General features: G+C 45.2%; 1 non-coding gene and 1 pseudogene across 1 annotated transcript; one reads left to right on the top strand and one right to left on the bottom strand.

Moving 5' to 3' along the window:
- Nucleotides 1-25,831: 25,831 nt before the first annotated feature.
- Nucleotides 25,832-25,950, bottom strand: LOC146006017 (5S ribosomal RNA; annotated as a pseudogene).
- A 3,161-nt stretch (nt 25,951-29,111) lies between these two features.
- On the top strand, nt 29,112-29,230 carry LOC146005957 (5S ribosomal RNA). The gene has a single exon (XR_014444083.1). It is a non-coding gene; the product is annotated as a 5S ribosomal RNA (ribosomal RNA).
- The last annotated feature ends 42,859 nt before the right edge of the window (nt 29,231-72,089 follow it).

The raw sequence follows: 72,089 nt of genomic DNA, 5'->3' as shown, positions 1-72,089 counted from the left end.
GTGAAAGCAGAGGGCAGCTATCGACAGGGGCGGATCGGTATGCAGTGCAGCGTGTGCTCCTGACTGCTCTGGCAGGCATCAGTGGGGAGACAAAGTGCACTGTGACTGTATTGTACACAGTCACGACAGGACCTGTCACTGTGCAGTCCCTCTTTGCCTGGGACAGCCACCAATGAGCTAACTGAGCTCACGCAGGCTAGCCCCTCCCCTCCTGTGACCACTGTCCTGACCTCAGGCTCAGGCTCCTCCTCTTCTCTCCTCCCGGGCAGCTTCAACTGCTTCCTCCCTTCTCCACGGTCCACAGTCACAAATCACAGCACAGGAGCTGCTGGCCTGGGTGAGTGCTTTTGTGAGGGGACATGGTTGGGGCTATCCCAAAATAGTTGTTATGTTAGAAACATGTGTCAGTGCTTATGTGTGTGGAATGGACTAAGTATGTCTCTGTGTGTGTAAAACTATGTGTAACATATGTGGGTGGGCCCTGTTGCTTTCATTAAATGTGTGTGTGTGTCTGCATGTGATTGTGTGGAAAAATACATGTCAGTGGTTTGTTTGTTTGTGTGTGTGTGTGTGTGTGTGGGTGGGTGGGTGGGGTGGGGGGGGGGTTGGCTGTTGTTACAGTATCTGGTACTTGTATATAGATATTAGCATCTGTAACTATATATAAACTGGAATAGTTATGTGTGTATATGTGCCATTTGTATATGTGTTTCTGGTAATTGTATATGTGTATACAATCTGTTTATTCCAAGGTTTATATGTATATATGAGTGTTTGTGTTTATATACAAGCCTATATATATTGATATACAATATGTGTACCTATGGACAGTATATATATGAGTGTTTGTGTTTATATACAAGCCTATATATATATTGATATACAATATGTGTACCTATGGACAGTATATTAGTTCAGTAGCATAGGGTTTAGAAGGGTATGTAATGTAGTGGGTTTAGAAGGGTCATTGATGTACAAGGGTGTACAGAGTTCATTAGTGTAGCTTATAGAGGGGTCTGTGATGTAGTGGCGGGTACAGAGGGGTCTGTGATGTAGTGGCGGGTACAGAGGGGTCTGTGATGTAGTGGCGGGTACAGAGGGGTCTGTGATGTAGTGGCGGGTACAGAGGGGTCTGTGATGTAGTGGCGGGTACAGAGGGGTCAGTGATGTAGTGGCGGGTACAGAGGGGTCAGTGATGTAGTGGCGGGTACAGAGGGGTCAGTGATGTAGTGGCGGGTACAGAGGGGTCAGTGATGTAGTGGCGGGTACAGAGGGGTCAGTGATGTAGTGGCGGGTACAGAGGGGTCAGTGATGTAGTGGCGGGTACAGAGGGGTCAGTGATGTAGTGGCGGGTACAGAGGGGTCAGTGATGTAGTGGCGGGTATAGAGGGGTCAGTGATGTAGTGGCGGGTACAGAGGGGTCAGTGATGTAGTGGCGGGTACAGAGGGGTCAGTGATGTAGTGGCGGGTACAGAGGGGTCAGTGATGTAGTGGCGGGTACAGAGGGGTCAGTGATGTAGTGGCGGGTACAGAGGGGTCAGTGATGTAGTGGCGTGTATAGAGGGGTCTGTGATGTAGTGGCGGGTATAGAGGGGTCTGTGATGTAGTGGTGGGGATAGAGGGGTCAGTGATGTAGTGGTGGGTACAGAGGGGTCAGTGATGTAGTGGCGGGTATAGAGGGGTCAGTGATGTAGTGGCGGGTATAGAGGGGTCAGTGATGTAGTCGCGGGTACAGAGGGGTCAGTGATGTAGTGGCGGGTACAGAGGGGTCAGTGATGTAGTGGCGGGTACAGAGGGGTCAGTGATGTAGTGGCGTGTATAGAGGGGTCTGTGATGTAGTGGCGGGTATAGAGGGGTCTGTGATGTAGTGGTGGGGATAGAGGGGTCAGTGATGTAGTGGTGGGTACAGAGGGGTCAGTGATGTAGTGGCGGGTATAGAGGGGTCAGTGATGTAGTGGCGGGTATAGAGGGGTCAGTGATGTAGTCGCGGGTACAGAGGGGTCAGTGATGTAGTCGCGGGTACAGAGGGGTCAGTGATGTAGTGGTGGGTACAGAGGGGTCAGTGATGTAGTGGTGGATATAGAGGGGTCAGTGATGTAGTGGCGGGTACAGAGGGGTCAGTGATGTAGTGGCGGGTACAGAGGGGTCAGTGATGTAGTGGTGGGTATAGAGGGGTCTGTGATGTAGTGGTGGGTATAGAGGGGGCTGTGATGTAGTGGTGGGTATAGAGGGGTCTGTGATGTAGTGGTGGGGATAGAGGGATCAGTGATGTAGTGGCGGGTAGAGAGTGGTCAGTGATGGTCAGTGATGTAGTGTAGGGTATAGAGGGTCAGTGATGTAGTGGTGGGGATAGAGGGGTCAGTGATGTAGTGGCGGGAATAGAGGGGTCAGTGATGTAGTGGCGGGAATAGAGTGGTCAGTGATGTAGTGGCGGGAATAGAGGGGTCAGTGATGTAGTGGCGGTAATAGAGGGGTCAGTGATGTAGTGGCGGGTATAGAGGGGTCAGTGATGTAGTGGCGGGTAGAGAGTGGTCAGTGATGTAGTGTAGGGTATAGAGGGTCAGTGATGTAGTGGTGGGGATAGAGGGGTCAGTGATGTAGTGGCGGGAATAGAGGGGTCAGTGATGTAGTGGCGGGAATAGAGGGGTCAGTGATGTAGTGGCGGGAATAGAGGGGTCAGTGATGTAGTGGCGGTAATAGAGGGGTCAGTGATGTAGTGGCGGGTATAGAGGGGGCAGTGATGTAGTGCAGGGTCTAAGAAGTCAGTACAAATACTAATCCTTCATACACTAAAATTTAATTCAGCATCAAAATACAGGAAAAGGTATGCAATGTGGGTTAAAATAAAAAGGAGGGGTAGCAAACTCAGAGGTCAGATATGCGTGAACTGTGTAATGCCGCGCACCACATACCGCAATGTTTAAACTGAGGTATGCTATTTTTTTCTGTCAGCAAAGGAAATTTTTGCCCTGTGCTCCATCATTTGGTCTTCAGGCCCATACACACTGGTTCACTTTGAGCTGAAAGCAGCTCAGTTTGTCTATAGCTGCTTTCATCTCAAAAGCCACCCTATGCGTATGGGGCAGTGATCAGTGGTGAGCGCTGCTGCACGTTCTCGCATCATCGCTGGCCACCACTGCTCATCTGCACCTCCTCTCTTTTACCACCCCTGTCTCCTCCTCTAACCCCTGTCTCCTCTACAACCCAGTCTCATGCTCCAACAAGGAGATGCAGCCCTCTGCTGCCAGCACCGCGGATCAGGAGGAGGCCCACTGCTGTGGATAGCGGGGAGGAAGCCTGTCACCGTGGAATGGAAGGAGGAGGCCCAGCGCCAGGGATCACGAGAAAAAGTCTTGCACCGCAGATAGGAGGTTGAGGCTCTGCACCAGGGGAAAACAGACAAGAGGCCCGGCACGCCGGTTTGGGAGGAGGAGGCCCGTCGCCGAAGAGAGGGAGAGCTGCCCGAGGTACACTCTCCACTTTGATTGAGGGGGAGGAAGGATTAGGAGGCGCAAAGTAATTTCTGTAACTTTCAAACACCTGCCTGCTTCTGCTCTCCCTTCTCTACCACCCCCCTCTCCTCCTCTACCACCCCCTTCTCTGCCTCTACCACCCCTACTCCTCCTATACCATCCCCTCTCCCCCTTTACCACCCCTCTCCTCCTCTACACCCCCCTTTCCTCCTATTCCATCCCCTCTCCCCCTATACCAACCCTCTCCTCCTCTGCCATCCCTTCTCCTCCTCTACAACCCCCCATTCTCCTCCTCAACCACCCCCATCTCCTCCTCTACCACCCTCCATCTCCTCCTCTACCACTCCTCCTCTACCACCCCCCTTCTCCTCCTCTACCACTCCCTTCTCCTCCTCTACCACCACCCTTCTCCCCCCTCTCCTCCTCCACCACCCCCTCTCCTCCTCTACACCCCCCCCTCTACTCCTATACCACTCCTTCTCTTCATCTACATCCCATCTCCCCCTCTACCACCCACGTCTCTTCCTCTACCACCCACATCTCCTCCTCCTACCACCCCTGTCCCCTCCTCTACCACCCCCTCTCCTCCTCTACCACCCCCTCTCCTCCTCTACCACCCCCTCTCCTCCTCTTCCCTCTCACTGTCCCCATTTCTTGTACCTCTCCCCACTCTGACTCCAATCCCTTTGTCCACCTTCCCTAGCTCCCTATGTGTCTCCCTGTAGCCACCTTTGTCTCTCTATCTCTCCCCATCACCCACTGCATCACCATCTACCTCTCCCCTGTGGTACTATCTCCCCATTTCCTCTCTCTCCTGTCACTCTGCCTTTCCAAGACATCACCCTCTTCTTCTCTCAATCATCTGTTCACTGTTACCCACTGTCTCTCGTCATTCCCTTTGAGGCCATGCCCTTGTTTTGAGGCAACGCCAACTGTTTTGGGAATATGCGCAAATAACCCCCCTCCCTTCCCTGTTATGGTGTCCTCCTGTAATTGTGTTCTGGAGCCACACCTGACGGGCAATGTATCAGTGGAGGCAACGCCGCACAGGGCCCTGCTGCTGGATGCGTCCCCACCTCCTCCCACCCCACCTCCTTCTCCATACACCGCAGTAAATATAAGGCCCGGTGCTGCTGGTTGTGGCGCCGCCTATTGTTATGCTGGCTCTGCCCACATGAGGCCACTTCCAGATATTTTCCAGGGCCACTTTTAGGCCCCAATCCGCCCCTGGCTATCGACATATTGCATCAAGCTTTAATGAGGCAGTTCACATTATGCTGACTAACCCCATGCAGGACCTTCCACCCTGGGATCCAAAAGACTGGGTGCCGGGGGATCGAGGATTAATTATTGGACTCATCTGGAGCAGGAGAGCGGGTCAGCAGCACAGCGGCAGCCTGTCACTGTGTGCAGACAGTGGCAGAGGCGTCCACCGCTGCGGAGCTTCTGCAGAGACACTCTCACGAGATGATGATTTCATCATCACTCGAGTCTTACTGTGTGTCTGCAGACTGCAGTAGCCTGGGGCCGGATGCTGTCTGCACATGAGAGGGGGGAAGTGCTGTGGAGCCGGAGGAGCTCAGCAAGCCTGAGCTCACTGGTCACTGTCTGCAAACAAACTAACAGTAAAAACGCATATCATGTGAACCCCTGGCAGAGCAAGTAACTCCATGACAACAAGCATGTATCCCCTGGCAGAGCATGTTAACCCTAGCAGAGTAAGTACCTCTCTTTTGTATCACATCCGAGGGCTACATGCACTATGGTCATCTATAGTTATGCTGACCGATACAAAGATAAATGCTACAGAAGTTAGGGGCATATCTGGCACTGTGGGGGGCATATCTGGCACTGGGGGGGGGGGGCATATTGCACACTGGGGTCATATCTGGAACTGTGGGGGGAATATCTGGCACTGTGGAGGGCATACCTGGCACTGTCGGCGGCATATCGCACACTGGGGTCATATCTGGCACTGTGGGGGGAATATCTGGCACTGTGGGGGGCATATCTGGGACTGTGGGGGCATATCTGGCACTGTGGGGGGCATATCGCACACTGGGGTCATATCTGGCACTGTGGGGGGCATATCGCACACTGGGGTCATATCTGGCACTGTGGGGGGCATACCTGGCACTGTGGGGGGCATATCGCACACTGGGGTCATATCTGGCACTGTGGGGGGCATACCTGGCACTGTGGGGGGCATATCGCACACTGGGGTCATATATGGCACTGTGGGGGGAATATCTGGCACTGTGGAGGGCATATCTGGCACTGTGGAGGGCATATCGCACACTGGGGGCATATCTGGCACTGTGGGGGGCATGGCACTGTGGGGGGCATATCGCACACCTGGGGCAAACCTGGCACTGTGGGGGGCATACCTAGCACTGTTGAGGGCATATCTGGCACTGGGGGCATATCTGGTACTGTCTGGCACTGTGGGGGCATATCTGGTACTGTCTGGCACTGTGTGGGCATATGGCTGGCACTGGGGGCATATCTGGCACTGTGGGGGCATATCTGGTACTGTCTGGGCATATTTGTGGCACTGTGGGGGCATACCAAGCACTGCGGGGGCATACCAAGCACTGTGGGGGCATATCTGGCATATCTTCATTGTCTCTACTCCTGCACAGGACACGTGTCACCCTGATCTGTGCCGTTCCAGTCCCGGTGCTGGCAGCTGGAGGGGAGCAGAAGAGGAGAACCACGCGGTGCCAGCAGCAGAAGGTTAGGAAGCTCAGGAGAGTGCACTGAGGAGTGGAGGAGGGGGAAGACGGCTGCGGGGAACCTGAAACCAGAGGTCCGGACAGGATGAAGGAAGAGTTGCAGAGAGGTGAATCATTCAGAGTGTCCCCCAAAAAAGCAGCCTCCTTTGAAGCACAGTGGGCCAGGTTAGTAGCTACTACATACACCCTGAAGTCTAACACCATACCTCCCCAAACCTGCCATTAAGAGGGACACATCGCGTCCCGGCCGTCTCCCAACTGCCCCCCCCCCCACCACCACCACCACCACGGGACACTGTGGGACAGTTGGAAGGTATGCTAACACTATCCCCCCACCCCCCAGCCTAACTCTAACTATATACCCCCCTCCCCCACAGGGTAACTATAACTATTCATCCCACTCCCCACCAGCCTAACACTAACTATACACCCCGCTCCCCGCAGTCTAAAGGTGCCCACAGACGCTACAATTGTACTGTGCTATGCGTTTTTGTCTGTACAATGGTTCTATACAATTTTTCTTCCAGCTTGCTATGAGATGTGCACTTGGATGCATGCGATGCGATGTGATGAACCCATGTTTGTAATGTTAAATTTCAGATGTAGTCTAAAAAGTACGTGCAGCACGTACTTTTTTAGACATACAATATCGGGCTCCCGGGAACGCGCATCGCATCGCACAAGCCCATAAACACCATCCAATAATTGTACATAAGATGCAATTTGTGCTTAAAAAGTACAAAACGCATTCGATTATTGTAGCGTCTGTGGACACCTTAACACTCACTATACATCCCACTCCCCACCAGCCTAACACTCTCTATACATCCCACTCCCCACATCCAAACTTTAACTATACATCCCACTCCCCACAACCCAACCATTCTCCTCCCACCTGCAGCCTAACCCCACCCATCCCCACAGCCTAAACCTAACATACACTCCCCTCCGCAGCCTAACCATACATCCCGCTTCAGCCTATAACACTAATCACACAGACACACACCCCACAGCCTATAACCCTAACCATACACACCCCACAGCATATAACCCTAACCATACACACCCCGCAGCATATAACCCTAACCATACACACACCCCGCAGCATATAATCCTAACCATATACACCCCCCTCAGCCTATAACCCTAACCATATACACACCCTGCAGCCTATAACCCTAACCATATACACACCCTGCAGCCTATAACCCTAACCATACACACACCCCGCAGCCTATAACCCTAACCATACACACACCCCTCAGCATATAACCTTAACCATACACACACACCCCCAGCCTATAACCCTAACCATACACGCACACACCGCAGCCGATAGCCCTAACCATACACACACCCTGCAGCCTATAACCCTAACCTTACACACACACACCCCGCAGCATATAACCCTAACCATACACACACCCCACAGCATATAACCCTACCCATACACACCCCGCAGCATATAACCCTAACCATATACACCCCCCTCAGCCTATAACCCTAACCATATACACACCCTGCAGCCTATAACCCTAACCATGCACACACCCTGCAGCCTATAACCCTAACCATACACACACCCCGCAGCATATAACCCTAACCATACACGCACACACCGCAGCCTATAGCCCTAACCATACACACACCCTGCAGCCTATAACCCTAACCATACACACACACACCCCGCAGCCTATAACCCTAACCAAACACACACCCCGCAGCATATAACCCTAACCATACACACACCCCACAGCATATAACCCTAACCATACACACCCCGCAGCATATAACCCTAACCATATACACCCCCCTCAGCCTATAACCCTAACCATATACACACCCTGCAGCCTATAACCCTAACCATACACACACCCTGCAGCCTATAACCCTAACCATACACACACCCTGCAGCCTATAACCCTAACCATACACACACCCTGCAGCCTATAACCCTAACCATACACACACCCGCATCCTATAACCCTAACTATACACACCCCCCTCAGCCTATAACCCTAACCATACACACCCCCCTCAGCCTATAACCCTAACCATACACACCCCCCTCAGCCTATAACCCTAACCATACACACACCGCACAGCCTATAACCCTAACCATACACACACCGCACAGCCTATAACCCTAACCATACACACACCGCACAGCCTATAACCCTAACCATACACACACCCGCATCCTATAACCCTAACTATACACACACACCGCAGCCTATAACACTAACCATACAGATGGAGCGGGACTTATCTATCCAGGGGATGGCGATGGCGACGCCAGCTGCCATCCCCTGCCCCGCGCCATCTGTATGCCGGAAGGGGACGCGCGCGCACGAGTCCCCTTCCGACGATCACCCAGTGTCTACACCGGGTCCCCGAAGCCCCCTGAAGCGGGTGGCGGACAGGATTGCGTCCGCCTCGCCGCACGGATACTGAGACGCGCGTGCGTGGGGGACGCACGCGCGTCTCAGTCAGATGTAGCGCCGTGTTGCTGGCGGATCGCCAGCAACGTGCTGCTGGCGATTCGCCAGCAACAATAAGACCCGCTCCATCTGTACACACACCCCACAGCCTATAACACTAACCACACACACACCCTGCAGCCTATAACCCTAACCATACACACACCCCACAGCCTATAACACTAACCACAGACACCCCGCAGCCTATAACCCTAACCATACACCCCGCATCCTATAACCCAAACCATACACCCCGCATCCTATAACCCTAACCATACATACACCCCGCATCCTATAACCCTAACCATACACACACACCCTGCAGCCTATAACCCTAACCATACACACACCCTGCAGCCTATAACCCTAACCATACACACACCCCGCAGCCTATAACACTAACCACAGACACCCCGCAGCCTATAACCCTAACCATACACCCCGCATCCTATAACCCTAACCATACACACACACACCGCAGCCTATAACCCTAACCATACACACACACCCCAGCCTATGACCCTAACCATACACACACACACCCCAGCCTATAACACTAACCACACACACACACCCCAGCCTCTGACCCTAACCATACACACACCCTGCAGCCTATAACCCTAACCATATACACCCCCCTCAGCCTATAACCCTAACATACACACAAACCCCGCAGTCTATAACCCTAACCATACACACACACACACCCCGCAGCCTATAATCCTTTACCATACACACACCCCACAGCCTATAACCCTAACCATACACACACCCCCCAGCCTATAACCCTAACCATACACACACACACTGTAGCCTATAACCCTAACCATACACACACACACACTGCAGCCTATAACCCTAACCATATACACCCCCCGCAGCCTATAACCTTAACCATATACACCCCCCGCAGCCTATAACCTTAACCATGCACACACCCTGCAGCCTATAACCCTAACCATACACACACCCTGCAGGATATAACCCTAACCATACACACACCCTGCAGCCTATAACCCTAACCATACACACACCCTTCAGCCTATAACCCTAACCATACACACACCCTGCAGCCTATAACCCTAACCATACACGCAACGCAGCCTATAACCCTAACCATAAACACACCCTGCAGCCTATAACCCTAACCATACACACACCCTGCAGCTTATAACCTTAACATACACACACACACACACCGCAGCCTATAACCCTAACCATACACACACCGCAGCCTATAACCCTTTACCATACACACACCCCACAGCCTATAACCCTAACCATACACACACCCTGCAGCCTATAACCCTAACCATACACACACCCTGCAGCCTATAACCCTAACCATACACACACCTGCATCCTATAACCCTAACTATACACACCCCCCTCAGCCTATAACCCTAACCATACACACCCCCCCTCAGCCTATAACCCTAACCATACACACCCCCCTCAGCCTATAACCCTAACCATACACACACCGCACAGCCTATAACCCTAACCATACACACACCCGCATCCTATAACCCTAACTATACACACACACCGCAGCCTATAACACTAACCATACAGATGGAGTGGGACTTATCTATCCAGGGGATGGCAATGGCGACGCCAGCTGCCATCCCCTGCCCCGCGCCATCTGTATGCCCGAAGGGGACGCGCGCGCACGAGTCCCCTTCCGACGGTGCTGCCGGCGGTCACCCGGTGTCTACACCGGGTCCCCGCAGCCCCCTGAAGCGGGTGGCGGACAGGATTGCGTCCGCCTCGCCGCACGGATACTGAGACGCGCGTGCGTGGGGGACGCATGCGCGTCTCAGTCAGATGGAGCGCCGTGTTGCTGGCGGATCGCCAGCAACGTGCTGCTGGCGATTCGCCAGCAACAATAAGACCCGCTCTATCTGTACACACACCCCACAGCCTATAACACTTACCACACACACACCCTGCAGCCTATAACCCTAACCATACACACACCCCACAGCCTATAGCACTAACCACAGACACCCCGCAGCCTATAACCCTAACCATACACCCCGCATCCTATAACCCTAACCATACACCCCGCATCCTATAACCCTAACCATACATACACCCCGCATCCTATAACCCTAACCATACACACACACCCTGCAGCCTATAACCCTAACCATACACACACCCCACATCCTATAACACTAACCACAGACACCCCGCAGCCTATAACCCTAACCATACACCCCGCATCCTATAACCCTAACCATACACACACACACCGCAGCCTATAACCCTAACCATACACACACACCCCAGCCTATGACCCTAACCATACACACACACACCCCAGCCTATAACACTAACCACACACACACCCCAGCCTCTGACCCTAACCATACACACACCCTGCAGCCTATAACCCTAACCATACACACACACCCCAGCCTCTGACCCTAACCATACACACACCCTGCAGCCTATAACCCTAACCATATACACCCCCCTCAGCCTATAACCCTAACATACACACAAACCCCGCAGCCTATAACCCTAACCATACACACACACACACCCCGCAGCCTATAATCCTTTACCATACACACACCCCACAGCCTATAACCCTAACCATACACACCTCCCCCAGCCTATAACCCTAACCATACACACACACACTGCAGCCTATAACCCTAACCATACACACACACACTGCAGCCTATAACCCTAACCATATACACCCCCCGCAGCCTATAACCTTAACCATATACACCCCCCGCAGCCTATAACCTTAACCATGCACACACCCTGCAGCCTATAACCCTAACCATACACACACCCTGCAGGATATAACCCTAACCATACACACACCCTGCAGCCTATAACCCTAACCATACACACACCCTGCAGCCTATAGCCCTAACCATACACACACCCTGCAGCCTATAACCCTAACCATACACACAACGCAGCCTATAACCCTAACCATAAACACACCCTGCAGCCTATAACCCTAACCATACACACACCCTGCAGCCTATAACCCTAACCATACACACACACCGCAGCCTATAACCCTAACCATACACACACCGCAGCCTATAACCCTTTACCATACACACACCCCACAGCCTATAACCCTAACCATACACACACCCCCCCCCAGCCTATAACCCTAACCATACACACACACACACTGCAGCCTATAACCCTAACCATACACAGACAAACTGCAGCCTATAACCCTAACCATATACACCCCCCGCAGCCTATAACCTTAACCATATACACCCCCCGCAGCCTATAACCTTAACCATGCACACACCCTGCAGCCTATAACCCTAACCATACACACACCCTGCAGGATAAAACCCTAACCATACACACACCCTGCAGCCTATAACCCTAACCATACACACACCCTGCAGCCTATAACCCTAACCATACACACACCCTGCAGCCTATAACCCTAACCATACACACAACGCAGCCTATAACCCTAACCATAAACACACCCTGCAGCCTATAACCCTAACCATACACACACCCTGCAGCCTATAACCCTAACCATACACACACACCGCAGCCTATAACCCTAACCATACACACACCGCAGCCTATAACTCTTTACCATACACACACCCCACAGCCTATAACCCTAACCATACACACACCCCCCCAGCCTATAACCCTAACCATACACACACACACTGCAGCCTATAACCCTAACCATACACACACACACTGCAGCCTATAACCCTAACCATACACACACCCTGCAGCCTATAACCCTAACCATACACACCCCCCTCAGCCTATAACCCTAACCATACACACACCCTGCAGCCTATAACCCTAACCATACACACACCCTGCAGCCTATAACCCTAACCATACACACACCCTGCAGCCTATAACCCTAACCATACACACACACCCTGCAGCCTATAACCCTAACCATACACACCCCCCTCAGCCTATAACCCTAACCATACACACCCCCCTCAGCCTATAACCCTAACCATACACACACCCTGCAACCTATAACCCTAACCATACACACCCCCTCAGCCTATAACCCTAACCATACACACACCCTGCAGCCTATAACCCTAACCATACACACACCCTGCAGCCTATAACCCTAACCATACACACACCCGCATCCTATAACCCTAACTATACAAACACACCGCTGCCTATAACACTAACCATACAGATGGAGCAGGACTTATCTATCCAGGGGATGGCGATGGCGACGCCAGCTGCCATCCCCTGCACCGCGCCATCTGTATGCCGGAAGGGGACGCGCGTGCATGAAGTGCGCGCGCGTCCTCTTCCGACGGTGCTGCCGGCGGTTACCCGGTATCTAAACCCTGAAGCGTGTGGCGGACAGGATTGCGTCTGCCTCGTCGCCCGGATACTGAGACGCGCGTGCGTGGGGGGACGCACGCGCGTCTCAGTCAGATGGAGCGCCGTGTTGCTGGCGATTCGCCAGCAACAATAAGACCCGCTCCATCTGTACACACACCCCACAGCCTATAACACTAACCACACACACACCCTGCAGCCTATAACCCTAACCATACACACACCCCACAGCCTATAACACTAACCACAGACACCCCGCAGCCTATAACCCTAACCATACACCCCGCATCCTATAACCCTAACCATACACACACACACACCGCAGCCTATAACCCTAACCATACACACACACCCTGCAGCCTATAACCCTTACCATACACACACCCCGCAGCCTATAACCCTAACCATACACACACCCTGCAGCCTATAGCCCTAACCATACACACACCCTGCAGCCTATAGCCCTAACCATACACACACCCCGCAGCCTATAACCCTAACCATGCACACCCCCGGCAGCCTATAACCCTAACCATACACACACACACCGCAGCCTATAACCCTAACCATACACACACACACCGCAGCCTATATCCCTAACCATACACACACCCTGCTGCCTATAACCCTAACCATACACACACACACTGCAGCCTATAACCCTAACCATACACACACACACCGCAGCCTATAACCCTAACCATACACACAACGCAGCCTATAACCCTAACCATACACACACCCTGCTGCCTATAACCCTAACCATACACACACACACTGCAGCCTATAACCCTAACCATACACACACACACACCGCAGCCTATAACCCTAACCATACACACAACGCAGCCTATAACCCTAACCATACACACACCCTGCTGCCTATAACCCTAACCATACACACACACACTGCAGCCTATAACCCTAACCATACACACCCCGCGGCCTATAACCCTAACCATACACACACCCCACAGCCTATGACACTAACTATACACACACCCTGCAGCCTATAACCCTAACCATACACACACACCCTGCAGCCTATAACCCTTTACCATACACACACCCGACAGCCTATAACCCTAACCGTACACCCCCCCCAGCCTATAACCCTAACCATACACACACACCCTGCAGCCTATAACCCTAACCATACACACACCCTGCAGCCTATAACCCTAACCATACACACACACACCGCAGCCTATAACCCTAACCATACACACACACACACCGCAGCCTATAACCCTTTACCATACACACACCACAGCCTATAACCCTAACCATACACACACACCCCCAGCCTATAACCCTAACCATACACACACACACTGCAGCCTATAACCCTAACCATACACACACCGCACAGCCTATAACCCTAACCATACACACACCCTGCAGCCTATAACCCTAACCATACACACACCCTGCTGCCTATAACCCTAACCATACACACACCCTGCAGCCTATAACCCTAACCATACACACACCCTGCAGCCTATAACCCTAACCATACACACACCCTGCAGCCTATAACCCTAACCATACACACCCCCCTCAGCCTATAACCCTAACCATACACACACCCTGCAGCCTATAACCCTAACCATACACACACCCTGCAGCCTATAACCCTAACCATACGCACACCCGCATCCTATAACCCTAACTATTCACACACACACCGCAGCCTATAACACTAACCATACAGATGGAGCGGGACTTATCTATCCAGGGGATGGCGATGCCAGCTGCCATCCCCTGCCCCGCGCCATCTGTATGCCGGAAGGGGACGCGCGCGCATGAGGTGCGCGCGCGTCCTCTTCCGACGGTGCTGCCGGCGGTTACCCGGTATCTACACCCTGAAGCGTGTGGCGGACAGGATTGCGTCTGCCTCGCCGCCCGGATACTGAGACGCGCGTGCGTGGGGGGACGCACGCGCGTCTCAGTCAGATGGAGCGCCGTGTTGCTGGCGGATCACCAGCAACGTGCTGCTGGCGATTCGCCAGCAACAATAAGACCCGCTCCATCTGTACACACACCCCACAGCCTATAACACTAACCACACACACACACCCTTCAGCCTATAACCCTAACCATACACACACCCCACAGCCTATAACACTAACCACAGACACCCCGCAGCCTATAACCCTAACCATACACCCCGCATCCTATAACCCTAACCATGCACACACACACACCGCAGCCTATAACCCTAACCATACACACCCTGCAGCCTATAACCCTTACCATACACACACCCTGCAGCCTATAACCCTAACCATACACACACCCTGCAGCCTATAGCCCTAACCATACACACACCCCGCAGCCTATAACCCTAACCATAAACACACCCTGCAGCCTATAACCCTAACCATACACACACCCTGCAGCCTATAACCCTAACCATACACACACCCTGCAGCCTATAACCCTAACCATACACACACCCTGCAGCTTATAACCCTAACCATACACACACCCCACAGCCTATAATACTAACCACAGACACCCCGCAGCCTATAACCCTAACCATACACCCCGCATCCTATAACCCTAACCATACACACACACACCGCAGCCTATAACCCTAACCATACACACACACCCTGCAGCCTATAACCCTTACCATACACACACCCTGCAGCCTATAACCCTAACCATACACACACCCTGCAGCCTATAACCCTAACCATACACACACCCTGCAGCCTATAACCCTAACCATACACACACCCTGCAGCCTATAACCCTAACCATACACACACCCTGCAGCCTATAACCCTAACCATACACACACCCTGCAGCCTATAACCCTAACCATACACACACCCTGCAGCCTATAACCCTAACCATACACACACACCGCAGCCTATAACACTAACCATACAGATGGAGCGGGACTTATATATCCAGGGGATGGCGATGGCGACGCCAGCTGCCATCCCCTGCCCCGCGCCATCTGTATGCCGGAAGGGGACGCGCGTGCATGAGGTGCGCGCGCGTCCTCTTCCGACGGTGCTGCCGGCGGTTACCCGGTATCTACACCCTGAAGCGTGTGGCGGACAGGATTGCGTCTGCCTCGCCGCCCGGATACTGAGACGCGCGTGCGTGGGGGGACGCACGCGCGTCTCAGTCAGATGGAGCGCCGTGTTGCTGGCGGATCACCAGCAACGTGCTGCTGGCGATTCGCCAGCAACAATAAGACCCGCTCCATCTGTACACACACCCCACAGCCTATAACACTAACCAAACACACACCCTGCAGCCTATAACCCTAACCATACACACACCCCACAGCCTATAACACTAACCACAGACACCCCGCAGCCTATAACCCTAACCATACACCCCTCATCCTATAACCCTAACCATACACACACACACACACACCGCAGCCTATAACCCTAACCATACACACACACCCTGCAGCCTATAACCCTTACCATACACACACCCTGCAGCCTATAACCCTAACCATACACACACCCTGCAGCCTATTGCCCTAACCATACACACACCCTGCAGCCTATAGCCCTAACCATACACACACCCCGCAGCCTATAACCCTAACCATGCACACCCCCGGCAGCCTATAACCCTAACCATACACACACACACCGCAGCCTATAACCCTAACCATACACACACACTCCGCATCCTATATCCCTAACCATACACACACCCCACCGCCTATAACCCTAACCATATACACCCCCCTCAGCCTATAACCCTAACCATACACACACACCCCGCAGCCTATAACCCTAACCATACACGCACACACACCCCGCAGCCTATAACCCTAACCATACACACAAACTCCCCGCAGCCTATAACCCTTTACCATACACACACCCCACAGCCTATAACCCTAACCATACACACACCCCCCCAGCCTATAACCCTAACCATACAAACACACACTGCAGCCTATAACCCTAACCATACACACACACACTGCAGCCTATAACCCTAACCATATACACCCCCCGCAGCCTATAACCTTAACCATATACACCCCCCGCAGCCTATAACCTTAACCATGCACACACCCTGCAGCCTATAACCCTAACCATACACACACCCTGCAGGATATAACCCTAACCATACACACACCCTGCAGCCTATAACCCTAACCATACACACACCCTGCAGCCTATAACCCTAACCATACACACACACACACCGCAGCCTATAACCCTAACCATACACACACACACCGCAGCCTATAACCCTAACCATACACACACACACCGCAGCCTATAACCCTAACCATACACACAACGCAGCCTATAACCCTAACCATACACACACCCTGCTGCCTATAACCCTAACCATACACACACACCCCGCAGCCTATAACCCTAACCATACACACACACCCCGCAGCCTATAACCCTAACCATACACACACCCCACAGCCTATGACACTAACTATACACACACACCCCACAGCCTATAACCCTAACCATACACACACCCGACAGCCTATAACCCTAACCGTACACCCCCCCCAGCCTATAACCCTAACCATACACACACACCCTGCAGCCTATAACCCTAACCATACACACACCCTGCAGCCTATAACCCTAACCACACACACCGCAGCCTATAACCCTAACCATACACACACACACACCGCAGCCTATAACCCTTTACCATACACACACCCCACAGCCTATAACCCTAACCATACACACCCCCCCCAGCCTATAACCCTAACCATACACACACACACTGCAGCCTATAACCCTAACCATACACACACCCTGCAGCCTATAACCCTAACCATACACACCCCCCTCAGCCTATAACCCTAACCATACACACACCGCACAGCCTATAACCCTAACCATACACACACCCTGCAGCCTATAACCCTAACCATACACACACCCTGCAGCCTATAACCCTAACCATACACACACACCCTGCAGCCTATAACCCTAACCATACACACCCCCCTCAGCCTATAACCCTAACCATACACACACCCTGCAGCCTATAACCCTAACCATACACACCCCCCTCAGCCTATAACCCTAACCATACACACACCCTGCAGCCTATAACCCTAACCATACACACACCCTGCAGCCTTTAACCCTAACCATACACACCACCCACAGCCTATAACCCTAACCATACACACCACCCACAGCCTATAACCCTAACCATACACACAACGCAGCCTATAACCCTAACCATACACACACCCTGCAGCCTATAACCCTAACCATACACACACCCCGCAGCCTATAACCCTAACCATACACACACCCTGCAGCCTATAACCCTAACCATACACACAACCCGCAGCCTATAACCCTAACCATACACACACCCTGCAGCCTATAACCCTAACCATACACACACCCTGCAGCCTATAACCCTAACCATACACACAACCCGCAGCCTATAACCCTAACCATACACACAACCCGCAGCCTATAACCCTAACCATACACACACACCGCAGCCTATAACCCTAACCATACACACAACGCAGCCTATAACCCTTACCATACATACACCCAGCTCTTTTCCGACGGCTCAATCACCATCCTGCCTGAGCTTCAAGTGAGGTCTGCTGCTCCTATGTTCAATTCTTTTAATTAATTTGGACTCCAGCACCTTAAGTTCCATTGTTTTACAATTAATTACATGTGATTTATGTATATTTTTGTATATGATTTTATTATGTGTTTATAAAATATTTCTGTTATTTGAAATGAACTGAGACTTGTGTTATTATTGAAAAGGGGGACCTATATTACATTTAATTTTTAACTTTAATCAAAGGTATAATTGCTAATGCTGTGACAGCTTTCCAATTGTTATCTTTTATTTCTTACAAGCTGGTTTGCTTGTTGTCATATGCGGCTTTCCTTGGCTATTATTATTTTATTCAATATACTGTAGCACCAGAGGTATGGCGTGACTCACTGCCTCCCTCCCTTTTTTTTAGACTAAAATAGGTCACATTTCTCTTATTAGAATTTGATTGTACCCAAAAAACAAATGTTATCATTGCAGAAAGCCAAAATGGCTCCGGGAGGGCTGCTGCGCATGCACAGTCGTGTGTAGCTCCTCCCACGGTCCTTTGCAGGGAGGACCATGGGAGGAGGCACATGCGCAGCAGCCCCCCATCGACACTCCCTTTAACTCCGGCGATCCATTCTGGAGACCGCATCACTACCATGCCAGAAGAAGGAGGACAGGCTCTGTGTTCCTGCTCAGCATCTGCGGACACCGGGAACTCGCTGCTGGTGGGGAAACCATCAAGTTAGACAGAAGGAACAGATTGATCGCCATCCCCGGGAGGAACACTCAGCCTGGTGGAGTTCCATGACCTGGTAGGGTCAGCGTGTCATGTACAGGTAGGCATCATTGACTCTGGCACCTGTATCCTAACCCTGTACACACACACACACACACACAGCCATATCCTATCCATACATTCATACATATGCGTGCACACACATATATGTAGCCTAACCCTATGCATCCATACATACATACTCACACACCCGCAGCTGATCCATGACCTGGTAGGGTCAGCGTGTCATGTATATCTAGGGATAGGCATCATTGACTCTGTGTATGTGTGTGCAGGGTTATAACACGGTTCCCAAACACACACACACCCATAGCCTATCCATATATGCACACACACACATGTAGCCTAACCCTATCCATACACACACACGTAGCCTAACAGTATCCATACAAACATAGCCTAACACCATCCACACACACATGTAGCCTACCCTATCTGCACACACGCCCATCCGCACACTCTATACACACACACACACCTGCAGCATAACCCTATCAATTCATAGACCCATAGCCTAACCCTGTCCATACAGACACACACACACACTCGCAGCCTAACCCTATCCATACATTTGTAATTTGTTCTCTGCCCCAGGCAAGGGGCGTGGTCTCATTAAAATGGGCGTGGCCTCACCGGAGAAGACTACCTTACAACCCAGTTTTTGGCCCTGCACTTACAGACCTTTGCCACCACAGGAAGAACATTTTTTTCACCATATTAAGCCCCATACAGTAATTTCCCCTGCACCATATGCCCCACACTGCAATGCCCGTGATACATTATGCCCTACAGTATAGCTTCTACACACTGGGTGTCATGCTCATTGCCAGGGGTTTCATGGGATGGGTGTCTTCATTGCCAGGGCTTCCATGCTCTGGGATGGGTGTCATACTCATTGCCAGGGGTTTGTAATGCTTGTAGCCAGTGGTAATGCTCGTTGACAAGGGTGTGTTATTGTTAAACATTTTAAAAAATCCAATGTTTATTCTTACAGTTAAATTTTACAATTCTGAATTTAAAAAAATAAATTGAAAAAAAGCTATGAAATTCCAAAGACAAAAAACCTTACGGTTTTACATGTCCCATTAAGGCTTCTTACACATGATCTGGCATTTCTGAAACCTGTTGTAACTCTTCCACTCAAACGCCAAAAAGCAATGAAATTCCGATCATTAAGGCTGACGCCTTAATGGACGTGTTCCTTGCGCAATACAGATATGGTACGCCATCACAGCCTGTGGGTAAGTGCAGATTCAGCACTCTCACAGAGTGAGATTGCTGTCACTCACACAATGGTGGAGCTGCTAATTCACAGATTTGTGTGCTCATTGGAATACACACATGCAGTCTATGCAACTGAAGGTCTGAGCAGTAAACAGAGCCATTAGGATGGGGTAAAAGTGGTGTTGATTGGGGTAGGAGGCAGTGTGGTGCAGATGGGGAGGAATAGAAATGCTTAGAAGGCAAAGCAGCGCTGATGGGGGACTAACGAAGCAGATGGGTGGAAAAGAGTGGCACAGATTGGGGAAGGTAAGGCAGAGTGATGCGATTGGGTGGGAAACAGAGGAGCAGTTGGAGGAAAGACAGCAGGGATGGGGGAGGGGGTTCGGAGCAAAGGGGATAAAGGGAAAACAGAGCAGTACAGATGGAGAGGGGAGACGGCAGTACAGATGGAAGGAAACTGTGTCATGCATGAGGCGGGCAGAGTGGCATGGATGGAGGGGGAGACAGAGTATCACTAATAGAGGGGAAGCCAGTGGCACAGGTAGAAGGAAACAATGGCATCTGTGTGGAAAGACAGGGCAGCGCAGATGGCGAAAGACACATTGGTGCAGATGAGGGAATACACACAGCAGTAGGTATCGGAGAAGACAGAGCAGCATGAAGGCGTATAGGAGAAGAAAGTGTAGATGCATAGTAGTTGGGAGTATTATAGTTTTTGCAATTATGAAAGATGTTTCTGGTAACTGTATGTGAATACTAAATGAAATGGAAATAGGTAGTGAGTGTGAAAGATGTTGGACCCTCAGTGGGATAGCTCTAGTAATAGTGTTTATTCTAGCACCCGCTATCTTTGAAAACCCATGCAGTTCCTCTACCCTGTCTGGGGTGTTGCTGTCTGCTGTAGTGTTTCTAGCACAGGTCTGGTTTGCAGTGCTGATATACAGATCACACTGTGCTAGAAGCACTACAGCAGACCGCTACACCCCAGACAGGGAAGAGGAACTGCATGGGTTTTCAAAGATGGCGGGTGCTAGAATGAACACTATAGTAATTCAGTGGGATAGACAGTTTTAGATGATTGTGGGTACTTATTAGGATGAGTGCGCCACATCACTGCTCAGACCTTCAGTTGCATAGACTGCATGTGTGTATTCCAATGAGCACACAAATCTGTGAATTAGCAGCTCCACCATTGTGTGAGTGACAGCAATCTCACTCTGTGAGAGTGCTGAATCTGCACTTACCCACAGGCTGTGATGGCGTACCATATCTGTATTGCGCAAGGAACACGTCCATTAAGGCGTCAGCCTTAATGATCGGAATTTCATTGCTTTTTGGCGTTTGAGTGGAAGAGTTATAACAGGTTTCAGAAATGCCAGATCATGTGTAAGAAGCCTTAATGGGACATGTAAAACCGTAAGGTTTTTTGTCTTTGGAATATATATATATATATATATATATATATATATATATATATATATATATATATATATATATATATATATATATATATATACACACACACACATATACACAACAATATTCCAATGCATGCTAAGTTACAAAATATACTTAATAGATTAAGAAGCAGTCTATACTCTACAATTTCCTGAAGGAAGGGGAGGAAAAAACAATGTATACAACAATAGTGAACTGGCGCTCTTATAAAACCCTTTGATTTGGGAACTATGACCTTAAAGAGGACAAAGTTTTCCCAAAGTCCAAAACGATAAGCATAAGTTTTATCCAAATATTTTTTTATTAAAAAGGTTCTTAAATGCAAACTGCCACAGATCTATTTGTACAGCTGATAGATTCTTCAATGGCTTTCATAAACATGAGGATCTACCCAACGCGTTTCGTCCTTAAGTAAACTTCATCAGGGGCAATAGTTTCTGAAATCACATATAACATAATGTAAATACACAATAAATGTAGATGCACAATAGGATCAGCTTATGCTGACAATAATTTTGTTTTAAAGTTCATAGCATCCAACCTTATGAAAGGAAGGTGTTTTTGAATGTTATATTCTATGTAATGATTGTGAGCATAAACTGATGGAAGTTTTGACAAAAGGGTTGTACAGTATATGCCCTGAAAAGTTTACCTTTGTATCCATGCTTGCAATTTGACACTAAACAAACTTTTCAAACCTTCCATATAGGAGTGCCGCCTCACTAGAATTGTATTCATCACCTAACTCTCCCTTCCCGCAGCCTAACCACCCTCCCCATAACCCAACCCTAACCAAGCTTCTTAATACCTAACCCTAATCCTACATCACCTCAGCATAAACCTATCCCTCTCCTTTACACATCCTAATCTTCACCCATACCATAGTGCTTAAAACTAATTCTTTCCACCCGTATGGCCTAACTCTAACATGCCCTTGCGTACTTGCGATCAGGATTAAGAGTGATGTCGGTATTGCAGTCCTCGAGATAACTGCATCCTGTCAACAGTTCCCAAAAGTTTCTAAATGACAGCAAGGGGGAAATTTACTAAGATGTGTATCCTACATTACATGTGATGTTGCTATGGGCAACCAATCAGAATCTACTTCTTATTTATTTAGCATCCTCTAGAAGATAGTAGACAGGATCTGATTGGTTGCATATAGCAACGTCACATGTGAAGTAGAATACACATCTTAGTAAATTCCCCCCTAAATCTTTATTTAGCCCAATAAGTATGTAATTCTTTTTTTTTATACAAATAACAGGTATCAGCAGGTCTTAGTGTCAGGGCATGGAGGTACTTACTGTTCCAAAAACACAGTCATTCCAGGGCAGCCTGTATGCCACCTGAAAAAACAAAGGGGTGAGTATCCGCACTAGACTCCCCCAGATAAGCCTCACTTAAGTGATAAAGGTTCTGGCAAAGTGGAGGGAATTCATTTTGGGGTGCCTACTTTCTTAAAATTATTTGGACGAGTTTGTCCACAAAGAAAAGAAAACTCTTTTTTGGGGGCACTCATTAAAGGTTTCAAGACAAATGGATGAATAACACTAAGAAATGGTTTCTGAAAGTGAATTATACTGTATAGCACAGTGAAGCTCTTCTGAGCTGTTTGGTATGTGTTGAAGGTTTTAAAAGGGTTAAAAGGTATTATTAAAATAATGAATATATATGTATGTATGTGACCTCTGAATTATTATTATTATTGATGATGATGATCATAATAATAATAATAATAATAATACAATTAATAATAATAATAATAATAATAATAATAATAGGTAACTACTTAAATAAAATATTTTTGTCCATTGTTTTGGGATAATATCCTTTTCACTTGTTTATAGCCAGGTATAAAAAAACATGTCTGTACCTGTTAAACACAAGAAATCCTGTAGAGCAATAATGTCAGCATCACAGAATGTATTTATCTTTCATAAATACCGTTGGAAGCTGCTGTGATATTTCTGTAGATATGGTATCCATGGTACATGAAATTGGTAATTTTGCTAAATGTCACATTACATTTAATATACAGTAGAGGTTTGATCCTATATTACAGATGACTAAGTGAGCTTGAGCTGCATTCCTGTTTTAAAGGCTGTTGTGTCAAACACATTTCTTCCTATAATAACAGTTGCATGCACTGTGCTCATACAGCTGTCAAATGTGTACTTTACTGACAACTTCAGCTGTATCATTAGTATTACTAAGTAAGTTTCTTCTGATAGTTTGCTATACCTGTCATCTACTGTAATAGTAGCTTTGCTTATAACACACACAAACACACACACACACACGCGCACACACACACACACACACACATATACATACATATATATATATATATATATTTGTTTTGGAAAAGAGGCGCCACTTGTGCTATATCAAAAAGACTCACAATAATATTCCCTTATAATATGAAGGTGTCAGCCTATCTTTCAATAAAAGTAATGGTATGTTACTTGTAGGGTTATGGAAAGAGATGAAGAAAGATAATGGCGACCAATTATTGTGAATTTAAAAGATAAAAATGTACGAAATATATATATATAGAAAGTATTTAATGGGATGACAATAAAAGGATAGGACAGTAAAAAATATAGGACAACTATGCATACATGAGCATATCAATTGTATAAAAGGACAATGTTATGGGTAATATATAGAAAAAATGGGGGGTACAATAAGGGGAATTAGATAAAAAACGACACTTGTATCTAAAAATTGGAGGAACTAGAGATAAAAAGTTTGAATAGATAAAAGATATATATATAAAAGTTAAGATATAAAAATCCTTAACTTATGAGGTAGTAGGAGGTAGGTGTCCCAACGCGTTTCGTCGATGTGACTTCTTCAAGGGCTGGAGAACAAATGAAGTCTGACATGTATTTATACCTGTATGTCAGCTAGGGGGATATGACATCACTTCCTGCTAATTAGATATATCAAAAACGGCTGTACAGGCATAAGCACACGTAGGGGACTAAACAAACGTATGTAGAGTGAACTGGGACTTAAGTGAGCATAAACGCTATGATAAGAACATTTTTAGACAACTAGAAGCAATAATATTTGAAGTCCGTATAATGTGGCACTTCCGCCACGCTTCCGGCATCCTCATAGCGCTACTGTGCATGCGCGGCTTGAGGACGCGCTGGATCTGCGGTGACCTTCTCTGTCAAGTGCGCATGTGCCGGCTTGTTGCAGGGCTCAGTGGATGATCTTTGCAGCTCTTGCGGATATGTCTGTTAAAACGTATGCCGGCGGCCATTTTGTGGAGGATTTTTTCTGTGTGAATTGCATATAGCGGCCATCTCCTTGAAGCTTATCATGCCGGAGGGATTTCAATATGAAAATATACAAAAGAACAAAGTAACTAAATCTATTCTAGGCTGTATTTGTTTATATGGTGACTAAATCTATTCCAGACTGTATTCATTAATATGGTGACTTATGTTTAAAGAATTTTGGTGGTACTATGATAAACAGAATATGATGGTGATAAAATTTACATTAGTGGTTTAGGTAATTCTATGCCAGTTAACAAGCTATAGAGATGGTAAGATAGAGTGATATTACATCATGTAATTAAATGATGCTGATTAATATTAATAATTTAATGCGATATGGTGTATGGTATCACTACAAGATTAGTCTTACAGTGGGTGGGTACGTTGCCAGAGAAAGGCAAAAGAGTGCTAAAGTGCTACTAATTGCATGAACCATGTGATTTTACTGGTACGATCTCCCTGTTAGGTGCTACAGCAGCAGGTTTTCCCAAGAGGTCTCCCATCTTGGTACTGACCTGGCCCAACACTGCTTAGCTTCCAATATCGGACGAGATTGGGCGTAACAAGTGTGGTTTGACTGTAGACAAAGGCAAACAAACATCTGGAGGTTTAAGTACTTTATTAGGTTCTTACAATATACTATATATATGAATAGTGAAGCGTGAGTAACAGGTGGATAAAGAAGATAAGATAAAAGATAAAAGGATAAAACCAGGATGACCTTATAAAAATGGCGCTATCTCATAGTTGTCATTAAAACCCAAGGGATGTAAAGTGTTCAATTCAAATATCCAGTACATTTCCCGTTGGGATAGTTTTTTCGCCAGGTCGCCACCTCTTGGTCCAAGCTTAACCCATTCGATGGCTTTGAAGGTCAGTCCCTCGGGGTTAGCGTTGTGATGGTTCTCGAAATGTTTATATAGAGCGTGGCTGTCGATTTTATTCTTTATATTTCTGCTGTGCTCCTGGATTCTTAGTTTAAGAAGTCTTTTTGTCTTGCCAACATATTTCAGATGACAGGGGCATTCCAGAAGATAGATGACGGATGAGGTGTTACAGTTCATAAAGTCTTTGATGCGGTATTCTTTAGTGTCATTGTGGTTAGTGAATAATTTTCGGGTGGGGTGAACAAATCTGCAAATATTACATTTTCCACATTTATATGAGCCCGTGCATTTCAGACCAGAGTGCGGTTGGGTGTTTTTCGTTGTGAGTAGACTTGGTGCTAGAATATCTTTCAAATTTTTAGATTTCCTGAAGATTACTTCGGGATGTGGTGGAAGTATTTCTTTGAGGATCGGATCCATGAGTAACAAGTTCCAGTGTTTTTTTAGGCTCTGTTTTATTGTATGCTCATGTTGGTTAAAAGTGGTGATGAAGGCTACATGTTCTTTGTCCTCCTTTTTAGTTTTGTATTCAAGTAGGTGTTCTCTTTCAATGTTCCTCACTTTTGTTCTTGCGTTCTGAAGAATTATAGTGGGGTATTCTTTTTCTTCAAATCTTTTTGTGTACATCTCAAACTGGGTTTCACAATCCTCATAGCTGCTGCAATTTCTTTTAATACGATTGAATTGCGAGTACGGTATGTTTTCTTTCCACTTTCGTAAATGATTGCTCTTAAAGTGCAAGTAGCTGTTGGTGTCGACTTGTTTGATGTAGTTTTTTGTGTTCACTTTTGAATCTTCCCCTATCAGAACCAGATCTAGGAACTCAATATCAGATTTATTGATTTTGGACGTGAAACGCAAATTCATTTGGTTATCTTCAATGTATTTCATAAAATCCATAAAACATTCTTCATCACCTTCCCAAACAATTAAAATGTCATCGATATATCTCTTGTAAAACCTGATGTTGTCTTTAAAAGCATGGTCTGTGTAGATAAAACGTTTTTCCCAACTTCCCATAAAAAGATTCGCAAAGCTGGGTGCAAAGATCGTGCCCATCGCTGTACCACATTTTTGAAGATAAAACTGGTCCAAAAATTTCAAATAATTGTGACTTAGGATAAAATTCATGAGATCACATATGAAATTTTTGTGTTGTGGGGTGAGTGTTGGGTCCTCTTCCATAAACTCCTTACATGCTTCAACCCCCTGTTGATGTTCAATGCAGGTGTACAGCGACTGGACGTCGATTGTGGCCCAGTGGAAAGACTCCTCCCATTTAAAATCTTTTAAAAGATTTAAAACCGTGGTGGTGTCTTTCAAATAGGCTGGCAGATTCGTCACATATTTCCGTAAAAAAATGTCCACATACTCTGATAGATTTGAGGTCAGGGAATCAATCCCTGCCACTATCGGTCGTCCTGGTGGATTTTGTAAAGACTTATGGATTTTGGGCAAAAAATAAAATATAGGGCTAATGGGATTTGACCTCATTAGATATTGATATTCTTCTTTAGTTAATATTTTTCCCGTAATCCTTGAAGGAGTAGTGGTCTCATGTCTTCTATAAATTCTTCCTTGGGATCTTTACTCAGTGCTGCGTAGGATACTTTGTCGCTTAGAAGTCTGTTTGCTTCATATATGTATGCGTCCCGGTCCATGATCACAAGGCCGCCTCCTTTGTCAGCTTGTTTGAGGATAATTTCTGGATTGTCTTTCAGGTTTTTTAGAGCTTCTCTTTCTGTATTGGACAGATTTTTCTGAACAATGGGTTCCATTTCTTTCTCACGTAGATCTTTCTTCACTAGATCATAAAATATTCCAATGTTGTTGCCTTTTGATTCGAGCGGGTAGTACTTTGAAACTGGTTTTAACCCAGAAGTTGATCTGTTTTCATAGTTTTGTATGGTGGCATTTTCATTCCTGGCGAAGTGTCTCTTTAGAGTTAATTTCCGTAAAAACTTGTTTAGGTCGATGTAGGTTTCGAATTTGTTCATGCCTCCAGTTGGGGCGAAGGATAGACCTCTGTTGAGAAGTGTGGTTTCTGCTTTGGATAATGTGTGTTTGGAGAGATTGAAGATTCCTTTCGGTTGTATTTCTCTTTCTAATGTAATGTTCTTTTTTTGGGGTCTCTCCCTCCTGCCGCCCATTTTTCCTCTTCTTCTGTGAACCTTCTTTTCAGAGGGGAAGCTATTTTGACGTCTTCCTTCACATTCAATCTCACGGTTTCCCGAATTCTTGTTGCTGTGTCCGTGGATAAAAAACCATCATCTCCTGTTGATTTTAGTCTCTGAAGTGGTGTGTATCGATTGAAAGTCCTCCAATGTGGTGTTTTGGGGGAATCATTGCTCCTGTTAAAGAATACCACATCAAAGACTTTATGAACTGTAACACCTCATCCGTCATCTATCTTCTGGAATGCCCGTGTCATCTGAAATATGTTGGCAAGACAAAAAGACTTCTTAAACTAAGAATCCAGGAGCACAGCAGAAATATAAAGAATAAAATCGACAGCCACGCTCTATATAAACATTTCGAGAACCATCACAACGCTAACCCCGAGGGACTGACCTTCAAAGCCATCGAATGGGTTAAGCTTGGACCAAGAGGTGGCGACCTGGCGAAAAAACTATCCCAACGGGAAATGTACTGGATATTTGAATTGAACACTTTACATCCCTTGGGTTTTAATGACAACTATGAGATAGCGCCATTTTTATAAGGTCATCCTGGTTTTATCATTTTATCTTTTATCTTATCTTCTTTATCCACCTGTTACTCACGCTTCACTATTCATATATATAGTATATTGTAAGAACCTAATAAAGTACTTAAACCTCCAAATGTTTGTTTGCATTTGTCTACAGTCAAACCACACTTGTTACGCCCAATCTCGTCCGATCTTGGAAGCTAAGCAGTGTTGGGCCAGGTCAGTACCAAGATGGGAGACCTCTTGGGAAAACCTGGTGCTGTAGCACCTAACAGGGAGATCGTACCAGCGAAATCACATGGTTCATGCAATTAGTAGCACTCTAGCACTTTAGCACTCTTTTGCCTTTCTCTGGCAACGTACCCACCCACTGTAAGACTAATCTTGTAGTTATACCATACACCATATCTTATTAATATTAATCAGCATCATTTTATTACATGATGTAATATCACTCTATCTTACCATCTCTATAGCTTGTTAACTGGCATAGAATTACCTAAACCACTAATGTAAATTGTATCACCATCATATTCTGTTTATCATAGTACCACCATAATTCTTTAAACATAAGTCACCATATTAATGAATACAGTCTGGAATAGATTTAGTCACCATATAAATGAATACAGCCTAGAATAGATTTAGTTACTTTGTTCTTTTGTATATTTTCATATTGGAATCCCTCCAGCATGATAAGCTTCAAGGAGATGGCCGCTATATGCAATTCACACAGAAAAAATCCTCCACAAAATGGCCGCCGGCATACGTTTTAACAGACATATCCGCAAGAGCTGCAAAGATCATCCACTGAGCCCTGCAACAAGCCGGCACATGCGCACTTGACAGAGAAGGTCACCGCAGATCCAGCGCGTCCTCAAGCTGCGCATGCGCAGTAGCGCTATGAGGATGCCGGAAGCGTGGCGGAAGTGCCACATTATATGGACTTCATCAAATATTATTGCTTCAAGTTGCCTAAAAATGTTCTTATCATAGCGTTTATGCTCACTTAAGTCCCAGTTCACTCTACATACGTTTGTTTAGTCCCCTACGTGTGCTTATGCCTGTACAGCCGTTTTTGATATATCTAATTAGCAGGAAGTGATGTCATATCCCCCTAGCTGACATACAGGTATAAATACATGTCAGACTTCATTTGTTCTCCAGCCCTTGAAGAAGTCACATCGACGAAACGCGTTGGGACACCTACCTCCTACTACCTCATAAGTTAAGGATTTTTATATCTTAACTTTTATATATATATCTTTTATCTATGCAAACTTTTTATCTCTAGTTCCTCCAATTTTTAGATACAAGTGTCGTTTTTTATCTAATTCCCCTTATTGTACCCCCCATTTTTTCTATATATTACCCATAACATTGTCCTTTTATACAATTGATATGCTCATGTATGCATAGTTGTCCTATATTTTTTACTGTCCTATCCTTTTATTGTCATCCCATTAAATACTTTCTATATATATATATTTCGTACATTTTTATCTTTTAAATTCACAATAATTGGTCGCCATTATCTTTCTTCATCTCTTTCCATAACCCTACAAGTAACATACCATTACTTTTATTGAAAGATAGGCTGACACCTTCATATTATAAGGTAATATTATTGTGAGTCTTTTTGATATAGCACAAGTGGCGCCTCTTTTCCAAAACAAATAGACTTTTTCCAGGTATTACTTAGGAGGCTGCCTGGTGCTCAACCAGCTCCACCCAGAACTATGTTCAGAGCTAATGAGCGCACCAGTAAAAGAAATTACTGGTGCCAAAAAATCTTCAGTGAAGATGCATTATTCACAGAACCGGAGACCCCGGGTGATCTGGATGACAAGTTTTGGACTATCGAACGATTACTAGCCAAGGAAATGAAAACCTGGTGGGACATGAAAGGACTGGAACAATACATCTCAGTTGACAGAGTCCCAAGAGGTCTTAGACTGACTAAACAACCGACTTTTGGCAACACAGACACCAAATTCATCAGTAAATGGGATGCGATTTTGCATACCTGCTCAATCAATCTAATGAGATTGATCGTTAGTGAAAAAAAGAAATCTCTTCTAGCACTAGAAGAAGAAATAAAGAACAAGGAGACCGAATTTGAACCATATAAAGACAAAGAGGACTATAAGGTTAACGAAAAAGTTTTAAACAAAAAATTGGAAAGAATGGAGGAAGAGGTCATAAAAAACAAGGAGAAGAAATTTACAAGGGACAAACACGATTATGAACAAGGTAAAGTGAAGAACTGGAGCAGATTCACGAACGCACCATACCAACAAAAGAATCACCGAAGGCCATTCAACAAAACTATGAAAAATAAGAATTTCGATAACAGGAGCAATGATTCCCCCAAAACACCACATTGGAGGACTTTCAATTGATACACACCACTTCAGAGACTAAAATCAACAGGAGATGATGGTTTTTATCCACGGACAAAGCAACAAGAATTCGGGAAACCGTGAGATTGAATGTGAAGGAAGACGTCAAAATAGCTTCCCCTCTGAAAAGAAGGTTCACAGAAGAAGAGGAAAAAGGGGCGGCAGGAGGGAGAGACCCCAAAAAAAGAACATTACATTAGAAAGAGAAATACAACCGAAAGGAATCTTCAATCTCTCCAAACACACATTATCCAAAGCAGAAACCACACTTCTCAACAGAGGTCTATCCTTCGCCCCAACTGGAGGCATGAACAAATTCGAAACCTACATCGACCTAAACAAGTTTATACGGAAATTAACTCTAGAGACACTTCGCCAGGAATGAAAATGCCACCATACAAAACTATGAAAACAGATCAACTTCCTGGTTAAAACCAGTTTCAAAGTACTACCCGCTCGAATCAAAAGGCAACAACATTGGAATATTTTATGATCTAGTGAAGAAAGATCTATGTGAGAAAGAAATGGAACCCATTGTTCAGAAAAATCTGTTCAATACAGAAAAAGAAGCTCTAAAAAACCTGAAAGACAATCCAGAAATTATCCTCAAACAAGCGGACAAAGGAGGCGGCCTTGTGATCATGGACCGGGACGCATACATATGTGAAGCAAACAGACTTCTAAGCGACAAAGTATCCTACGCAGCACTGAGTAAAGATCCCAAGGAAGAATTCATAGAAGACATGAGACCACTACTCCTTCAAGGATTACGGGAAAAAATATTAACTAAAGAAGAATATCAATATCTAATGAGGTCAAATCCCATTAGCCCTATATTTTATTTTTTGCCCCAAATCCATAAATCTTTACAAAATCCACCAGGACGACCGATAGTGGCAGGGATTGATTCCCTGACCTCAAATCTATCAGAGTATGTGGACATTTTTTTACGGAAATATGTGACGAATCTGCAAGCCTATTTGAAAGACACCACCACGGTTTTAAATCTTTTAAAAGATTTTAAATGGGAGGAGTCTTTCCACTGGGCCACCATCGACGTCCAGTTGCTGTACACCTGCATTGAACATCAACAGGGGGTTGAAGCATGTAAGGAGTTCATGGAAGAGGACCCAACACTCACCCCACAGCACAAAAATTTCATATGTGATCTCATGAATTTTATCCTAAGTCACAATTATTTGAAATTTTTGGACCAGTTTTATCTTCAAAAATGTGGTACAGCGATGGGCACGATCTTTGCACCCAGCTTTGCGAATCTTAACCCCCCCCCCCCCCCCCCGGTAATGAATTGGGCGCATGGCTAAAATGTGTTGGCATGTTACATTTGAAAAGAAAATTTTTAAAAAATAAGGCACTGTATAAGACACTGTAACGGAATCTGCTGTGCTATATAAGACACTGTGACGGAATCTGCTGCGCTATATAAGACGCTGTAATGGAATCTGCTGTGCTATATAAGACCCTGTAACGGAATCTGCTGCGCTATATAAGACCCTGTAACGGAATCTGCTGCGCTATATAAGACACTGTAATGGAATCTGCTGCGCTATATAAGACCCTGTAACAGAACTGCTGCACTATATAAGACGCTGTAACGGAATCTGCTGCGCTATATAAGACGCTGTAACGGAATCTGCTGCGCTATATAAGACACTGTAACGGAATCTGCTGCGCTATATAAGATGCTGACAGCTGTAAATAAATATATATACAGATAAAGATATATACAGCACAGCAGGGTGGCAGCAGAAGCCAGAGAGATCACTCTCCCACCCACCCCTCCCCCACGAAACCCCCAAACCCAAAGTTTATTACTATTATGAAAAACATTCATTAGCTGTATAAAAAAAAATCCACCTTGAATAATCGGATAACAGGGCGGCACGGGCGGCAGCAGAACACCTTCTCCTCCTCCAGGCTACAGCCAGCTCTTGGGAAGGATGACGACGCTGCTGTAGCCAGGGGGGAGGGCGCATGAGTCACTCTGCGTAGCAGAGGCAGGTGACTCTGGGAGGAGTCTTTAGTGCTGCTTCGCTGCGCTGCCCAGAAGCCGAACCGAGCAGCAGCAATTGAGGACAGAGAGGAGTGTCAGCCCGCCGCCCGGCCTCACCGTCCGTGACGCTTGGCGGCAGGAGGCAGGCGCCAGGCAGGGCAGCCACCGGCGCATGCTGCCCGTTAGATGGTATTATACTTGAACTTGTGCCATACATTTTCATACTTATCCTTCCTTTTCACCCATCACTATTTCCCCTCCTATCACAATTATCCCTCCTCCTGTCCCTCCCATCAAAGTTATCCCTCCTGTTCCCCCACTGAACATACTGTATAATCATAGAAGTTTCAGACCTGGTCCTGGGGTGGCAGGCAGGCAAGCTCCAGGAGCAGCTGTCCGGACTCCGGACACAGACAAGTTCACGTGAATCTTCTTAGTTTCAGCCAGACTGTGGCAGCCTTTATAATCAATCTAAAGCCTCACTGTAGTATGCCTTACTGTGAGGATTTAGGTTGATTGTAAAGCCTGCCACAGTCTATACATCAAGTGAAGTGTGGCAGGCAGGACTGGAGAGCGAGATCGGAAGTCACAGAGACAGGCGCAGGCTGCTATGGGCAGTTACAGCACTTAGCTCACCTCATCTCAGCAAGGGAGCAAAGTAAGGAGAATATCTTCCTGCTTCATATACCTTGCTGAGCAGCTATCCAAGGACTGAGCCCCGGCATTCTCCTCCTTCCTCCAGCTCCTGCCTTTACAGGTACTGGTGCTGCACTGACACTGCGCCCACGTATTGCCCGCTCCCCCCGCAAATGCTTGGGCTGCGGAGCTTTATTTACGCCACTGACTCGTGCAGGGATCATTTGCGGAGGGGGGGCGGGCCGTTGGCGCCATTCGACCAATCGGCGCCCGGAGCATGAGCTCCGGTGGCTCCGCCCTCCCTACGCCTCTGTCTCAGGGACATCATGCCACCATCATGAATGTGGCAACTGATGGTGCAGGTGAAGGAATGCCGGCGCAGCACACACCAACGTAACGGTAAGTGATGTGTGCATGCACAGCAATTCCTGACATAGATATAGGGTTCAGAATACAGAAAGAGACCAATACAACCCATACAAAAACAATGGTGTTAGATTTTAAGAAGGCTGATTTTGTAGAGATGGGAAATTGTAAGCTATTATGTGGCAGAGTGTAGGAACTTAGAAAATTGGTAAAAATGAAAAAGGGCAATACTAAATACTGTATGCCCTTGCTTCGGGCACCATGGCACCTAGCTACACCGCTGCCCTGAGACACAGCATCTGTTGCCCGGATGTCTCCCAGCATTCTCTGCTGCATTTGCGCCACCATAACAACTGGAGTCAGCTGACTGGTAATCGCCTATCCACGGCCTACAGGACATGTCCTGTGACCCAGAACTATTCCCAGTATTACAAACTGTTTCTCCTGTCAAGATCTGCTGCAGTCATGTGTGTTAGTAACCAATCAGCAGGCACTGAGGGGCATATCAGCAGGGATCCCAGAACCCTCTAGTGCCTTGAACAAGTGTTTTTTCCTGAGTTTACTCCAGAGACTGCAGCCAAGGCTCCAGGCTGAGGTAATGTTACCAGTGTTACTGGTAGATCTTTCCATGGTTATTCTCTGCTATCAGATTCTCTGCTGCATTTCTTCAGCTTTCTGATGATTCTGCATGTCACTCAAGGTTTTCCAGTATTGGATCACTTTCGGGTTTCCAGGCCAGAATACACCAGTATCAGTTCCCAGGCCCCAACATCGGCTATCAGGCCGGAATACATCAGTATCTGTTCCCAAACTGACAGTTACCAACATCTGTTCCCAGGCCATAATACATCAGCATAGGTTCCCAGACCAATAGTTAACAACATCAGCTCCCAGGCCAGAATACACCAGCATTGGTTTCCATACTGACAGTTGCCAACATCGGCTCCCAGGCCAGAATAAACAAGCATCTGTTCCCAGTCTGATAGTTACCTATATCATCTTGTTGGGAACATGGAGGTCAAAAGCTCCTTGTGGGCTCCCTGGAGAAGACCACCTGCAGGTTAGACCATGTGTCCCTGCTCCTGGGTATCAGTCAACCCCTGTCCCACCTGTGCCCTTGTATCCCTTTGCTGTAGCTCCCACTACAGTGTATGCAATCCTGATTCATCAAATCAACTACCCAAGCACTGACAATACATACTTACATACATACATACATACATACAGTGTATATATATATATATATATATATATATATATATATATATATATATACAACCAATAATCTGAAGAGCGCTCGGTCATTAATTTATAGCGAGTGGTCAATCTTATAGATATTCCTTCGTGTAGCGCAGCCTTTCCTCCACGATAGAGGCTATCTCCAACCTCAGAGATTAGGGTACATGCGAAAAAAGGAATGGGAGGAGGCGCGCAAGTGAGTATAAAATATAACAATTTTTACTAGATCATAAAAGCTCAAAGGGTGTTCCTGTCGTACGTGAACCGGTGGTCTGATCCCGCGGTGAAGCCTAGCAGACATCCACGCTGCATCACAAAGCTTCTTATACCGACTCTGGAGAAACCGGGTGTACCGAAATTCTTTGGACGCTGGTGACGAATATGCTGTTTTATTTGAACCTATGTGTACGTGAGCTTTTATGATCTAGTAAAAATTGTTATATTTTATACTCACTTGCGCGCCTCCTCCCATTCCTTTTTTCGCATATATATATATATATATATATATATATATATATATATATATATATATATATATATATATATACAAGGCTATTTTTCAGTAGGCTCCAGCAGGAACTGAGGCCCTTATTCTAGTTCACTCTTTCTGACAAAATATTTCTTAGATGGACAAAACCATGTGCACTGCAGGTGAGGCAGGTGTTACTTGTGCAGAGATTATTAGATTTGGGTGGGGTTTTTCACCTGCCTCACCTGCAGTGCACATGGTTTTGTCTATCTAAGAAATATTTTGTCAGAAAGAGTGAACTAGAATAAGGGCCTCAGTTCCTGCTGGAGCCTGCTGAAAAATAGCCCTGTATATATATATATATATATATATATATATATATATATATATATATATATATATATATATATATATATATATACACACATATACACAACAATATTCCAATGCATGCTAAGTTACAAAATATACTTAATAGATTAAGAAGCAGTCTATACTCTACAATTTCCTGAAGGAAGGGGAGGAAAAAACAATGTATACAACAATAGTGAACTGGCGCTCTTATAAAACCCTTTGATTTGGGAACTATGACCTTAAAGAGGACAAAGTTTTCCCAAAGTCCAAAACGATAAGCATAAGTTTTATCCAAATCATTTTTTATTAAAAAGGTTCTTAAATGCAAACTGCCACAGATCTATTTGTACAGCTGATAGATTCTTCAATGGCTTTCATAAACATGAGGATCTACCCAACGCGTTTCGTCCTTAAGTAAACTTCATCAGGGGCAATAGTTTCTGAAATCACATATAACATAATGTAAATACACAATAAATGTAGATGCACAATAGGATCAGCTTATGCTGACAATAATTTTGTTTTAAAGTTCATAGCATCCAACCTTATGAAAGGAAGGTGTTTTTGAATGTTATATTCTATGTAATGATGTAATGTAAGCATACACTGATGGAAGTTTTGACAAAAGGGTTGTACAGTATATGCCCTGAAAAGTTTACCTTTGTATCCATGCTTGCAATTTGACACTAAACAAACTTTTCAAACCTTCCATATAGGAGTGCCGCCTCACTAGAATTGTATTCATCACCTAACTCTCCCTTCCCGCAGCCTAACCACCCTCCCCATAACCCAACCCTAACCAAGCTTCTTAATACCTAACCCTAATCCTACATCACCTCAGCATAAACCTATCCCTCTCCTTTACACATCCTAATCTTTACCCATACCATAGTGCTTAAAACTAATTCTTTCCACCCGTATGGCCTAACTCTAACATGCCCTTGCGTACTTGCGATCAGGATTAAGAGTGATGTCGGTATTGCAGTCCTCGAGATAACTGCATCCTGTCAACAGTTCCCAAAAGTTTCTAAATGACAGCAAGGGGGAAATTTACTAAGATGTGTATCCTACTTCACATGTGATGTTGCTATGGGCAACCAATCAGAATCTACTTCTTATTTATTTAGCATCCTCTAGAAGATAGTAGACAGGATCTGATTGGTTGCATATAGCAACATCACATGTGAAGTAGAATACACATCTTAGTAAATTTCCCCCTAAATCTTTATTTAGCCCAATAAGAATGTAATTCTTTTTTTTTATACAAATAACAGGTATCAGCAGGTCTTAGTGTCAGGGCATGGAGGTACTTACTGTTCCACAAACACAGTCATTCCAGGGCAGGCTGTATGCCACCTGAAAAAACAAAGGGGTGAGTATCCGCACTAGACTCCCCCAGATAAACCTCACTTAAGTGATAAAGGTTCTGGCAAAGTGGAGGGAATTCATTTTGGGGGTACCTACTGTCTTAAAATTATTTGGACGAGTTTGTCCACAAAGAAAAGAAAACTCTTTTTTGGGGGCACTCATTAAAGGTTTCAAGACAAATGGATGGATAACACTAAGAAATGGTTTCTGAAAGTGAATTATACTGTATAGCACAGTGAAGCTCTTCTGAGCTGTTTGGTATGTGTTGAAGGTTTTAAAAGGGTTAAAAGGTATTATTAAAATAATGCATATATGTATGTGACCTCTGAATTATTATTATTATTGATGATGATGATGATCATCATAATAATAATAATAATAATAATAATAATAATAATAATAATAATACAAATAATAATAATAATAATAATACTAATAATAATAATAATAATAATAATAGGTAACTACATAAATAAAATATTTTTTGTCCATTGTTTTGGGATAATATCCTTTTCACTTGTTTATAGCCAGGTATAAATAACATTTCTATACCTGTTAAACACAAGAAATCCTGTAGAGCAATAATGTCAGCATCACAGAATGTATTTATCTTTCATAAATACCGTTGGAAGCTGCTGTGATATTTCTGTAGATATGGTATCCATGGTACATGAAATTGGTAATTTTGCTAAATGTCACATTACATTTAATATACTGTAGAGGTTTGATCCTATATTACAGATGACTAAGTGAGCTTGAGCTGCATTCCTGTTTTAAAGGCTGTTGTGTCAAACACATTTCTTCCTATAATAACAGTTGCATGCACTGTGCTCATACAGCTGTCAAATGTGTACTTTACTGACAACTTCAGCTGTAGCATTAGTAATACTAAGTAAGTTTCTTCTGATAGTTTGCTATACCTGTCATCTATTGTAATAGTAGCTTTGCTTATAACACACACAAACACACACACACACACACACATACACACACATATATATATATATATATAGCACTTACCCAACCTAGGTTGTAGGAAAGGAACAGACCAGCACTTGTAGTTTAGAAGTGAAAAGAATGTTTGTATTGAAAATTACAACATCATGGAAAGAGAGTACAACAGAGCCGACCCGACAGCCGTTTTAACCGGATCTCCGGTTTTCCTCAGGAGATCCGGTTGAAATGGCTGTCGGGTCGGCTCTGTTGTACTCTCTTTCCATGACGTTATAATTTTCATTACAAACGTTCTTTTCACTTCTAAACTACGTGTGCTGGTCTGTTCCTTTCGTACCACCTAAGTTGTGTAAGTGCTGTATTTATTCCTTTATGGACCCTGCACCACGATTTAAAAATTTTGTACTGCGAGTGCCGTTTTGAAATTGTGCTGCTATATATATATATATATGTGAGCATATATTATCAGTAAAGGAACTGTATTTTACCTTGCTCATTGTGCGCTTCTCCATTCTTTTGCATATATATATATATATATATATATATATATTTATATATATATAGTAGTCTTGGTTGGAAGCAGCAACACCGCCAAAAAGATAACTGTAAGGGTGACGGTCCAGAGTATCCCCAATGTGGGTCCCCGATAATAGTAGCAGATGGCCGCACTCCCAATAAATAGTCAGGATACAGGTCACTTCAAGTGAGTAACGTTTCAAGGTCTTTATTACCTCTTCATCATTATTACCTCTGATGAAGAGGTAATAAAGACCTCGAAACGTTATTCACTTGAAGTGACCTGTATCCTGACTATTTATTGGGAGTGCGGCCATCTGCTACTATATATATATATATATATATATATATATATATATATATATATATATATATATATATACATATATATACATATATATACATATACATATGTATGTATATATACATATATATATATATATACATATATATATACATATACATATATGTATATATATATATATATATATATATATATATATATATATAGTATCGAAAAGAACCACACTATGCGCACAAAACTAGTTGCAAGAGCTGCTACCCTGATAGGGTCCCCTGTTAGGTGAGACCCGGTATAGAAATGGAAAGAAGAAAAGGGGGGTTTCAGTGTGCGCTTAACCTTTGCTGATTGAACAGAATCATTCAAATATAATAAAACAATTTAATATAAAACTGCCCAAAGGGCATAGCAGTGTACAATAAAGGTTCTAATCACTACAATTACAGTGAATCACAAATAAAAAGTAACGATTTTTCCAAATGATGTACAGTCACAACGGGTATTTCTATATGCCCATATGCCCAAAGCGTTTCGTCATTTGCATGACTTCCTCAGGGGTACAATGCGACAGTTGAATAAGATGATCATACAATTATGAAATGAGACAAAATTCTCCAAGACAGTACAAGATAAAGCGAACGTGTTTCTCAGGTAACAAAAAATATAAACAACCAGAAGTCCACTGGCTGCTAAATGTATTATATGGAATAACGGCACCTATACTGTATACTGTACTGTATACTGTATATACTGTACAACCAAAACTGTTGGACTAATTAAAGAGCCTGTATTATCAAGCCTGTGAGTGTCGCCTTTCAGGAGTACTGTGGAGTGAGTCCTGTGGGATCGATCAAGGAAGGCACCACAGCAAGTATTGCTTTTATTCCCTTATTTTACCATTAATGGTTATATGGAGTGCCGGACTCCCCTGCTTGTATATATATATATATATATATATATATATATATATATATATATATATATATCAGTGGCGTAACTATAGTGTGGGAGCCCCAGCTGTGGCTTGGGGGAGCCAGCAATCTCGGAGTGCACTGAAAAATACCTGCTGTACTGTACGAATACACAGTTTGCTGTCACGCAATAGTAGTAGTGGGCGGGGGTGGCTGTGTGCTGTAGCTGCATACTGTAGGTGACAGCCCGCCTCCCCCTAGTCTTCTTGCCTCCTCTGCGCCTGGGGGTGGCCAGTGTCATTACCCACACACACTTCCGGCCGCTAGTATCTCTGGTCGGACAGAATGCTACACTATGCTACACTATATCAGTGGACGGGATGTCCTCCCTGTTACGCCGCATGGAGGGGGGCACAATTTTTTTGGGGCAGGGGGGAGCTACATTTATAGTTATGCCACTGATATATATATATATATATATATATATTAAGTTTGGGGTGTACCCGGCACTCCTTGCCACTACAGATGCTGTCTGGGTGCCTCCTCTAGTGGGGACAAGTCCTACTGTATGCAGTCCATAAAGAAATGAGTGTCACTCTGGGACTCAATGAGTAAAGTAAAGTGGCTGTGCTTTTAATCTATGGCGTCTTTAGCACCTGTGTATCCTGAAGACGGGCATGAGCCCGAAAGATAGAGAGATAGATAGATAGATAGATAGATAGATAGATAGATAGATATATGACTCAGCTTTAGCCAGACACAGCACATTCACCTGCACATGCTACTGTATTGTCTAATCTGCTTTTTATTCCCACTGGCTTCTTTCAGTCATTTTCTGGGACAGTGAGTGCCATATCTAAGACCACTTCCAGTCATCCTTTTACATGTGGTAGCAGTCCTCATCCACCTCAGCAATACCTACTGTATATCTGCTTTCTCACCCAGGATTCAAAGTTGCATGAAGCCAGGTAACTTTCTATAGTTTGCAGAAATTCCCTGGCAGCTAAATATTGCACACACATAGGGTTGAGAAACTCTAGGAGTAGAGCATATCTGTATATCCATTGCCATCATGACTATTCCATCAATTAACAGGTGGACTGTGATGCAAAACAAACAATTACGTGTAATAACATACTCTTGCCTTGATGCTTATATTCATTCCTGGCAGCAAAATCTGAGCTAGAACAGATGCCAGAAGGATGGTTACTAGTTAAATCACCTATAATTTTGTTCTAAACTTGTAATTTAACAATAAAAAATATGTTTTTATTTGTTTTTGTTTAAAACAAATAAGAGATTAGGCTACGGCTGTAGCTCCAGGGAAATATATTGTATAATTTGACATTCCCCAACTAGATTATGCAACAGACAATGACCAAATAGGGGGCTTAGCACCATGTCCCCTCGCATGGCTCTCTGCGCTCGCCATGCTTCGTGAATGGTGCCTCGCAGCGCTCGGCACACTATTTTATTCTCCCGCCATGCCCTAGTGGATGGTACGGCATGAAATACTGCCTCTCTGCACATTTTGGCTTCAAAAACAGTAAAAAAAAAATGTCGACCTAATGACCCTGTGGACCTAACCCACGTCGACCTTCCTGCATGTCGACCTAATGCTTGTCTACCATCATGCTGGTGACCCAATGACCGTATCCAGCAAGCACAGGGAGAATATACAAATTCTGCACTGTGAGCCAGTAGTACTAATTATTACACCATCTGTACTGCCCATGGTTTGAGACATACTTTTTAAATATGAAACATATGAAAATAAAAAAATTACAAGGATTTACAAGTAAAGCAGTTCAATTTTGTATATATTTTTTTTTTAAGAATGCATGTTAATTTAAGACTTTGACCTTTTGACTTTTTGTTAAAAAAATAAATAAACCATAAGCTTTGGATTCCATTGCTGACTTAAAGGTTATTCACGCAGAGAAGTGCAGCCTCCACCAGGACCATGATTATCACTGACCACCAGCTACCAGCAGTACCACATATTAAACTTCTGACCTGGGCAACACAAGGATCATACATAGCTCTCAAGCCATGACCTCTTTACTTGCAATACTAAAAACCATGCCAGATGGGGAGGAGAGGCACATGCTGGGCACAAACTGTTACTGCTTTGCAACTACGTATGTGAATTTTTACCTTTTTTGTAATCAATACCAATATCTTACACAGTGGCGTAGCTAAGTTTTGGATGTCCCCCCCCCCCCCCCGCCGCCAAGCACCCGCCGCCCATGCAAACCCCCGCCCCAGTCCCCCAATCCCCCACAGCCTTACCTATCGCGCTGGTCCCGGCGGCTCCGTTCTTGTGCTGAGGACCACCACAAAATGGCCGCCCCCATACAGCAGACAGTTTCAGAGAACTGTGTGCTATATGGGGGTGGCCATTTTGTGGTGGTCCTCAGCAGAAGAACGGAGCCGCTGGGACCAGCGAGATAGGTAAGTCTGCGGGGGATTGGGGGGGGGGGTGTAACTATAGCACCGCAGCCCCCGGCACTGAAACAACCTCCCGCCACCCATCAGGCTTTCTGATTCCCTTACCTCCATCAAGCGCTCCCTCAAAACCCACTTCTTCCGACTAGCCTATCCCTCCTCCTCCTAACCTCTTTTGCTCCTCCTATCTTGCCTACCCTACCCCTCCATCCGTTCCTACTTATCCTATTGTTTTTCGTTCTTCCACCCACCTCCTTTTAGTCTGTTAACTCTTATGGGTAGGGCCCTCCTTCCTCAAGTACTCACCCTACCTCTTTACCTCACCAGTGCTCCTGCCCTGTTCTTCCCTTCCTCTACTTTATCTTCATTCTCCTCGACAATTTCGACAACTACTTCAGAACTGATGCTGATTTTAGTTCTACCAGCTATACCCCTATTTATGCTGTATTTTATCAACACACCCTGTATGTTACCTTGTAATTAGTTTTTTGTTTGTTATGTACGGCGATGCGGACACTTTGTGGGGGATGCAGTCAAAATCCAGACAGGGTCAAAATCCCGAATGGGTCATAATACCGACAAGGACAAAATCCTGACAAGGACAAAATCCCGACATTTAAAATACCGACAAGGACAAAATACCGACATTTAAAATACCGACAAGGACAAAATCCCGACATTTAAAATCCTGACAAGGTCAAAATACCGACATATACAATGTAGAGGTGAAACTGTCAACATGACTTTGGGTCGACAGGTCGCGAGTTCGACATGGTTTTTTCTACTGTTTTTGACCCGACATGTGCCGACAGGCGGTATTTCATGCCCTAGGGCATGGTGGGAGAATAAAATAGTGTGCCGAGCGCAGTGAGGCACTGTGCCTGAAGCATCGCGAGCAAAGCGAGGGGCTACGGTTCACCTCCAACTGTGTCTATGTCGATTGTGTCGACATTCGGGTCAAAAAACAGTGATCCAAACCCATGTCGACCTCACGACCTGTCGGCCCAAACTCATGTTGACAGTTTCACCTGCACATTCTATATGTCGGTATTTTGACCATGTCGGAATTTTAAATGTTGGGATTTTGTCCTTGTCGGTATTTTAAATGTCGGGATTTTGTCCTTGTCGGGATTTTGTCCTTGTCGGTATTATGACCCATTCGGGATTTTGACCCTGTCGGGATTTTTTCCTTGTCGGTATTATGACCCATTCGGGATTTTGACCCTGTCGGGATTTTGACCGTCGGGATTTCATACCGAATCTCTTTGTGGTGCCTTATAAATAAACGTACTACTACTACTCATGGCTGAAAACAATGGGGCAGATGTGTGAACTACTGCAACGTTAAGTGCATATGCTGGACTTAGCAAAAGTTAACTGGGAGGATAATGTTTTTAGACATGTATTACCAGCTCACCTAATGTGAGATAAGGACAGCCAGCCTATGAATGCTCAGTGCAGCTGTCCCTTCAATCCCCCCAGCAATTAGTGGCGCAGGTGATGTATGAACAGCCTCCTAGGCATACATCAACCGTTAAGCCACCCCGCCACTTCACCAGCCCAGGAATAGCGTTGTCCTATTCCCACTTCAGGGACAATGCTAGCTCTGCTGCGGCCTCTAGGCTGCACTCGAGATCTCAGGATCATAGCGAGATCTCATACATGCCCATTACAGGTGGCCGGGAAGAAGGGAGCTCTTTTTTATATAATGTGCATGCAAAGTACAAAGCAGGCGCCGATAAGGAGAGCCGAGGAGGCAGAACATAACTGCTCTCCTTATTGGCAGTACAGGGGTTAATACACTAGGTTGGTACGGGTGCCCGCTTCGCCTTGTTATGCAAGCGAAGCGGAACCCACTATTTTACATATATAAATGCATTGCAATACATCTCCCCCACTGTCTGGTATTCCAGCATATGCAGGGTAAATCTACACATACCTTCCTGGAAAGACTGTGAGGCTTTCAAATTTGTGTGGCACTTCTGGCCCCTGGAAAGGTGGTTTAGTCTCCTTCATCTCCCTTCCAGCTGCTCAAACCCCCCTGCAAAATAGCAGTACGAGGAGACATGATGATTGTAAGCTGTCAAGATAGTACTAGGCAAACCTTTAAAAAAAAAAAAAAAAAAGAAATAGCCTGCTCTCTGTTTCACCCATATTGTAAATGGTACTATATACTGTATATGTACAAAACACAAATATTTTTGCTGTTGGCACTAACAATAAGATGCTGCAAATTTGTGTGTATGCACCAGATAAAACAAACGGTATTTGTCACATTTAAGATTGCATACAGGATGAACCTCTGTCGTATGATGATACTATTGTCTATAATACTATGCAATAAAGAGGTGCCTGCTGTACATCTCCTACATGAATAGTGAATATAAATGAAAACACACTCTGAACAGGTAGAGTTATTTCTTTAGACATTTCCCCTCTCAGTGATACCACCATATAAAGTAGGTAAAATGTATTTTAATTTAGTACACACATAAACTCACCATTGGATATCCTTATGCATGCACTTTAACAAACAACTTAACTTATCAAATTTAACACTACAATAAAGACACAGACACAAGTGCTGGCGTTTCAAAACTGAATGGCAAATTTATTGATTGACAGTTATGATCTGACTATAAATGATGGTGGCATGAAAGAACGGTCATAGAAAATAAAAGAGTGGGGTAAAATCACCACACACCATGCACACACCGTTGGCGATTAACTCTCCCATCACAACCCACCCGTGCAGATGGTGTAGCCCATCCCCGTCCATGGGCATGGGCTAATGACATATCGATGTGAGGAGAGGGAACCCACTATCTACATACAATTGCATATAACAGGGCCGTAACTAGGGGGGGGGGGGCTAGGGGGTCACGCGCACCGGGCGCTGGAGGGTGGGAGCGCTAGTGTGAGGTCCTGGCAACGTGGTCCCGGGGATGGGCAGCGGGGGTCCAGGGACTGGTGGGTTAACGCTGGCTCCTGCCGGGGTCCCGGGGACGGGCAGCGGGGGTCCGGGGACTGGTGGGTTAACTCCGGCTCCTACTAGCGCTGCCGGCTGGTGGGTGGGAAGCAGGTTTTGAAAAGACTTGCCGGACGCTGATTGGCTGAATTCAGCCAATCAGCGTCCGGCAAGTCTTTTCAAAGTCATCAGCGCTTCCCGCCGCCAGGCAGATAGCGTAGGAGATGGAGTGAGTGAAGGCTGCCGCTACACCAGTCCCTGGACCCCTGGATGCTGCCTACCCCTGCTGGCTGCACACAGGGACTGGTGTAGCGGCAGCTTTCACATACACAGCCGCTCGCTATTTGCCTGGCGGCGGGAAGCGCTGATGATTTTGAAAAGACTTGCTGGACGCTGATTGGCTGAATTCAGCCAATCAGTGTCCGGCAAGTCTTTTTAAAATCTGCTTCCCGCCCACCGCCCGGCAGCGCTAGGAGCCGGAGTTAACCTTCTCCAGTCCCCGGACCCCCACTGCCTGTCCCCAAGGCAGTAATTTGGTGTTGTTGTTTTTTTTTTTGGGGGGGGGGCGACCAAATGACTGCCGCCCCGGGCACCGAAACACCTAGTTTCGGCCCTGCATATAAACAAGGACCGTTCTTTACCGCCGCCGAGAAATAGAAAATTAGGGAAGGGAGGCTGGGGAAAAACTTCCAGAGAGGCATATCACCTGACTTCCTGCCTACTCATAGCCTTACAACACCTCCCCTGCTACCTGGCTGGCTATTCCTTCACTCATCAGATCACCTTAGCAACCATGCTACAACCAAGGGACAGCATCTCAGAACCCTTCAGTGGTTTATGTCACCTCTGCGCTTAATGAGCCTTCGGTTTTCTAAACAGCCATGGAAGAGCAGAAGCCACTGATTGGCTGGTGCTGTAGATAAATGTGGATGGTTATGGTTTAGGTTAAACACCCATTCTTGGTATGGCCATCACAGACCTGCATCCGCTTATGTGTAAGACCCTCATGGTGACTAGAGTCTGGAAAAAATCCTCCACATCCTAACATCATTTTCACTCCTCCTCCTGTCACAGCTGGCTACACCACTGTGCAGGGGGCAGCTACAAATATTTAATATACGGTTTCTTAAATATTTTTACTTTCCATTTATAGTATTTATGTTCCCTTTTTTTATCTGAAAAAATAACATAACTAAAATGTTAGTACTACTATGCTACTATGCTGTTGTTCATATTATCTCACCTTTATCCTAAACCCTGGATTGAATGACATTTATATTGTCTGTATTTTTATTTGTAGTCATAGCAATGTTTCATTTTAGCCACTGATTTTATATAGATTTTATTATTCCTCATCTGATCACACTCCTGTAGGAGTCAGTCAGTTAGCATTCCTTTCAGTACATACTGTATTACATTTGATCTTTTGTCATATTAATTTGTTCTTTTAACAATGTATACTATATTTTAACAGATACTGAATGTTACATCAAGTGCCTGATTCTGGTTCACTTGCAAAAGCTAATTCTCTCTCTAATAGACAAAACCATGTGCACTGCAGGTGGGGCAGATGGAACAGGCGCAGAGATAATTACATTTGGGTGTTATTTTGTTTCTATGCAGAGTAAATACTGGCTGATTTATTTTTACACTGCAATACAGATATCAGTTTGAAGTACAAACCTCACCCAAATCTAACTCTCTCTGCATATGTTACATCTGCCCCACCTGCAGTGCACATGGATTTGTCCATTAAAGAGTGAATTTGCATTTGCAAGTGAACCAGAATCAGGCCCTAAGTGTACTCTATTTCCATTCAAGGATACGTTTGCTGTTTGACACTTACATACTGTATAAGGAAATAATTCAATATACAGTATGTATTGTAGGCTTTGTTAAACCAGACCCACCTTAGATGGCAACACATTTGTTGTTGTTGAAAGTCAAGACAACAGGAATTAGATTTTTCTAGCCAAATTTTAGACTCCTTTAATGTGTATGGAAATATCCAAAGGATCATGTGATTTCTTGCACCATCCACTTATATACACTGAATGTAGACATGGCTTATTTGGATATGCTATAATGGGGGCTGTTGGCACAGGTCCAAATGTGGTCCTTCCGACAATGGTTTGGGGGCCAATGTGCATGTGCAAACCCCAGCTGCAAGCATCTTCGGCTATGTTTTTCTTTGCCAAGGCACTGGTAGCCTGACTGGCAGGCAGGAGTTGTTCCTGGCTGGACACTCATCATCCACCCGCCCTGAATTTGAGTCCATCCGTGCAGCCTCCTGGGTCACAATGCAGCTGTGAGCGCCTTGCAGAGGAGAAGAAATCATTCAATGGTAAGTAACCATCAAATTATTTCTCCTCTCTGCGGCCGCAAGTGCATGGATGTGTATGCATACACATCGTTTGCATCTCTGCACAGGTATTGTTGTGGTGGGGGCCGTGCGTTTGGCGAGCAGACCTGAATTGGCCCTATATGTCCCCAGCTCCACTGGGATACAGTATGCTTAGATTTTTTTGCTGCCTCAGCCACTGACTAGGTGATTAAGGTAGCCTGTACATCAGAGGGTCCAACATCATCTCAAGACAGAAATCCATGTGATCTTACTGCAGAGCAGTGGCGCAGGCAGGGGGGGGGTCCTAGATTGAAATCTGAGGGTCCCCTCTTTCCATAGGTACAAGAATTGTAAATATCGGCCCTGGGGAACCAGAGATATCTGACTTCAAAGCAGTGGTCCCCATCCAAGCCTCTTAATTGCTCTTCCCAGTCAGATATTTCAGGTTCTGTGTGATGTAAAGTTTTTCTGAGAGTATATTCGAAAAGCTGGGACTCTCCCCTTTTGATGGACACTTGTAGCTTGACTCTACTGTTGTAGGTTACTGCTCCAGCTCCACACACCTGGTATGTAGTTTTATAGACTCTTTGGTGGATTGCTCTGCATTCTGAACTCGGATCCCCTAGTCCCATTTGGTAGGTGGGATTCTCTAGTTTTTATTCCATTAAAAGCTAAGAAACCTAGCTCCGGGAACTGGATATATCTGCAGTCAAGCAAGCTGTCCTCCCACCAGAAAATTATGAATAATAAGTCCACTCCACTATACACCCCTTCTCTACGTATTAAACATCCTCTACCACCCTGGAAGTTATGTATCAGGACCCCTTCATTCAGCCCAATGCCCCCTTCTCCCACCTAATCTCCCCCCATCTGTGCAGTAAAGGGGTAATTAGTGGAAATTACTGATCCAGGCCCTACATGCTGTGAGTGGTTGATATAATACCCCCTACCACCCTGGGGACATCAAAGCTTACGCTCATAGCACCCCCCACCCATACCGCTGGAGGATAGGTAGGGGCCCCAATACATTGCTATGCCCAGGGGTCTATACTGCTGTTATGTATATATATATATATATATATATATATAGAAAGTGCTGGGGGTGCGGCGGCACTCAGAAAAACGACAGGAGGCAAGCGGTGTAGTGTACCGACGTTTCAAAAGCCCGTGGGCTTTTTTTTTATCAAGGTGCTGTGGTGAGAATATATATATATTCTCACCACAGCACCTTGATAAAAAAAAAGCCCACGGGCTTTTGAAACGTCGGTACACTACACCGCTTGCCTCCTGTCGTTTTTCTGAGTGCCGCCGCACCCCCAGCACTTTATATATATATATATATATATATATATATATATATATATATATATATATATATATATATATATATATATATATATACATACATAACAGCAGTATAGACCCCTGGGCATAGTAATGTATTGGGGCCCCTACCTATCCTCCAGCGGTATGGGTGGGGGGTGCTATGAGCGTAAGCTTTGATGTATAGGTGTATATTATTATTATTTATATACATTTGGTCTATCTATAAGACTTTAACTGACCCGGCATATACTGGGTCACCTAAGTGTCCATCTCTGTGCTTTACTCTGCCCCTCTCTGGAGACCCCCTTCTGAAAACCCTGCGTTTGCCCCTGCAGAGACCTCTTATTTGGTCTCACGGCTAAGTATTTTGTTTTTGGTTCCACAGGCATGATAACGCAAACAGCATAAAAAATTAAATTAATATAAACACCTATTGGAAATGCTATTTTTTTGGTCAACATTCATTGCTAATGAATTGTCAACATAATTAGTCTTTAATACATCCCTTGTGATCTAGTGGCATCTTGGCCCTTATTTAGATCTGATCGCAGTACAACTTTGTTCTCAAAATGGGCAAAACCATGTGCACTGCAGGTGGGACAGATGTAGCATGTAAAGAGAGAGGTAGATTTGTGTGAGTTATTTTGTTTCTGTGCAGGGTAATTACTGGCTGCATTATTTCTACACTGCAATTTAGATTTCAGTTTCATCACACCCCACCCAAATTTAACGCTCTCTGCAGATGTTACATCTGCCCCACCTGCAGTACACATGGTTTTGCCCATTTTGAGAGCAAATTTGTACTGCAATCAGATCTGAATAAAGAATCTGACTGCTCTTTTGACATGTCCTGGCTTCAACAGTCAGCATTTTAGACTTCGGTCAGATTAAGAGGCACTACTTATGGTAGTATCACTTACTCCTACCTTCCCCCAGTTGTTAACGGCAACCTCTACTCCGGCCTCCTAACCCAAACTATACCCCTAGCGCCTAATCCTAACCCTCCGCTGCCAACCTGTGCAGAATGTTGGTGTTTCAAATCTTATATTTTAAAACTGGTTGATATTTAGCACATGCCAGCTTATTGTAACTGCTGACATTGCGATGCTGACATTTTTAATATATTGTAAATGTTGACATTTTTTCTACATCCCCAACTATATGCTACATGGACAACAAGAATTAGTTATACAGCAGATACAACAATGCCGCTGTATTTGTGGAATACTTCAACCAACAGCATTTTAAACTTACATTATCCAAAGATAAGGAGAAAATAATACTGGGGGTTATTTGCATCTGAATTTGGTGTTAAGGCCCATACACACTGGGCGTCTTTGAGCTGAAAGCAGCTCAGTTTACTTTTCTAAACTGCTTTCAGTTCGAAAGCCACCCATTGTGTACGGGGCAGCAATGAGCAGTGAGCTGACCTTGCCGCTCATCTGCTGATATTACAGGCAGATGAGTGGTGAAGTGGACGGCTTTTCATATCAACCTGCTATGGAAAGCCGTCCACTCCGGGGAAAATCACTAAATTGGGCAAAAACTGCTCAGTGTGTATACACTGAGCGTTTTTCAGCCCATCAATTTTCCCCATCATCGTTATCCACACACGCTGGGCAAAAATGCCATTACAGTTGTAAAGAAATATTGATATACAGTGTTGTAGGGTTAAACACTGGTATCTAAGGAAGTTAATAAAATGTAGAAAAGTTTGTTACAGATCATTCAACATTTATGCAGTATCTCAATGAAATATTAAATCCCCTGCAGTACTGATGGTTTCTACTTAAGTCAGGGGTGTCCAAACTTTTTGCGACGAGGGCCAGATTTGGTGAAGTGTAAATGTGTGGGGGCCGACTATTCAGCCTGACATTCTTTGAATCATTAATCACATCAGAATGGTCCCCCACTCTGCCCCCATTCACTCTATGTCCCCCAGCCTGCCGCTTCACTGTATTTCCCCCACCCTGCCCCCATTCACTGTATGTCCCCCAGCCTGCCCCAATTCTCTTAATGTCCATCAGTGCCTCCATTCATTGTATGTCCCCAAGCCTGACCCTCCTTCACTGTATGACTCCAATTCACTGTATGACCCCCATTCACTGTATGTCCCCCACTCTGCCCCCATTCACTGTATGTCCCCCAGCCTGCCCCTTCTCCCCCTTCTCTGAATGGTCATCACTGCCTCCATTCACTGTATGTCCCCCAGCCTGACCCTCCTTCACTGTATGTCCCCCACTCTGCCCCCTCCCTTCTCTGTATGTTTCCCAGCCCCTTGTGTGAGCCAGAGGAAGGAGAGGCAAAGCAGGCACTGCAAGGACAGGAGATGCTTGGGCTCCCGCTGCCGCCCTCCTTCGCTCTGCATGTTACGGGAGCAAGCTTCCCCCTTGCTGCCCCCCTTCCCAAGCTGTCACTGTGATTGTGGAGTAGGGTGATATACAATTGCAGCAGCAGGGGTAGGACGCCAAACACATCTGACTGTGGCAGCCGGCACCTCCTCACTGCAGCAGACAGCAAGGTAAAAGCGCGCTCACCGGGGCCCCACCTTTAGTGTCCTGTGCTGTGCTTCCCACATCTGATGCTCTGTCAGCTTCCAGCTGGAGGCTGTGGGCCGCTTGAAATGACAGCACGGGCCACAATTGGCCCCCGGGCCTGACTTTGGACATGCCTGACTTAAGTCATCTAAAGTCTGCATCAAAGCAAAGTTTGTTAAATGTTTTTTTCCTTTAGTTCGGTGAGACTGTTTACATCTTTCCAATTTTGCTAACAGCATTACACCCCTTTGTGCACTCATTGCTGAATTGCAGAGCCTGATTTGGTTTATTTTCTAGGAGATAAGGACAAAACAGCATTCTCTTACTGAACTAATGGAGTCTGACTTTACCCAAAGGAATCAGAATGTTTATTTCCTTGCTAATCAAACACCTAAATGCTATAAACCTAGAAATGCTGTCTCATAAATGCTCAAATATTACCTCAGAGGTTATTTTATGTTCATGTAAATTTTAGAGTGCAAAAAAAGCCCTGCCAATCACAGTCACATTTTACAGATTTACGTCTCAAGAGGCTTAAATTGCTCAGCATTAAGCACTGTGCCTTGCAGGGTCCATAACGCTTTCCAGCTCGCTCACACAATATGCACCCTGATGGGTATTTGTCTGTAATAAAAATTGTGCATTCAAAAGTATATAAATGCTCTTGGATCAGTCACTGGTTGAAATGACCTGCCTTAGTGACATAGCCACAAAGGTCATTAAATAAAGGAAAAATGATTGATTACAATGAAAGATGTTTTGTTACGCTTAAAAGCTTTATGTATTTTTTGTAGTAGTACTTTGTTCATAAACCATGCTAAGAATTATTACAATGTAACATGTACAACAGGCATCATCTTAATGCACTTTGTGATCCACTTACATGTAATTAAATGTATGCACTAAGTATACCTGCTTCTTTTTTTCTGTGATTATATTGTGCATTTAGAAGATGACTAGACCATAATTCACAGACTAGGTTGTCAAAAAAATGGAGTAATCAAGTATATACTCAATATCGGTGACAGTTAAGAAATTAAACCTCTCTTTGTTGCACTTTTTAGTTTTTATTACTGACAATTAAAACACGTTAAAACAAACCAAGGTAATGAGATACAGTACACTATTATTTTCTAGTTACTTATTTCTTAATTTTGTATAGTTCCAAAAGTGCCTACTGTACGTGGCAAAAATATCTGTTGAAAATGCCAACATCTCTGTGAGATATGCGCAAAATCTGAGTGCCAACAGCTCTGTGAGAGACATGCAAAATATTGGCTAAAAATGCCAGCGTTGCTCACATTTGTATTAAATTAAATAAATTCAATAAAAAAATGTTGTGTAAAAAAAAAGATTATATTTCCTATCAAAAGTAAACATTACAAGTCAATATGATGAATAAAAATGTTTGCTTGGCAATTTTCACACCATTTTTGACAAACTTATTTGGCAATCAAAGGGTTAAAGCTGCATAAGTGGTATAGTTAGTTTTTCCTACCACTTTAATACTGTCCAAGTCAGGGTTAGAGCAAATTAGAAATATGAAACCTAAGCGTACTGTACATCAGAAAAAGGTGTGGTCTCACAAAGAATAGGGGTGGCCACACAAGAGTACCCCCATTTGAAATTATGCAACACATTAACACAATCTTAGTGGCCGATTTAGAGCTGTTCGCACAAGTCCGAATTCGTAATTGTCCCCAATGTTTTTGGTCTGCGTATTATCACCAATGTGCATGTTCAAGCCACGGCTGTGAGTGCCTTCAGCTAAGCTTCCATTCGCCGAGGCGCATGCAGCCTAAATGAGTAGTAGTGCCGCTTATACACATAATGCCACAATAATAGTGGCAATTACACAAATAATGTTCCCGTTAGTAGCCCACAGTAGTAGCACAATTTATACACAGAATGCCCACAGTAGTAGCACAATTTATACACAGAATGCCCGCAGTAGTAGCACCACTACAGTAGTAGGGCCCCTTATACATAATGAGGGTTATTCTGGTTGACACATAGCGCTGAAAAGTTCACAGCACTGTGGGTAATATTTCGCCCACCCGTTGCTCGCAAATGCCTCCGCCCCCCTTTGCAGGCTGAATTTGTCCACATGGCTGGAAATGGATGTTTAAACATCCATTCGCAGCCCATGGGGAAACACCCACATCTTTCGATGGTCGCCGAACATTGAATGATGTGGAGGGTACACGCAAAACTAAGACACTAAGTTGTCTTAGTTTTGCGTGTATTCCTAAGGATGGTGGGCAGATGACATGGTGGTGATGTCAGCTGCTTGCCCCCGGCACCCACGTCACAGGATGATTTCCATGGGAACGCTCATGAAACGTTGGGTGTTCCCATGGGTGCAACTACCCCCCAGCCACAATGGTGGGTGCGAGCACCCGGTAAACCAAGGCTGCTTGCACCCAGCGCATGCACATGTGTAGAAATGCGCATGCACATTTAAAAACCATTGCACTAACCAGAATAACCCCCGATGTCCACAGTAGTAGAGCCACCTGTACATGCCCACAGTAGTACAACAGATTATAAATAATGGTATGCAGCAGTAGCACCACGTACACGCTTGCTATTAACATCTTTGTAGCAATGCCCCTTATATATAATGCCCCAGTGGGACTGCTTCCAGATAATGCACCACTTATACACATAGAAATGCAGCTTACATATAATGCACACGGAAGTAGCACCATTTACACATAAAGCATAGCTAATACACATACTGTAATTCCAACAATAGAAGTGCCACTTACACACATAATGCCCACAGTAGCAGATCTGCTTACATAAGTAATGCCCACAATTGTAGCATCCCTTATACACAGAGGGGGGTATTCTATTTTAATCAGTCTCCTGAGCGCTCGCACGGGGAACTGATTTTTAGGGTCTGCGCATGCGCAGACGCTTGTTGTGAGCGGGCACCTAGCAGTGCGAGCAGGGGGCGTGGGGCGATGGGAAGGCACAACTCATGGGAACGCCCAGTGTTTCATGGGCGTTCCCATGAAATTGCTGGGAGTTCCCATGGTAATGACCCAGTAACACGGGTGTGGGTGGGACGGGCAGCTGACATCACCAGATGTTGGCTGTCTGCCCTTTCCTCAAACAGGGCACTCGTAGATCTGAGACACGCTCCTTAGATCTGCGAACGCTAGAGAAATCATTCGATGTTTGCCGACCATCGAATGATCTCTCCCCTGCACCCAAGGCTGCGAATGGATGATTATGCAAATCTTCCATTCACAGCCTTGCGGAGAATCGCGGGGGGCGGGTGTGCGGGTGGCGGGAGGCTGTGCAGGTGGCGGCTGGGGGACTTGGAAGGCTGCAAAATTCAACCACAATAAGGTCCATAATGTCAACAGTCTTAGCACTATTGCACATAATGGCCCTCATTCTGATTGACCGGAATGCATGCGAATGGATGTTTTGCATAAACATCCATTGGCAGATTGCATGTGGGGCAGAAATCATTCAATGGTCGCCGACCATCGAATGATTTCTCAAATTCTCACAGATCTAAGTCCCTGCTGACTTAGATCTGCGGCGCCCCTGTGCAGGAAACACCCAGTGTTTTCATGAAACGCTGTTTGTTCCCATGGGTGCAACCCATGTTCCGCACCCCAGGCACCCACACTGCTGAATACGTATGGGCAGGCAAATAATCAATTTATCACGCCCACTCGCACAAATCAGCTACACATGCGCATAAAAACCACAGTGGCAACACAGCTTATACACTTATAGCTTATACACATAGGCCCTTATTCAGACCTGATCGAAGTACAAATTTATTGTAACATGTGCAGAGAGAGATAGATTTGTGTGGGGTGTGTTGAAACTGAAATCAAAATTGCAGTGTAAAAATAATGTAGCCAGTATTTACCCTGCACATAAACAAAATAACTACCCCATATCTAATGCGGGGTACACACCAGGACGACCCGCTCACGATGCACATCGTGAGCGGGTCGTCAGTGTCTCGTCCGACCCGCTCACGATGACGCGGGAGGGCACGACCCGCTCACGATGTGCACCGTGAGCGGGTCCGATCCGATGGCGACCCGCACCCGGTTCTATGGTCGTCATTGAGATCCTACCTGCAGCAGGTAGGATCTCAATAACGACCGACCGACCCGCGGGACCGCGCATCGGATCGGAATCGCTCCCGACCAGGTCAGAAAAGGGCCCAATCAGCACACAATCTACATCCGATTGATCGGAATTGGATCTAGATTGTGCTGATCGGGCCCTAGTCGTCCTGGTGTGTACCTAGCATAACTCTCTCTAAACTCTCTCTAAACATCTTACTTCTGCCCGACCTGCAGTGCACATGGTTTTGCCCATTTTGAGAACAAATTTGTACTGCGATCAGATCTAAATAAGGGCCTTAGTGCACACAGTAGTAGAACCAATTATATACATTGGAGGTCATTTTGGTTTGCTCAGTCCCTGGCGTGTTCGCACCAGGGACTGATGTTTGAGCACTGCACATGCACATAGGGGGTTATTCAGGTTGGTTCGCAAGGCTGCACGTAGTACCGATGAGATCTGAATAAGGCCCATATTCACATATGTGCATGTGCACGCGCCTTTGGAGACTTGCATAGAAACATAGAAACATAGAATGTGACGGCAGATAAGAACCACTTGGCCCATCTAGTCTGCCCCTTTTATTTTAAACATGTTACCTCAAACCATATTTGATCCTTATTTTTTTGTAAGGATATCAATATGCCTATCCCAAGCATGTTTAAATTGTACTACTGTATTTGCCTCTACCACCTATGATGGTAGGCTATTCCACTTATCCACTACTCTTTCTGTGAAGTAATTCTTCCTCACATTTCCCCTGAATCTTCCTCCCTCTAGTTTCAGTGCATGTCCTCGTGTTCTGTTGCTCCTCTTCCTGTGAAGAATGTCTCCCACCTGGAACTTGTTAAAACCCTTGATATATTTGAAAGTTTCTATCATATCCCCCCTTTCCCTTCTCTGCTCTAAACTATACATATTAAGATCTTTTAGTCTTTCCTGGTACGTTTTGTGATGTACGCCATGCACCATTTTAGTTGCCCTTCTTTGTACAGTCTCTTATGTATTTATATTCTTCTGGAGATATGGCCTCCAGAACTGAACACGGTACTTGTTTCCTAGAACGGCGCCCATCGCGGGCATCGCATGTACATCGCATGCCATTATAATGGCATGCGATGCGACCGATGCGATGGCCGCGATTTTACATAGAAATGCATGGTAAAATGTAAATCGCGTCGGTCGCATCGCATGCGGCCAAAAAATCGCATGCGATGCGACCGACGCGATTACCGATTTTACATAGGGAACAATGTTAAATGGCCCAATTGACCCAATTTTACATAGGTAACAATGTTAAATGGCCCAATTGACCCAATTTTACATAGGGAACAATGTTAAATGGCCCACAGACCCCAAATAGCCACCCTGAAGTGTGAAATGGCCCCCCCAATTGTTAATGCCACCCCACCATCAACGTCAACCCGAAGAGTGGCGAGCGGCGTCGGTACGCGTCCTCCGACCTTTTCATACCCCCACTATCCACGTCGGCGTGGAGTTGAGAATAGAAAGTGTGGCGAGCGCAGCGAGCCACCGAGCCCAAAGTGTGGCGAGGGGACGTGTAATCCGAGCCCGAAGTGTGGCGAGCGCAGCGAGCCCTGTGAGGGTACGCGGAATACATGTTAAGTAATCCGTGTGCGCTTGCCACGCTTCGGGAGCGCGTTCCGCGTCCCCTCGCGGGGCTCGCTACGCTCGCCACGCTCCGGGCTCGGTGGCTCGCTGCGCTCGCCACACTTTTTATTCTCAACTCCACGCGGACGTGGATAGTGGGGGTATGCTAAGGTGGGAGGACGCGTACCGCCGCCCCTCGCGGGCTCGCTGCGCTCGCCACGCATCGGGTTGATGGTGGGGTGGCGTTAACAATTGGGGCGGCCATTTCACACTTCAGGGTGGCTATTTGGGGTCTGTGGGCCATTTAACATTGTTCCCTATGTAAAATCGGGTCTACTGCTGATACCTCTCCCTATGCAACCAAGCATCTGACTTGCCTTCTTCATTGCTTTGTTACATTGCCTACCTGTTTTAAGTCCCCTGAAATAGTGACACCTAGATCCCTCTCTTCCTCAGTAGTTTCCATTATAGTGCCATTTATACTATATTTAGTCTTTGGATTTCTGAGACCCAAGTGCATGATTTTGCATTTTTTGGCATTAAACTGTAGTTGCCATGCTCTTGACCATTTCTCTAATCTACCTAGATCCTCAATCATTTGTTTTCCCCCTCCTGGTGTGTCTACCCTGTTGCATACCTTTGTGTCATCTGCAAAAAGGCACTTTTTACCCTCAATTTCATTTGCAATATCACCAATAAAGATATTAAAAACCACCAGTCCAAGTACAGATCCCTGGGGTACTCCACTTGTAACCTTTCCCTCCTTTGACTGTACTCCGTTTACTACAACTCTCTGTTTTCTGTCCTGCAACCACGCTCTTATCCATTCAACTATCTTAGAATCCAATCCCAAGCTTTCAAGTTTATTTAACAGTCTGCGATGTGGGACAGTGTCAAAAGCTTTACTAAAGTCTAGATAAGCTACATCTACAGCCCCACCTTGATCTATTACTTTAGTCACCCAGTCAAAAAAGTCAATAAGATTCGTTTGACATGATCTTCCCCCAGTAAACCCATGCTCTTAAGGATCCTGTAAGTTGCTGGTTTTGATATATTCTACAACTCTTTGTTTTAAGAGTGATTCCATCAATTTCCCTACTACTGATGTAAGGTTCACTGGTCGATAGTTGCTTACCTCTTCCTTGCTTCCACTTTTGTGCAGTGGGACTACATTCGCTGTTTTCCAGTCCTCTGGGATTACTCCAGTAGCTAGTGACTGGTTGAATAATTCTGTTATTGGTTTTACCAGCTCCCCTTTAAGCTCTTTTAGTATCCTTGGATGTATCCCATCTGGCCTCATTGATTTATCCACTTTCAGTTTTGAGAGTTCTGTGAGGACTTTCTCCTCTGTAAATGTACTTGTCTCTCCCTCAGTTTTCTGACTATACTTGCAACTTAACTGTGGCCCCTTCCTCTCTCTTTCAGCAGTGAATACTGAGCATAAATAATTATTAATATTATCTGCTATTACATTGCCCCCCTCAAGAAAACTTCCACTCTCTGTCTTCAGTCTAATTATTCCACTTTTTGATTTTCTCCTTTCACTTATATACCTAAAAAAAAGTTTTCCCCCCTTTACCCACTGACTGGGCCATTTTCTCTTCAGCCTGTGCTTTTGCACATCTGATTACCTTCTTAGCCTCCTTCTGTCTAACAAGATACACCTCTTTGTCCTCATTCTTCTGTGTCTGCTTAAATTTCTTAAAGGCCAACTTTTTTGCTTTCACAATACTTGCTACTTCTTTTGCAAACCACAATGGCTTCCTTTTTCTTGTGTTTTTCCTAACTCTTTTGACACAAAGTTCTGTTGCTTTCAGAATTGCACTTTTTAATTTTTCCCACTTATCCTGCACTCCTTCCAAGTTCCTCCACTCTGCCAAAGAATCCCTTACAGAGTCTCCTTGCTCACACAAGCAGGGGCGGGTTGGAGGCAGGCTGCGGTCGTATGCATGAAAATGCTGGGTGCGCCCAGGAAAATGCTGGGCGTCTCTATGTGAACGTGGGCGGGCACCTGGCTTCTGGGGTGTAGGAAGTTTGACATATCTGACGCAATCAGCTGCCCGCCCAGTTCTCGGTGCAGGATACAGCAGATCTAAGTCAGCAGAGACTGAGTTAGATTTTCAAGCACTGTAGAAATCTTACGACGGTCGGCGACCAGAATAACCCCCATAATGCTCACAGTTGTCGCACCCTTTATGCACACAATGCCCTTAGCAGTACAGCAACTTGTACAGATGGGGCCTGAATCTGGTCCACTAGCAAAAGCAAATTCTCTCTCTAATGGACAAAACCATGTGCACTGCAGGTGGGGCTGATGGAACATGTGCAGAGAGAGTTAGATTTGGTTGTTACTTTGTTTCTGTGCAATACTGACTTTATTGTAAACTGCAATATAGATATTAGGGTACTTGTTTCCTAGCACGGCCACACCGATCAGAATCGCGGTCATCGGGGGTAAAATCGGGGCCATCGCGGGCATCGCGGCCGCTAAAAAAATCGGGTGCGATGGCCAGACGCGATGCCCGCGATTTCCCCATAGAGAACAATGTTAAATGCCTCAATTTACCCGCGATGACCACGATTTCCCATAGGAAACAATGTGAAATGGCTCAATTTAGCCAAATTCTCATAGGGAACAATGGTAAATGGCCCAAAAACACCCCTGAACATTGAAATGTCCCCCCAAAAGTTATTGACGCCACCCCGCCATCAACGTGAACCCGAAGCGTGGCGAGCGCAGCGAGCCCGCGAGGGGTGGCGTCCTCCGACCGTCCTCCGACCCGGTACGCGTCCTCCGACCCGTGGAGTGAGAATAGAATAGTGTGGCGAGCGCAACGAGCCACCGAGCCCGAAGCGTGGCGAGCGCAGCGAGCCCCGCGAGGGGACGCGGATACCTTCACAGTTATACGCGTCCCCTCGCGGGCTTCCCAGGTGTCCATGGCGACGCGGACACCTGGGAAGCCCGCGAAGGGACGCGTTTACCTGTGAAGGTATCCGCGTCCCCTCGCCACACTTCGGGCTCGCAGGCTCGCTGCGCTCGCCACACTATTCTATTCTCACTCCACGCCCTAGTGGATAGTAGGGCATGAAAAGGTCGGAGGACGCGTACCGCCGCCCCTCGCGGGCTCGCTACGCTCGCCACACTTCGGGTTCACGTTGATGGCGGGGTGGCGTCAACTACTTTTGGGGGGACATTTCAATGTTCAGGGGAGAAATCGTGGTCATCGCGGGTAAATTGAGGCATTTAACATTGTTCCCTATGGGGAAATCGGGGGCATCGCGTCTGGACCATTTTAGCATTTTTAGGTGCACACGACGCGACCGACCCGATTTTTCACTGTTTTCAATGCATTTCAATGGAAAAATCGGGGGCATCGCGTCGGTTGCGTCGCAGGCCACTCAAATTACCCCCGATGGCCAAGATTTGTGGCCGTGCTAGGAAACAAGTACCGATATTAGTTTGAAGTACAAACCCCGCCAAATCTAATTCTCTCTGCTCATGTTACATCTGCCCCCATCCCCGCAGTGCACATGGTTTTGTCCATTAGAGAGAGAATATGCTTTTGCAAGTGAACCAGAATCAGGCTCATAGTGTCCAAAATAGTACCACAGCTTAAAATAATGCCCAAAGTAATAGCGCTCCTTGTACACATTGGACCTGATTCTATTTGACCCGCTAAGCAGTGTAAATTCATGGGACGAGCGAATACCTGCCCACCACCACGCATACTTTCCCAATGCATTGCGAATAGATGTTTTGCATAAACATCCATTCGCAAGGGAGTGTACGGGGTGAAATTATTTGATGGTTGACGACCATCAACTGATTGTGCCACCCGTTTGCAAATATAATTAAGCCTAGACTGACTTATATTTACAAGATTATGGGACGCAGACAGGGTTGGTGCTGACGTCCTGAGACTTCCGCCACATGCCCTGTGATGGCAGTTGCCTGCCTGCTTTCGCATGGGAACACCATGCAAACACTGTGGATATGCCCAGGAAACACTGGGTGTCCCCATGCGAATGCCCCCTGGCCACTTCCATCCCCCTGTGCTAACACCTCATCGACTATGTAAGTCACTGAAGGCATCTGCACTATGGCCTTGCAGATGCGCAGATGTGAATATGTGCAGGTGCAGAGCGCAAACATTGGTCCCCTGTGCCAATTTGCCAGGAACTGATCAGATCAGAATCACCCCTATAATGCTCACTGTGGCAGTGCTGCTTACAATCATAATGCCCACAGTAGCAGCTCAACAAACTCACATAGGGGCCGATTCAGACACACTTATTGGTCGGATTGCTTATGCACGAATATGCGCATGCCCAATCCCTGCGTGCGAACGGCTTTGGGAGGTTTCACAACACCCATAAAAATGCTGGGCATTCTCCTGCAGACACAGCTGAGGTGATGCCTGCCTCACATGACATCACAGCCTGCCACCTATTCAGAGTACAGTGGGCACTAGAAAAGTCAGTCCAGGCTGAGTTTTCTTAGCAAAGGCAGGAGAAATCATTCGATGGTAAGCCACTATCAAATGATTTCTCCTCATTGTCGTCTCATGTGAGGGAATGTATTAGCATACACATCCCCTTGCATGTTAGAAAGGGGACGTGCATTTGGCGGGGCGGCAGGTGACGTTTACCTGTTGACTAGGCTGTGAACATACACAGCCTAGGGAACAGGTCTGAATCATGCCCACAATGCCCACGGTACTAAAGCTGCCGGTATACAAATAATAGTATATGGTTTTTTGTCCCGCCCCGGATACTCCACTATACAGACTTTAGTGTCAAAAGTTTAGTGAGTGGAGTGAGTAATTTGACATAAATCCAAATCCTGTCACAATTTTATCTTAAAAGGATTCCTTTTCTTAAAAAAAAGGGGGTCCTTTTATATTTATAGGTTGGAGGTGCTCCCCAGAGTCAGAAGTAAGTATATGTTTAGTAACATGGAGAAAAAGAAGACTCTTTTGGGGGGCACTCTTGGAAAGTTATTTACATATATGCAAATACAAATACCTGTAAACTACCAAAATATGTGGAAGGAAATTATTAATGTACGTAATATTATTTATTTTAAAACTTAACTTTTAATATTCTAATTTGTTTAATATAAGTGGTAATACACACAATATATAATAATAGAGTTTAAAAGATGCACTGCAACTCAATAGTCCTGTCTAGAGATAAGTATTCTTATGTGAGCAAGAAATGAGAGCTTTTCATTCAGCACACAATATATTCGTGAAATTCAAGATTAAGAGCTCATAGAAATATCAACCGCTGGGTTTAATTTAGAATTTTTGAAAGAATGTAGCAGGTACACCCCACTACATACAATAATACATTACTTTGTGCACACTATCCAGATACAGGTTGAGTATCCCTTATCCGAAATGCTCAGGACCACGAGCATTTCGGATTAGGGAATTTTCCGGTTTTTGGAATAAAAGTTTGTTAGGCATACTTACCTGTCCCCTGCTGGTGCCCGGTGGTCCCTCGGCGTCCACGTTGTCCCCTGGAGTCCACAGCAGGACTTCAGCATCCTCTCCGGCGTCTCCAGCGGTCCCAGGAGTGCTTTGCGCGAGTTCCCAGGCGCGCCGGTGACGTCACCGGCGCGCGTGCACTCACGCAAAGCACTACTAGGACCGCTGGAGACGCCGGAGAGGATGCTGAAGGCCTGCCATGGACGTCGGGGGACTTCGTAAGTATTAAAAAAGGGTTGGGGGGGGGAGACAATAAAAATTTTTAGTTATTCCAAAAAAAAAAACAAGTTTTTTGGAATAATTCGGATACGGGATGCACGGATAGGGGATACTCTACCTGTAGTAACAATTTTACAAGCTTGGGATTGGAGCAAGTAAACTTTAAATAATGCCGAACAATCGGTAGGTATGTTTAGAAGAACTGCAACAAATATGTATGGATAGGTTGTGTCACTTATCCTTTAATGTTTCAGCTGTTATAGACTTAGTGTGTGTTGTTGCTTTTGGAGAGAGATAAAGTGAATGAAAAATCAGTTTGCCGGTGTCTATATCTCACCCAGATTTCTATATTTCCACCATCATACGCTTAGAGGATGGCGGTTAAGAAAATTGGGGAGAGCCTCTGCAATTGAAAAAGAGGGGTGAAAGATTGGCCACAGTACCTTCTGCTGCTCATTCAGTCGAGCCGTGCACTCACCTTCTGCTCTAAAATGATCTGGTCCTGGAAATTAGTATGATTAAAACATACTGAATAACACTCCTAAACTTCCTACTGAAGGACAACTAATCCTCTCTCACTCGTGAAATCGCCCGTATATCTGCACTGCAATACTAAACCTAGTAACAGTGAGTGCACGGCTCGACTGAATGAGCAGCCGAAGGTACTGTGGCCAATCTTTCACCCCTCTTTTTCAATTGCGGAGGCTCTCCCCAATTTTCTTAACTGCCATCCTCTAAGCGTATGATGGTGGAAATATAGAAATCTGGGTGAGATATAGACACCGGCAAACTGATTTTTCGTTCAGTTTATCTCTCTCCAAAAGCAACAACACACACTAAATCTATAACAGCTGACACATTAAAGGATAAGTGACACAACCTATCCATACATATTTGTTGCAGTTCTTCTAAACGTACTTACCGATTGGTCGGCATTATTTAAAGTTTACTGGCTCCAATCCCAAGCTTGTAAAATTGTTACTATCTGGATAGTGTGCACAAAGTAATTTAGTATTGTATGTAGTGGGGTGTACCTGCTACATTCTTTCAAAAATTCTAAATTAAACCCAGCAGTTGATATTTCTATGAGCTCTTAATCTTGAATTTTACAAATATATTGTGTGCTGAATGAAGAGCTCTCATTTCTTGCTCACATAAGAATACTTATCTCTAGACAGGACTATTTGTTACGGACTTGGGGGTTACCCACCGTGGGAGTCCGGAGACAGTAACGTGAGGATGTTGGTGTGGTGCTGCAGGTGGCAGGGAGCTGGAGATCAGGCGTGAGCCCGTAGCCGGGACCGCTGGTTAGAACGGCCACAGTGAAACCCTACACTGACTCTGTTGAGTCCCCCGGGCAGATGGAATACCCCTGCGGTAGTGCTGGCAGAGATCCAAAGAAGAGCATGCCTTATAAAGGCCTCAGGTGATTGATAACACCTGGTGAATCTCCAGGCAGTCTCCCAGCAAGTGCTTGATTAGCTTAATTATCTCACAGCCTAGTGAATAAATTAAGCTCCCAGAACACAGAGCTGTAATGGCAACAGACCTGCCACTGGAGGCCACCAGTGAGTCCAAATGCCAAACAGAAACTGACAGAAAACAAAACAGACTGAACCTGGTTCCTGACACTATTGAGTTGCAGTGCATCTTTTAAACTCTATTATTATATATTGTGTGTATCACCACTTATATTAAACAAATTAGAATATTAAACGTTAAGTTTTAAAATAAATAATATTACGTACATTAATAATTTCCTTCCACATATTTTGGTAGTTTACAGGTATTTGTATTTGCATATATGTATATGTAAATAACTTTCCAAGAGTGCCCCCAAAAATAGTCTTCTTTTTCTCTAGGTATACAAATAATGGCCACAGTAGAAGCACAGCTTACACATAGGGCCTGATTAATGCGCATGGGAGAATTTGCACATGTGCAGACCCCCTGTGCAATGTACCACACTTGCCGAGGGGTTCGTACGGGCAGGGTAGGGAAGGGGGTGGACAGGGGAACCCCAATAAATCTCTGGTCATTCCCCTGGGAATGCAGGTGGGTCAATGCCTTCTCGGGGCGGGCGGCTGAATTGACATGACATCAGCACCCGCCCCTTTTCGGTCATCTCCATCGCTACTGTAGTTCAGACTGACTTTTATTTGGCGACCATTGAATCATTTCTCACCCCTTCGACCGCATGTGAGGGGATGTGTTCTCGTACATATCCCCTCGCATGCTAGCGAGAGGATCAGTGTGGCGCAGGCAGCAGGGGGGAAGGCGGACGTTTGGTAGGGCGGTGGGTGGCGCTTACCTGTTAGATAGGCTGCAAGCATACAGTATGCAGCTTAGTTAACAGGTCTGACTCAGGCTCATAATGAACACTTGGATATGGAAATGGGGATTGTGTATATGGGCGCTTAGGTGATAAAACAATTAGAAAAAATTATATGTAAATTACATACACACTTTAGGAATCCACAAACCCCATTTCCATATCCAAACGTACTTTAGGCCTGTGGTGAAGGTCTTGTGTGTGAGGTGGGCTGCACTGGTGTAATATCAGCGCCGTCTTTGAACCAAAACTACAAAACACTGTGTCATAATGAACACTGTAGTAGCACGACTTATTATTATAATTATTATTATAATTTTATTTATAAGGCGCCACAAGTGTTTCGCAGCGCCGTACAAAGGAACAATACAGGGAGACAAAAACTTGGCATAACATTGAATAAATAACAAAAATACAGTACAAATAAAGAGCACCACAGTTCAATACACATTACAGCTTAAATGTAAGTAGTGAGGACCCAATCAACATACAACTAGAGGCTTGAGGCCAATGATGGAGATGAGTATGAAGATGGTCACTGAGTGTTGGAGTAAAGGAGAGCTGTGAGTGAAATGTGAAGAGAAGTGGGCTTTGACAACAGGAGGGAAGAGGGCCCTACTCGGAGGAGCTTACAATCTAGTAGGAAGGGGAGACAGACAGATTACAAGAGGTGCAAGCGAGGGGGAGGTGGTTAGATAGCAGGATGTAAACAGGCAAGGGGTCGGAGAACCAGCTGGTTTATGCAGTGGAAGGGTACGCTTTGATGAATAGGTGAGTTTTCAGTGCCCGTTTGAAGCTTTGCAAGGTCGGGGAGAGTCTAATGGACTTACACATAAAGTACCACGTATACACATAGGGTGTGATTCTGGTTGACCCACAAAGCTTGCGGGTCATTTAAATGCCACCAAATGCCCGCACAAATGCCAGCCCCGCTGACATCAGCTGCACACCCTCTGAACCCGCGTCATGGGCGAATTTACATGGGAACGCCAAACATTTTTATGGGAATGCCCAACACCACCCATGCCCCTCCCCCCCCCCGCACTGCTAGGTGCGAACCAGTGTGCGAATAAGCATTTTGCCATGCCTGCTCGCAGCAAGCGGCTGCACATGCGCATACATGGGTGTATCCACAAAAATGGTGGGTACACCCAGGAAACGTCCACATGCAAAAGCAGGTAGGTACCTGCCTTCCCAGGGTGGGCAGATGATGTCACAAGATGTCAGCCATTCACCCTGTACTCCGACCACCACTGACTTAGACTTGCTAGCCGGGGATAAACCATTCCATGGACCATCAAATGATTTTGCCCCTATACACTACCCTGCAAATGGATGTTTATGCAAAACTTCCATTTACAAAGCAGCAGGATGTTCGGAGTGTGGCGGGGGCATGCATTTGCACGCCCATTGTGCCGCGTTAGACAGCTTACTAAGCAGCAAAATTTTGCTGCTTAACAATTCAATCAGAAGGCCCCCATTAATACCTACAGCAGTAGTTGTGCTTATACACATAATGCCCATAATAGCAGCACCTGATATAAGGTTCCAGGTGCCCTAGGCGAATAGACATGTACAGTAGGTCCCCTTGTAATGCTGCTAAACACACGTGTTTGGGTGATCAGGGACATGCCATTTATACTACCCATGTGCATGTAATGAAGGCTATACAAATGGCATGTAGGATTTAATGCTTGTGGCAGCTTTAGGTTGCCAAGCTGTTGCTTTAGCACAATGACCTTTATTCAGATCTGATCACAGTACAAATTTGTTTGGAAAATCGACAAAACCATGTGCACTGCAGGTGGGGCAAATGTAACATGTGCAGAGAGAGTTAGATTTGTGTGAGTTATTTTGTTTCTGTGCAGGGTAAATACTGGCTGCATTATTTTTACACTGCAATTTAGATTTCAGGTTCAACACACCCCACCCAAATGTAACTCTCTCTGCATGTTACATCTGCCCCACCTGCAATGCACATAATTTTGCCCATTTTCCAAACAAATTTGTACTGCAATCAGATCTGTATAAGGGCCATTGTACATAAAGCAATGGTTCCACCAGTAAGTTAATTGAAACAGCCATCTGGCAGTCATCATAAGAAATTTACCCACCACAGTACATCGGGATTGGTGAAAGCTAACAAGCATGGAATAAATTAGGTCTTAATTTTATTTCTCGACTGTCATATTAAAGCCCCCCCCACACACACACACGTACTCTCTCTCTCTCTCTTTCTCCCCCTCCCCTCCTCTCCTTCTCTATCTGGTGTAATGAGTGTAAAGGGGACTCTGTCTGGTGTAATGTGTGTAACAGATCTTTTGCCTGGCATAATGTTTGTAATGGGGCTCTGCCTGGCTTAACATGTAATGGGGTCTCTGTCAAGCATAACGTGTAATTAGACATGCCCCTCCAGCAGTGCATACCCTAATACAATGTGCTGCTATGCTCTCTGCTAATGTTACATTTGCCACATCTTCAGTGCACATGGTTTTCCCCATTAGAGAAAAGATTTTCCTTTTACTATCCATACTGACTCAGGCCCATACTACTTTATAAATATTCCAGTTAACCTAATATATACAGCCTTTGCCACATAAATTAAGAAATACAGTTTATTAAAATAATGCCACTGCATAATAAATATTATAATTATTTAAAAATAAAACACGTGGGCTTCCAATGACTGATTCTCAGTATGGAGTTCAAACAACCCACAGGTTCTCAAACTCGGTCCTCAGGACCCCACACAGTGCATGTTTTTCAGGTCTCCCCACAGAATCAATTGAAATAATTAGCTCCAACTGTGGATCTTTTAAAATGTGTCAGTAATGAGTGCCCCTGTGCGCCTGCCGGTTGACCTGGAAACGTGAACTGTGTGGGGTCCTGAGGACCAAGTTTAAGAACCATTGCTCTAATCATTTCAACTTAAAAATACATGTACAGATACTGCTGATGAACCTTGATAAATTGTTTTGTCTATGTTCTGTGTGTGCCAAATGAGAACCTTCAGTACTCATTTGGCACAACGGAGAATAGGCAAATTTAGTTTGAAGAACAATATCAATTCATGGAATGTATTAAATCTTAGTACTTTTGATGGCATAGACTAAAGAAGCCCATCAGCAGTATTTTATATAAAGGATCTTGAATTACTGATTTCAATTAAGGCCCATACACACTAGAAGATAAAATGCAATGTATCTGTCACTTTATCTTCTAGTGTGTAAACTGAATGTAGTTACAGCCAAGTGAGAATGCTCAACCAACGTGAAGCGTGAAATTAGCTGACAGCTTGTCGGCAGATGAGGTTCTCTGCTCCAACTACGGGCATGCGCTGGTGACAATACCCCGCGGCAGGTCTCAATCCCCTTGATGTGGCGTGGGGAGAGGGACAGGGTGCAGCAGCTGATGTCCGGCGGCTCGGGAGAGGGGAGAGCCGCGCTTCAGCGAGATGGTGAGTGTGCACCTGTCAGAGTGCGCGGTTGTGCTTGTATCCAGCCGGACAGCGTGGAGCGGCTGGTTGCCGGTGGTAGGAGGAGGCTCACGCTTGCACGAAGAAGCAGGGAGGCGAGTGGGATGTTTGCTGATGGGATCACCGTCTCAGGTGTGTGGATTGCGTCAACGCGTTTCGTTCCGTGGTTAGGCTGGGAACTTTATCAAGACGAGTACCTGTGTTCACTTAACAAACTTTATTTATAGGGCTATGATAAATTGAGTTATTAATTAATTGATTGAATAATTAAAATGACCTGTGTTCCTTTGCGCTGTGTATCTCACAGTGCAAGGCAAATAGTCCTTTTTATACACATTTAAATTTAACATAGTACAGTGCGTCCAATAAGAGCTTAGAACAAGACTTGTACATATACATGCATAAAGAAATCTGATATGTCTAAATGACGAGGAGTAGAGTAAGAAATGAGGGGAGTTTAGTATTTAGCTATTATTAATTATAAGATTAAATAAATAAATATACCGGACTGGTGTGCGCTCAGTGTGGCGCCAATGTTATACTGGAAGTATTTAAATTAAGCGGACATAATGAGCTGTATTCTATATAGCTCAGTAAGCACATAATAATAAGAAATATATATACATATATTAGAAAAATCCAACATAAACATGCTAACAAAAAATGTATATATAGAATATATAATAATATTGAAAAAACGGAAAAATATACATGTAAATAAAATATAAGTAATATACATAGCATATAAAGAGTCATAAAAAATGTATATATATAAACACATACATATGTGCATTATTACACACGCACACATGTATATATGTATACAAAACATATAAACATATATAAATAGACAATCAGTAAAGACAAAGGAGAGGGGGGAATCAGATTATTTATTTAATCTACAATGCAGGGAAGTATATATATATATATAGAGTGATCCCTTCGAGTATCCTGATTTTTGCTTAGAGATTATAGGGATAGAATCAGTCTAAAGTAATGCTCGAGTGTAATTATGTCCATTGCAAGGCAAATTCACTGATTTTTATTATATTAGTATCACAATTATAAATAAAAAACTAAGACTACTATTTTCTATTTATTTTTTATTTATAATTGTGATACTAATATAATAAAAATCAGTGAATTTGCCTTGCAATGGACATAATTACACTCGAGCATTACTTTAGACTGATTCTATCCCTATATTCTATCCCCTGATTCTATCCCACTGAGACGGTGATCCCATCAGCAAACATCCCACTCGCCTCCCTGCTTCTTCGTGCAAGGGTGAGCCTCCTCCTACCACCGGCAACCAGCCGCTCCACGCTGTCCGGCTGGATACAAGCACAACCGCGCACTCTGACAGGTGCACACTCACCATCTCGCTGAAGCGCGGCTCTCCCCTCTCCCGAGCCGCCGGACATCAGCTGCTGCACCCTGTCCCTCTCCCCACGCCACATCAAGGGGATTGAGACCTGCCGCGGGGTATTGTCACCAGTGCATGCCCGTAGTTGGAGCAGAGAACCTCATCTGCCGACAAGCTGTCAGCTAATTTCACGCTTCACGTTGGTTGAGCATTCTCACTTGGCTAAACTCACCCCGGCTTACTGCCAGGTGCAACTATACGTCCCAGCTGAAGTGCAGCTCTCCCTCCATTCGAGCTGCCGGCCATCAGCTGCTGCACACTACTCCTCTCCCCAAAATACATCCAGGGGATCGAGGTCTGCCGTAAGGGTGAGCATATTACCAATTTGTGACTGTATCTATCATAAGTTACCAACCAGCTCCTAATGCAATATTATTCTGCCTAAATTGGAACTTTATTTCATTATCCGATTCTTTCTGCATATTGTTCATCAAATGGCAGGAGAATAACCTTTACATCTAATCTTACCAGAGGAAAAATTATTGCTGATATTATATCAAAGTTACTATAAATAACTGATTGGGATCCCATTCTCTTCTTTTTAATATTGCCTTGTTTTATATTTTGTGTATTTGTATGTAATATATTTTTATTGATTTTTGATAAACATTTTCCAAAGTAACAGTGTGTCCATGATTCATTCCTTTTTAGACAGCCAATGTGTTACAGTTACTAAGACCATTTAAACAGCAGCGCAATCTACTCCAACCCTCCTCCTTAGTCTTCTCTTTTTTGTGGGTCTGACGGGCCCACAGGAGTTACTGCTGCAGCTGTAGCAAAGTCTGCAAATTATATATATCTTTTCAAACAAAATATATCTTGAACTGTAGAGCGCCAGGAGTTGTGTCCCGGAGAGCCCTGTTTTCAGTGCCACTCCGTTACACAAAACCCCCCTTGCACCTTTTAATTATCACACTGTTACTTTATACAGGGTGATTTTATGATTTTAGAATCGCTATCTTATCATAGCATACATTTGACACAAATGTTTCTGTGTTTGAATAGGATACAACTTGAGATGTGTCCACAACATCTGAACACAAATACTGATAATTAAAGATAAGCGGTTCAGATTCCGTGGAATCCGAGACGCTCTGAACAGCGCCCCCTGCAAGCCTCGCTCGTGAATTTAAGTTGGGTTTCCGATATTGCTCGGAAACCCAAGCACATTCGAACGTGGTAATCTCACGTCGGATTCTCGCGAGATGCCGAGTCTTTAAAGGCTGCGCACAGCTCTGCAGTGTAGTCTGGGGTTGTTACTGGCAGGGATCTGAGGGGTGTTGTGCAAAGGGGTGTTGTGCTGTGCAGAGGGTTA

The sequence above is a fragment of the Crinia signifera genome, chromosome 5 (assembly GCF_055691185.1).
Source record: "Crinia signifera chromosome 5, ASM5569118v1, whole genome shotgun sequence".
Classification (NCBI taxonomy): domain Eukaryota; kingdom Metazoa; phylum Chordata; class Amphibia; order Anura; family Myobatrachidae; genus Crinia; species Crinia signifera.
The sequence above is the reverse complement of the archived record's forward strand: the minus strand, read 5'-3'. Positions and strand labels throughout refer to the sequence as shown.